Source organism: Podarcis muralis, chromosome 7 (assembly GCF_964188315.1).
Source record: "Podarcis muralis chromosome 7, rPodMur119.hap1.1, whole genome shotgun sequence".
Taxonomy (NCBI): Eukaryota; Metazoa; Chordata; class Lepidosauria; order Squamata; family Lacertidae; genus Podarcis; species Podarcis muralis.
The window spans coordinates 86,957,014-87,024,836 of NC_135661.1; the positions used below are offsets into that span (position 1 = coordinate 86,957,014).

The following is a 67,823-nucleotide window of genomic DNA, read 5'->3' on the forward strand; positions in this document are numbered from 1 at the left end:
TGGCACGTTGATTTTCTATGGATTTTATAGATTTTAGTCCCTTTGACAATTGGGAATAAATGGATATATTGTAGCGAAGAAGAAGGTGAAGAAGACATGCCCCCCCCTTCCGTAACACACTAAAATAAAATAACCTATTAAACAGTAAAACATTCAAAGCTTCCCTAAACAAAAGCAAGCCGCGCTTCCCTCCGGCCGCCAGGGGCCGCTGGCGCGTACCCTCGAGCCCCTCTAGGAGAGGCGGGCGGGGCTTCCGGTCTCTGTGGCCTCCCGGGCCGGAAGCGAGCGCGAGGAGGGCGGGAGGGAGAGAGACTTCCTTCGTCGGTCGCCCGGGAGCTGAGAGGAGCCTCCGAGGCCGGTGAGGGAGGGGAAAGAGGGGGAGGGGAGGGATCTCCCCCACTCACGACCCCCCCCCGAGGTCCGGAGTCTTCTCCCCCCCCCACTCCCCGAGAGTGAAGTTCTCCCCGTTGGAGTTCTCCCCGTGAGGGGGGGCAGAGAGGGGTGGGGGGGAAGGACAGAGAGGGGCCTGGGGGAGGCCTCCCCCCCGGACCCTCAAGAAGCGCAGTCCGGCCGAGGAGCCAGAAAGGGGGCGTCTTCCATGTGGGGGAGGGGAGGGAGAAGAAGAAGAATCCTGTCGCCCCCCTTCCCCGCGCTGTCTTGAAAGGGCCCTCGAGGAGACCCCAGTGGGGCGGGGGGGGGGGGCTCCCCTGTCAAACTGCCTCTTTCCCCGGCCCCTGACTCTCCTGCGCCCCCGTCTCCAGCCCCCTTCGACTCCCTGGGGCTGAGGTCCCTTCTCCCCGCCCAATGAGATATTTGTTTAGGGAACTTTTTGAATGTTTGACTTTGTATTGTGCTTTTTATTTTCTGTTGGGAGCTGCCCAGAGTGGCTGGGGAAACCCAGCCAGATGGGCAGGGTATAAATGAAATTATTATTATTATTATTATTATTATTATTATTATTATTATGTGGAAAACAGGAGTGCCTGCCTGGCGTGCTCTGGTCCATGGGGTCACGAAGAGTCAGACACGACTAAACAACAACAATTATTAATTATTATTATTATTATTATTGGAGGGTGCCCTGCCCCAGTTGATGGGCATCGCCATTCAAATAATATGGGTGAACCTCGCCGTGCCATCAGTTGTGCAGGGAGGGGCTGACCCATCCCTCCCCCAATATTTTCTTCACGTTGGCACCCCTGGCAGCAGGGCACTGGTGTGGGTCAAAGGCGGCTGTCCTGGGTGTGTGTTGCTGCTGCCTATTCTGGCTCCCTGAGTCCTGCCCTTGGAATGCCGCTGGGCGGCCTCAGCAGCTTAACTTGGGGTGTTGCCTTCCCTGCAGGTCTCCTCCGGCTGACCGGGCGTCACAGCCCTTGGCTTGGCACCATGGTGTCTGTCATGATGGGTAAGTCTGCCTGACCCCCCCCCCCTTTAACCCCGGTATGTCTTTGGAAGGGAGCCAGAGCAAAGCCAAACGCAAGAGGGGCTGGAGGGAAGGGGTAGCGGCAGAAGCAGGGCAGCCAAATCCAAGAGCCTCTCCCATTGTTCTGTACAAGGCGCCTGGCTGAAGCCCAGATGGGTGGCAGCAGCTGCAAATGTGGAAAATGCGAGTATGAGGTCAGCTGGGAAGAGGCGCTGGAGTGACGGCTTGGGGGGTGAAACAGAGACCAGGGAGATAAGCGCACAAGAATAGCCTGCTGTATCAGGACAGTGGCTCTTTGGTCCAGCGCCCTGTTTTCACAGCAGCCAACCAGATGCCCATTCTGGGAATCCTACAAGCAGGATCCGCGCACAAGAGCACTTTCTCTCCTCCTGTCGCTTTGCTCAGGTGCTGGTTGCTTCTGACATAATCTTCTCTGTCTTTCAGCAACGTCAGAGTGGATTCAGTTCTTCAAAGAAGCTGGGATCCCCCCGGGGCCTGCTGTCAACTACGCCGTCATGTTTGTGGATAATAGGTGAGGCTGTTGAGAGATGGAGCCTCTGTGGAACATCTCGCTCTTCTCTTTCCTGTGCTTCTGCTGCAGTCTGGGAGAGTGGGACTTCAGGAGCTCACGTGCAAGGGAATCTGTGATCCCTAGAAAGTGTCTCATTGATCCCACTGTAGGGGAGACCTGCCAGTCCTGCTTTCTATATAATGTGGGTTGGGAGGTGGGGATCTGTGTTCAGTGGCAGATGCTAAAGCCACCAGCTGCTTTTTTAAACCTCCCAGCAGATGTCCGAAAAAAGACTTACATGGCTGAAAGGATCCCTTGCGCATTGTTTGTGGGAGTGTGGAAGAGTTTAGGTCAGGAACATTGCATCGGCCTGACGTATTGGCTTGTTCGAATCTTAAAATACCAAATAGCATGCATTATGTGGCCCAAGAATATTTTTCAAATGTTTACCTCTCTGAGAAAAACAAAACAATATACCCTTTGTTTCTCGGAACAAAGGCCAAGTATTTTTTAATTCCACTTGTGGTACCACACCCTACAGAATACCACAGGGCAGTGACCCTCATATGGGCTTTTCCTCCTATTGCCCTCATGTTACGGAATGCCTTTCTGTCTCCCATATATGAAGCAGCAACATCAGTTCCTTCAGGCTTTCCCCCTCAGATTTCCCTTACGATTGGACCCTGCTTTCATTTGTTTAAATTCCCCGAATTTTATAAATCTATGTATGGGTGAGTGGCATTGGAGCAAATGGATATCTGAAATGTCATTATTTCTGAAGCCTTGTGAAAAAAGGCAGATGACCAGTTCCCCATTGCAGTGGGGAGTTTTTCTGTCCATTCCTTCCCGTGGTGGCTGGAAGAGTTTCCTTGTGCCAGGCTGTTGCACACCCTGTTCGCAGAGTGCTTGTAGATTGCACAGCTGGGGTATGGCACGTGACTCACCACCACAGACCTTGTCCCCTGCAGGATCCAGAAGAACATGCTGATGGACCTCAACAAGGAGATCATGAACGAGCTGGGCATCACCATCGTCGGAGATATCATTGCCATCCTCAAACATGCCAAAGTCGTGTACAGGCAGGTGGGTTCTCCCAGGAAGCGGCTAACAATTTCTCCCACATGCTTTGCATTAAATGGATGTGATATTGGCTTCTAGCTGGCTGGTAACCCTCTGGCATTCTGGGTGGGATCTTTGGATGTACAACAGTGGCCACTTGCACCCAAGTGAAGATGCCCGGATGGTGCCTGGTGTCTCCACCACCTGGAGGTGCATGCCTGGGGATCCTTGGACCTGGACTGTTTTCACACACTAGCACAGGGGTCGGCAAAGTTTTTGTGGCTTGGGCCGGTTCACGGTCCCGCAGACACTGCAGTGAGCCGGAGTGTGTGTGCACGCATGCATGCGCAAACGCTGTTTCCGGCGCGGAGGAGGCATGCGCAGCTTCCCATTGGCTGCAGGAGCTTCCTACAGCCAATGGGAAACCGGCCAGTGTTGGGGAAGGCGGTCCCCGTGCATGGGAGCAGACTGAGCGGGCGGCGGGGGTCCATGGGCCGGTTAAAAGACCCCCATAGGCCTCTTGTGGCCCATGGGCCTTAGGTTGCTGGCCCCTGCACTAGCAGCGCATCCTGTAGAGTTCTATCCATTATATTTTATTTGCACAATCTAAACGAATTTTGGAAACCAAAAAGTTGCATGGAAAAATATGACTTTTGAGCCACCTGGCCCCAAAATGGCAACTAGGCATTCTATTTTAGCAACTGTAGCCCCGGTTTAAGGAGCCATTGGCACCTGGCTTGTGTATGTGAGTTTTTAACGCTGGTCTACAAGGTTTTTTTTTGGTGGAGTGGAATCCAGCAGTAAAACTTCAACCTAGAAGGCTATGGTTGCAAGCCAGGGGGCTGCCATGAGCAACCAGTGATTGTGTGGGCTACACAATAGCCTTTGCCCAGTGCAGGGGAGAATTCTAGAATTGTAGAGTTGGAAAGGACCCCCGAGGGTCATCCAGTCCAACCCCTTGCAGTGCAGGGATCACAACTCTAGTATCCCTGACAGGTGGACATCGTCAAACAGCTCTTGCCATCAGGGGATGTGCAAGGATTTCAGTGCTCTTTGCTGATACCTCTTGGGAAGTGAAGCAAAGGACCTGAGCTGCCCGGTGGACCCTGCTTAAGGGTCTGGAAGCCCCATAACACCCTGCATGACTCCCAGGCCAGATCTGTAGGTGAAGACCTGCAGTGCTCCACTCCTCTCCTTGCACCAGCGTCCAGGACCAGAAGGGGTTCTTTTTTGGGGGGAGGGGGCATGCCTGAACCTGGCGCATTTGTCGAGAGACCGTGCCTTTGCTAGGGGAACCATCTCCACCTGCACCTCACTATTGCATTGTGGTGTTCCCTCTGTCCCTAGGAAATGTGCAAGGCTGCTACAGAATCGGTGGCTTCCAGCCAACCCACCCTGCAGTCTGAACTCCGTCGGAATGCCAACAGCGGTGAGTAACACAAATGGTTGGCTGCAGATGGAGGAGGTGGCCAGGCCTTTCCTCCACTCTCGGTCTCTCTCTGTCTCTCCCTCCTCCGTCTCCCTGCCAAGGCCCCTTCTCTTCTCACTGCATGAAGTTGGCTGCTCCTTTCTGACCACCCCAGGATGCTAATAACGTCCCTTCATATCAAGCAACATCAGCCCCACTGGTCCGTGCAGTGTGGTTCTCCTGGACCTTTCAGTTTGTTCCCTGGGTCTTTTGGGTGATGTTGCTCAGACAGGGCAGGTCCTTCCTTGGATGCCCCTTCCTCCATTCTGTGCGGCTGTCTATTTTGATCATGGCTGTAGCTGGAAGAAGCTCACTGGCTTCCCGGGATCAGACCTTTTGGAGCCAGTGTGGTGTAGTGGTTAAGAGTGGTAGTCTCGTAATCTGGTGAACCGGGTTTGATTCCCCGCTCCTCCACATGCAGCTGCTGGGTGACCTTGGGCCAGTCACACTTCTCTGAAGTCTCTCAGCCCCACTCACCTCACAGAGTGTTTGTTGTGGGGGAGGAAGGGAAAGGAGATTGTTAGCCGCTTTGAGACTCCTTCGGGTAGTGATAAAGCGGGATATAAAATCCAAACTCCTCCTCCTCTTCTTCTTCTTCTTCTTCTTCTTCTTTTTCTTCTGAGCTACGAAGCTTCCCCTCCCCTTACAGCCAAGCTGCTGTCCTTTCATCTCGAATAAAAACATTTTTGTTCTTTCGCGTATTTTCAAACAGTTCTTAGCTCTTGCCGCTGTTGCAAGTCCTGTTTTCAATTACGTGTTGCTGGTTGCTTTAAATATATGTGCATTATGGAAAGGCATGATAATTTTAAAATAAATAAAAATAACAAATTAAAATTAAAAAAATTAGATACCCCCTGCCTTCCCCACCCTCATGTGCCGCTCTGCTTCTGCTTCACTGCCTCCTGCTTGCAGTTGAACTGCTCCAGCTGACGTCCTGCCTGCCCTGCAGTGACATCCCATAATACGTCTGGCTGTGGGCATGGGTCTCACTTTGCAGGAAAAACTCAGGCAGTGGGAGAGGATTCCATGGCCACCTCCTCCGGGCTAAGCAGTTCCATGGAGGAGAAAGCCTTATCTGAGAGCTCCCCAAATCCTATTCCAGGGTGTATCTTTTAAACCACCCCTCTGGCATTCCTGCTATTACTGGCCTCTCATTTGCCCCGTCAACATGGGCACTGGGCAAAAAACCTTCTATATGGTGTTGGTGAGATGGAAACAACAGCCAGTTTTAAACCCATCCTAAGGACACGTCTATTTAAGCAGCCATTCCGTTTAGTTAAAGCTCTGGTTTTCCCAGTAGTGATGTAGAGAAGTGAGAGCTGGACCATAAAGAAGGCTGATAGCCGAAGAATTGATGCTTTTGAATTCTGGTGCTGGAGGAGACTCTTGAGAGTCCCAGGGACTGCAAGAAGATCCAACCTCTCCATTCTGAAGGAAATCAGCCCTGAGTGCTCACTGGAAGGACAGATCCTGAAGCTGAGGCTCCAAGACTTTGGCCACCTCATGAGAAGAGAAGACTCCCTGGAAAAGACCCTGATGTTGGGAAAGATGGAGGGCACAAGGAGAAGGGGACGACAGAGGACGAGATGGTTGGACAGTGTTCTCAAAGCTACAATCATGAGTTTGACCAAACTGTGGAAGGCAGTGGAAGACAGGAGTGCCTGGCGTGCTCTGGTTCATGGGGGTCACGAAGAGTCGGACACGGCTAAACAACTAAACAACAACAACCCGAGCTTATAAGATCCATCACACAGCTTCATTATTTCATTATTTATTGATATTTATCTGAATGTTTTGTTGCAGGCTTCTCTGCTTTTACTGATGTGTTTCTTTGTGTTTTTGGTTTTAAACGTATATCTCCCCCCCCAACTATCTTTCGGTGTTATACATAAAACCGCTGAAGGATTTTGGCACATAAAGTGGTGTGTAACTTTGATTCATGATGATGTTCCTGCAGCTGCCACCCGGATGATCGCAAACAGCTTGAGCCGAGACTCCCCACCTTCCACCCCGGTCCGAAGACCCGACACCAGCACCTCCAAAATCTCCATCACGGTCTCCAATAAAATGGCAGCAAAGAATGCCAAAGCAGGTAGGTTTTTTTGGAATCTGCGAAAATGAAGCCTTTGGGGAAAAAATCTGTTTCAAAACTCTTCCAGCCCTAGTTCTGCCAGGCATGGCTCTCTGCTCCCCACTAGTGGCCAGATTTTCCCCATGGGTATTGCTGTTGGCTCTGAATGCCCATCCTTGAGTTGCCCAGCCAGAGGCCTCTGGACTCAAGGCAGGCGTGAGCTGGCCTTTCTCCCATCCTCTTCCTGCTGCCACAGCTCTCTGCAGTCCAGAGGCCGAGAACTCCACGCTCCCAGTGAAGCGCCGCCGCGTCACGGCAGAGATGGAAGGGAAGTACATTGTCCACATGCCCAAGGGAACCACCCCCAGGACCAAGAAGATCCTGGAGCAGCAGCAGCAGGCAGCCAAAGGTACCTGGGCCACTTCCCCTGGGGAGCGGGGCTGAAGGCCGGCCAGCGTCCTTTAAAGCTGGGAAATGGGGGCAGGTCCGTGGCCACCTTAATTCATCCAGAGTAGTACTGTTAATTTTCCACTGCGGTGCAAAGGCCCAGCTGGCCTCCACTGCGAGACTGGTGTTGAGTGTCACTGGTCCCATGCTGCGGAACACGCTTCTGGCAGAGATGCGGCAGGCACCCTCGCTTTGAACTTTCTGGCCTCTCTTGTAGGCTTCTTTTTATAATGGCCAGCCAGCTTTTGCAGTTGCTTAACATTTCCTTGAATGGCCAGCCGTTCACTTTAAGGGATGGCTCTGTACGGCTTTCAAAGGATTCTTGTTGTTACTGTACCTTGTGGCCCTGACATTTTGCAAGAGGACAGTATATCGGTACTTAGCTGAATGGAATCAAACCCTGCACTTAAAGAGCAAATTCAGAACCAAGGAAAATTTATGTGCTGAGTTAAAGCACAGCCCAAATAAAAGAGGTAAACAAGCAGGTTCAGCCAAAATTCATTTTGCTCTCCCAGCTGCCAGCCTGCTGCTGCTACTGCTGCCCAGCCGGCCCTTGTTTTTCTTCTGGTGCTTATGCCTGGCTCTTCCTAATTTTGTTTTTAATTGTGACACTTTGCAAAGTCCAGCTTCCTTGTTCCACATGACTGACGTCCTCTGGCCAGAACTAACACCCCATCACAGACACAGGTGCAGCCGCTTGCGAAATTGCCGGTTGGCAAAGGTTTTGCAGTCTTGGCGTGGGTGGGGTGGGGAACGCAGGCCTCTGGGGTGCAAAATTGTTTCTTATGCACTATGGGCAGTGTTGCCTAACCTGCAGGGGCAAGGACTTCTGGTACGGTGTGGCTTCCAGAGACTGATGCCATCAGGCTGGGGAAAGGAGTATTTGGAAATAGTTTGGGTGCTGCAGAGTAGCATTAAAAATATATTATTTAATCTCGTTTGCTGCTTCAAAAGCTTTTTGGAGTGAAACACATAAGCACGCTATGAAATCAACATTTGGCCCCTGTTGCTCCTTTGAAAAGCCCTTCTCTCGTTTTAACTCTGCATGGCTTCTTTCCACTGCTACCTTGTTATTGACAGGCTTACAGAGAACCTCCGTGTTTGACCGGCTGGGCGCAGAGACCAGTGTGGACACAACCACAGGAAGCAAGGTGAGAGCAAAAGGCAGGGACCCGCTTGCTCGGGGGGCTCTTCTTTTGAACCTTCCCCCACTCCCCATGCCGGGGGTCCCACAAAGGGGGGCCGGTTGGCAAGGCAGAGATTAAACATGTATGGTTGGGGGAGTAGAGGTGGACTTCCACTTTCGGACCCAGCCAAGGCGTTCAGGGTGGCGCTAGAGCTCTTCTGACATGGGAGGTGGCACTTTGGTCCGGTGGGGCTGTTGCCACGACCCACTAAGGGAGATAGGTAAAGGTAAAGGGACCCCTGACCATTAGGTCCAGTCGTGACGAACTCTGGGCTCATCTCGCTTTACTGGCCGAGGGAGCCGGCGTACAGCTTCCGGGTCATGTGGCCAGCATGATTAAGCGGCTTCTGGCGAACCAGAGCAGCGCATGGAAATGCCGTTTACTTTCCCACCGGAGTGGTACCTATTTATCTACTTGCACTTTGACGTGCTTTCAAACTGCTAGGTTGGCAGGAGCAGGGACTGAGCAACGGGAGCTCACCCCGTCACGGGGATTTGAACCACCAACCTTCTGATCGGCAAGTCCTAGGCTCTGTGGTTTAACCTACAGCGGCACCCGCATACCACTAAGGGAGATAATCATAATGAAATTGGAAAAGCAACAATTGCACATCTATTCAAATTCCATCTGAAACTATATAGTTGAATTAATTCAAAACAAAATGGATGAGCTGGATGAGGATACCAGCTTTTCAAAGTCTGGTAGTCATTTAGCACATTTAGTAACTGCTTCAACTGTTGAGTAATTTCCTCCTGTGATGGACGGCCTTGACAAAGTGATGCCAGTTTCCCAGAGTCTGGTTTAAAGCCACTTAGCAGGAGTCTTGGATGCGGGTGGCGCTGTGAGTTAAACCACAGAGCCTAGGGCTTGCCGATCAGAAGGTCGGTGGTTCGAATCTCTGCGAGGGGGTGAGCTCCTGTTGCTCGGTCCCTGCTTCTGCCAACCTAGCAGTTCGAAAGCACGTCAAAGTGCAAGTAGATAAATAGGTACTACTCTGGCGGGAAGGTAAACGGCGTTTCCGTGCGCTGCTCTGGTTCGCCAGAAGCGGCTTAGTCATGCTGGCCACATGACCCGAAAGCTGTACGCCGGCTCCCTCGGCCAATAAAGCGAGATGAGCGCCGCAACCCCAGAGTCGGCCACGACTGGACCTAATGGTCAGGGGTCCCTTTACCTTTAGCAGGAGTCTTAAATCACCGCCTCTAGAGCTCCTCTGCCGCACCATGCCTCTTAGTGGGCCCCCCCCCCCCGGACAATTCCACCAGCCCCCAGTGGGTGCACTGCCCATCTTGGGAGCCATTTGCAGCCCAAAGGCCTTGAGGGTGGGGGCCCCAGCCGCTCTGCCGTGCTTGCCACCCCCAGCCTCATTGAGCCGCTCTGGTGTCTTTGCAGCCCACGGGAGTCTTCAGCCGCCTGGGGGACATGCAGGAGGCCGAGGAGGACAAAGCAGTGGAGAGCGACGATGACAGCTCCGTCTTGCAGTACGCTGGGGTGCTGAAGAAATTCTTCAAGCCCTCCAGGCCCAAGGAGAGCGCCAAGGCCGCTGGGGCGACGGTCAAAGCCAAAGCCACCAGCTCCGAGCCCCAGCCGAAGGCCACAGCCACCCCTGCCCTCCAGCGGCTCGGGAGCAAGAACCTGGCGGAAAAGAAGGAGAAGAAGGCCGAGCCGCCCCCGCTGCAAGGCGGCATGGCCAAGAGACTGGGCAAGCGCCCTCTGCCTGCTGAGGCCCAGGACAGCCAGGTCACCAGCTCCAGGAGCAAGCCGGAGTCCGAGTTCCGAGTCACCATCAAGAGAACTTTGGGCAGCGCGAAGGTAAGCAGCACCACGGAGGGCCCCAGCGCCCAGATGGACAACACGGGCACCGTCAGCGTCTTTAAGCGGTTGGGCAGGAAGGCGGTGTGAGCTGGGCCCCCCACCCACCCTGGCGCGCCCTTCGCCTGCATGCGTGCGGGAGACCCTCTTTGGACAGCTTGAAGTCGGCGCCCCCTCTTTCCCGTCTGCAACACAAACGGGCTCTTGCGCGGCCTCCGGGCGGAGGACGGCTTCTGTGAAGCTTGGCTCGGTTCTTCCAGCTGTTTCCACAGGTCTGTGGGGCAGGAGCGGAACTGGGGGGGTCTTGCGTGGCTGCATGGCCCACCTCAAGGCAGCGGCTTGCCAGTGCTGGAGGCGGCACCCACCCAACGGAGCATTGCTGGGGTCGGGGTGAGGGCTCCCAGCGGGCGCGAGAGGTCATGTTGCACTGAACCCTCCTTTCTCTGTCTCTGTTATTTCCCCTCTGCAGGTCCTTGCTCTCTCCTAGGAAGTAGGTGCCTTGAGGGCCCTGTAAAAGAGCTTGCAAGATTCAGTAGATCCCTTCCCCACCCTCTACCCCCAAGCTTTCTTTTCCGTCTTTCCCAAGCGTTTACCTGCCGCTTTTCTGCAGCCTAGGAACGGCAACTGAACAGCTGGCCAGAAATTTCCTCTTGCTGGACACTGGGATCGCGCAGCCAGCCAGCGGGGTCCCAGTGCTGAGTTTTGCCCCCTGCCAGGAGGAGGAGGAAAATTCTGGCCGGCTCCTCTTTGGGTTCCATCTCTCCTCTGAGCAGGAGAGGAATTTCTCCTGGCCTGGCTGTGGCATGTGAGACGAGGTTCTTGTGGGGGCAGGAGATGGTTTCATGTGTCAAAAGAGTCCCAAACTGGGCCGGCTCTCCTGCCCCAGCCTCCTGGGAAGGGAGAAGAGAGGGCCAGGTCTCCTTCCCAGAGTCAGAGTTTCAGGCCTCCGTTGAGCCAAACCCAGATGCACGATCTGGACCCTGGCTAAATCTGAAGTCAGACTCTGGTGAGAATTGCAGTGGGCTTGGTTTTTCCATGCTCTTCTTCTCCATCAACCCCGATGGGCACCCGCATTGCTGTTTTGAGAAGCTGGGGTGGTGTAGGATGGAAGGCCAGCACCCAGGGCAGCCATATGCTGCCTCACCTGCCCTGCAGCTTCCTTGTGAGCCTGGTTCCCCCTTTCAGAGGCACCTGCCCTACAGCAGCAGGAGGGGCACTAATGCCAGGCCTGTTTTGCGCAGAGAGATGGTGGTATGCAAGCCGCCTGCCATCTCTCTCTCCTCTGGGCTCCTGCTGCTCTTGGTCTCCGCTAGAGCCCCACGTCTGAGTTTCATAGGATGCTGCCCATGCCAGCTGGACTCCGCACAATATATATTTGGAAAATGAAAACAGGCCATTGCGATGTGGTACGTCCGAGAGTCTTGGGCAATGGCAGAAGAGATGGAAATGCTCGAGGGGCCCTCCTGGACAGAGGGTGACCTGCGAGGTAGCCCAGGCCACTCTTGCACTTGACCGAAAACTCTGTATCCCAGCATGCACTGCCAGTTGGAGTATCCCTTGTGTTGGCTTCTGATTGGCACGGAACCCAGAGACGCTTCCTGTGCTCTGAGGTGCCGTCTGTGTCCCCAGCTGCCCTAGAGAGAATTATGTGACCTGCACGATTTAGGGGATGTGGTCTCCCCCATGCACCTGTTATCAGTTAAGGCTGCAGCTGTGTGGGATTTCTAATGGTTTAAATGAATTTTTATTGATTAAATTAGGGAGGGGGGAGCTAGAAGAGCTGTGGTGTAATGGTTGATAGTTTTTTTTTTTTAAAAAAGACTTTTTTTGTAAACATGAGTTAATGTGCAATTTGGATGTATCCTTGCATTCGGCTGTCAGTTGCCCAAAAGTGCAGGGGGGAGGGCGGCAAGGTTCTCAGTGCTGCTGTCAGAGCCTGCCAGGCGTGTTCCTGCGCTCCCCACACCCCGCCGCCCAGGTAGGGGAATAAAGGAATGTTCTCTTGCAATAAAATGAGTCTCCTCTTAGCTTGCAGCATCTCTTTGGGAAGCCCCCTCACAAAGGGGACACGTAGAGACACATAAGAAGAGCCTGTTGGATCAGCCCACGGGGGCAAATCTCATCCAGCATCCAATGGTTTTCCTGCTGGAAGTCTTGCCACTGGGGTGTTTGTGTGTGTACACACACTGAGAGGCCTTGCAGGAGAGGCCTTTGGTCTGTAATTCCAGCTATCCACAGGGAAAGCGGAGGAGGGGCAAGCCCTAATCAGTGGAGAGATATTGCTTGTTCTGATATTATCTTTATTTTTTTATTCATTTCATATAAATTAAATATTGCCTGATTGTTAAAAGAAAAGAAAGAATTGTTAAAAGAAAGGAACCCTCAAAGCAGCTTACAAAAAGAATAAAACAATAAAATGGTCAGTAAAACTTCAGTAGGAGAGTAAGCAAGCACAAAGCATTGGGTTTGGGGGGGAATGACCCTGTCGGATACAACCTCCTTTCTTCTTTTGGGAGGACCTGCCTTTCTTGCAGGGAAGCGGGTGGCGCTGTGGGTTAAACCACAGAGCCTAGGATTGCCGATCAGAAGGTCGGCGGTTCGAATCCCTGCGACGGGGTGAGCTCCCGTTGCTCGGTCCCTGCTCCTGCCAACCTAGCAGTTCGAAAGCACGTCAGAGTAGATAAATAGGCACCGCTCTGGCGGGAAGGTAAACGGCGTTTCCGTGCGCTGCTCTGGCTCACCAGAAGCGGCTTAGTCATGCTGCCCACATGACCCGGAAGCTGTACGCCGGCTCCCTCGGCCAATATAGCAAGATGAGCGCCGCAACCCCAGAGTCGTCCACGACTGGGCCTAACTGTCAGGGGTCCCTTTACCTTTCTTGCAGAATCATTCCTCGCCTGCCTCCTCCTCAGGCCTCAAGTACAAAAACGCCATGTAGGAAAGAAGGGAAGGTAGTAACACCCCCCCCCCCCCGGGTGCCATTTAGAAGCAGCTGTGAGTCCATGGTTGTAGGGACACAGCAGCATTATGAAGAACAGGGGAAGCCTGTCCTGTTTCGCCCCCTGAGACGAGCAGGGAATGTGCAGCCTCCTGCCTGCCCCCCTCCCAACATCCAGAACATCTCCATCTCCCTGAAATGGGTGCTGTGGTGGAAGCGGTGAGGAGAGCAACCCACTGCTGGTTACGCTGCTGCCGTCTTAAGGCAGCCGCTTCACCCCGCCAGCTGTGCTAGAAGGACAGCCCCCTTGCTGAAGGGTCAGACAGGCTTGGTATGGTCACCTACACAATGGGAATATAAGAGCTTAGGAAGAGCCTGCTGGATCAGGCCAAAGGACTCCCATCTAGTCCAGCATCCTGTTCTCACAGTGGCCAACCAGATGCCTGCTATGGGAAGCTCACAGACGATCTGAGCACAAGAGCCCTCTCATCTCGTGTGGCTTCCAGCAACTAGGATTCAGAAGCAATTGAGGCCCTTCTCTAGGCGGCCTTGAGCTCCCTGGAAGCCAGCTGGGATAGGTACACAACACACCCCTTTCTCCATGTGCCCCCAAATACTTATAGTGCTTACTGGGCTAGCTAAGCAGAGCCGTAGACGCCTGCTTCTTGGGAGGAAAGCAATGATAAACCTAGACAGCATCTTAAAAAGCAGAGACATCACCTTGCCAACAAAGGTCCGTATAGTTAAAGCTCTGGTTTTCCCAGTAGTGATGTATGGAAGTGAGAGCTGGACCATAAAGAAGGCTGATTGCCGAAGAATTGATGCTTTTGAATTCTGGTGCTGGAGGAGACTCTTGAGAGTCCCATGGACTGCAAGAAGATCCAACCTCTCCATTCTGAAGGAAATCAGCCCTGAGTGCTCACTGGAAGGACAGATCCTGAAGCTGAGGCTCCAAGACTTCGGCCACCTCTTGAGAAGAGAAGACTCCCTGGAAAAGACCCTGATGTTGGGAAAGATGGAGGGCCCAAGGAGAAGGGGACGACAGAGGACGAGATGGTTGGACAGTGTTCTTGAAGCTACCAGCATGAGTTTGGCCAAACTGTGGGAGGCAGTGGAAGACAGGAGTGCCTGGCGTGCTCTGGTCCAGGGGTCACAAAGAGTCGGACATGACTAAACAATAACAACAAAACCAAAACCCCTGCGTAAAATGGGGTGAATTACCTGCCTGCCTTCTGAGCTTGGGGCAAGTGATTGCTCTAGATTTCCCTTGAGTGTGTGGTGGTGGGCACAGACTTCGGCCTGCCAAACCAGCTTGGCCCCCCGAGTTCTAAATTCCGTTAGGAAGTTACTGTATACTCCAGGCCCCCAAACCACCAGTCCTAATTCCTAGAGGTCCGTAGCTTGTGTGGCATAATGGTCAGTGTTGGGCGAGACCAGGGTTCGAATCCCCACTCATTGGCCATGAACCTCCATGGGTGGTCTTGGGGGCCAGTCACTCAGCCTAACCAACCTCATAGCGTTGTGAGGATAAAAGGAGCAGCTGAACGTGAGTAACCTGGAGCTCCTGGCAGGAAAAGGTGGTATATAAATGTAATAAATAGAATAAATAAGCAAGTATAGATTCGAATGGAAACGTGCACATCCCTCCCTCTAAATTACCTAGCCAATACATGTATATTTTGTGTGTCCCGCCCCCCCATCGTAATTCCTCCACTACGTGGCTTTTGAACTTTGTCGTCCTTATTTACATCTACAGGCGAGATTTCATTTACTATTTATTAAATTTGCGAGTTCCTTTACCCTGTCCCGGGCAGCCCAAAGCAACTTAAGACAATAAACTCCATGCAAATACATTAACAGCAAGTGGAATGGAATGAGAAAAGCATTGTCATCATCACTACTGCGAGAGCCGGTCATTTTATTCCTCCTGGCGGCTTAACGACCTTCCCGCCGAAGAGACCTGCTCCGCTCGGAAGCTACCCCCTGCCCTGCTTCCATCCTGCACTCTGCGCATGCTCCTGCTCGATCCTGCGGGGAGGTGGTGGCAGTGGCTCCTCCCCCTCCGCCTTCCTATTGGCCGCGCCCGCTGCGGACGTGGAGAAGCCGCCTCTCGCCCCGGCCCGGGCAGCCGCGCATGCGCTCCGAGCCCAGCCGGGCCTCCTGCTGCCGCGCAGGCGCCTTGACGGCTTCGCCGCGGCTCGGGAGCCGCCCGGGGCGCGCATGCGCACACGGCCGAAGGCGGCAACGGCGGCGCTGCGGCTCGTCCTCGGTCTCGCGGCCCTGCAGCCTCGCCTCGCCGGGCTCCGCCTCGCTCCGCGCTTGCGCGCACCGCCCCGGCCGCCTCCGCCCCTCCCCCTCCTTCCTGCATGCGTGGGCCCGGCGGGGGGCGGGGTTTCCGGGAGCGCGGGCGCCGTCGGGCCTGACGCGGCGGCGAGGATGAGGATGGCGGCCCTGAGGGGGCGCCGGTAGCGGCGGCGGCGGAGGAGCCAGGTAGGCCGCGCCCCCCCCCCCGCCCTCAGTGGTATCGCCCGGAGAGACGCAGGCGCGAGCGCGGGGCACTGTGGGAGGCGAGGGAGGGGGAGCGCGGGGCAGAACTATCGGGCGCGGGGGGGGGGACGTGGGAGCGAACCATGGGCGCGGGGGGAGCAGAGGCGGGCGCGGGCGGGGCGGGGCCTGCGCGCAAGGCCGAGCCGGGCGGGGGGGGCTGCCTGGGGGAGGAGGGGGAGGCCGGGCGCCCCTCCCCCAACACGCGGCCTCTCTGCCCTGGGAGGCAGGCTTGCTCGCGGAACCGCAGGGTGGGGCGGGACCCCCAGGGGTCATCTAGCCCAACCGCGCCCCTCGGCAGCCGTGCCGTACTACGTCACGACCGAAGCATCCCCGGCAGGCGGCCACTACGCCCAGAATCGCAGGATCGGAAGAGGAGAGCTGGGAGGGGGTTCCCAGGGGTCATCTAGTCGTACCCTATGCTAGGCGGCCATCACGACCGAAGCATCCCATGCAGATGGCCCCTGCGAGAAGGGTGGAGCTGGGAGGGGGTCCCCAGGGGTCTTCTAGCCCAACCCCCTGCAGTGCAGGAGTGACAGCTAAAGAATCCCCGCGTCCTTTTCCCCTCCGCCCACCACGCTCAATTGGGTGCCCCCTCCAGAGAGAGTCTGTCCCACTTTCTTGCTGCCTCCGGGCTGGGTCTCCAGATGCCAGCCGAGGAGGCCCCTTTGCTGCCACCCCTCACCACCCCCCCCCCCGGCTCACACAGCTGCTTATGGGATGGCATTGCAGCAGTTCTGGCGCTGCCCTGCTTCAGGTGAGCCACTGAAGACACAAATTGCACTGCAAGGGGGTTGGGCTGGATGACCCTTGGAGGTCCCCTCAACTCTAGGGCTCTGTGGAATTGCCTTCCTAAGGGTGCTGCTAGGAGCTGCTGCCACCTGAATGGCAACCTAGGGCCTGTTTGGTCTTCACTCCACGCACCAAACTGGTTTTTTTTTGGGGGGGGGGCAGTGCTGTGTAGGCTATCTTGACACCTTTGCTTGCTCCTTATGGGCAGTGCTACTGGCTTCCTACTATTCTTCCAAGTTGCTCATGCATATGTGGAGAAAGTATCCCGTTTCTTCCTTCGGATGCTCCCTCATGGCCAGCTGATGATAAAAAGGGAGCCATAGGCTAGGCAGATGCTCCTGGTCACACCCAGCTCCAGTCAGTATTGCATAGTGGTTAGAGCTGGGCTAGGACCTGTGCGTCCAGGGTTCAAGTCCCCATTTGGCCATAAAACTCACTGGGCTTGACCTTGGGCCAGTCTCTTAGCCTAACCTACCTCGCAGGGTGGTTGTGGGGATAGAACAGGGAGGGAGAGAGCCATGCAGGGCACTTGAGCTGTTTGGGAGATGCAGCCCAGCCAAGCAATTTGTGGAGGAGAAAGGAGATGAGGAATAGTGTGGGTCTGTATGTACATGTGTTTATGTACTGGTGCTCTCTTAAGCACACCTGTATGATGCCAGGAGATGCCAAGAGCTGGTCCTCCTTGCCAGGAGATGCATTTGGGTTGCCCTTGTGGGAAAGGGAAAGCTGCACCTCAGAGCTGCAATCTAGTACCAAGGTGCGAGGAGCTTGGGGTTTTGTTTTGAAGGGGCCTTGCTTTGGAAACCACCCCCTGTGTTTGGGGGAATCCACAGGGGCTGCTGTGGCTGGATGTCAGCTGACGTGCTAACCGCTGGGTCGCTGCTCTGCTCTGCGCCTTGTTTTGGGGCCTTCTCTTGACACATCACCCACATTCGCTGCCCTTTTCAGTCTGGCTTCTTTGGTCTGTTGGCCTTTGGATGTTGTTGATCTTGGGCCACAGCACACACGGTTATGACTCATGTTGCTTCCCTTCTGTTTCTTTGGTTGCATTTGAATGCACACGCAGAGGGAAAGTTGCCTTCCCCAGCATCCGGACACTAAGCTGCCCTTACCGGTGTGTTTGTAGGATAGTCCTGAGAAACTGGCACTCTTTGGCACTAGAGCAGCAGACCTTGGGGGTGGTTTTGGGGGGACCAAGGCATGCTAATCCTGCCAGTTCCAGGCTTTGGGTGCCTGCCAGCCTTCCCGGAGAGGTTTTGTCCCCTTAGCTGAAGACCACATTCCAGACTAGAGCACATGGTGCTAGGCTTTTGCCTGTAGCATAGGGGAGAGGGTTTGCCTGCCTCGTGGAGGTCGGGAGCAGATGAATCACTGTTGGGGCCTTGGCTCTTTCAGACCACATTTTCTGCACTTGGGCAGGCAGCAGGTTTCCAGCACCGTTACCAGGCCCCCCTCGTCCTCTGCTACCTGTTTCAGTCCACCTTTCAGTGACACCTGAGTGTCGGGCGTTTCAGGGCGTGTGTTCTGGCTCCTGTGCATAGAAGCCCCCTGATTTCTGCTCCTTGGGCTCAATCCCTTCACCTGGATCTCTCGGTTGTGCGGGGCTTGCACAAAGGAGCAGGGTGTTCTTATGAAGGCCCCAGCAGGCCACTAAAAATAACTCAGGAGTCGCTGCTCGACATTTAGGAAATGTGCCGGCTGGCGGGCAGGCTTGTTGCTCCCGGACGGTGCGCTCACTTCCTCCTGCACGGCCTGCCCTTGGAATGTCTGCGCTGGGATGTAGCAATGGCCGGACTTGAAATTCCACTCTTCGGGAAGAGAGATCTCGAAGAGGGGAGCATCCGCTTTAGATGCCTTCCTGGAAAAATGAACGGTGGGAGGACAGGGTCCCGGTGGAATGTGTGGTGGCTTTCCTTTCTGTAATAAATATATATATTGCGAAGAAGCTAGATAAGTTTGATGGGGAGTAAATAAATTGCGTATTACACAGCCACAGGATTTAGGAAAAGGAGGAAGATTCCACAAGAGTGGTTCAATCTGGGTGGGTCATTGATGTGTAGGCTTTGCAGAGAAACGGCATGTGTGGGGAGAGGGAGGGGCCAGCTGCTTCTGTCTCCCCCCAAAGCCCTCCTGGTAAATTGAGGAGAGAGCATTGCCCCTTGGTGGTGTCAAGGTTTGGGGTATTGGGCCATGACTCTCTTGTTCCTCCAGCTCTTGACCCCAGATCTCCTTTGGAGGCTCTTGAACCCATTTTGTAAATTTGGGTAAGAAGGAGCTGCAAAGTTCTCGTGGCCTGAAAGTAGTAAATCTGCTCTGCTTTAAGCCTTGAGCCAGTCAGTGCACCAAAATTACAAAAGCTTTGAAAGAATTAAAAGCATTCAAGTGCAAAGCTCAGATGCAAACTGTTGCCTTCACAGGTTTGCGGGCTCCTCCTAACTGTTCCCTGGGCCTGTTTGTCAAATGCTTTTCCCACCCGTTTGTTGTTAATCTTAAAGGTAAAAGGTAAAGGTACACAAGCAAGTTAACAGACAATATATAGAGCAAAGAAGGGTCACGGCAGGGAGGAAAGCACATGAGGGGGAAAAGAGTCCAGTCGTGACCGACTCTGGGGTTGCGCGCCCATCTCGCTTAAGAGGCCGGGGGCCAGCGCTGTCTGAAGACACTTCCGGGTCACGTGGCCAGCGTGACGAAGCTGCTCTGGCGAGCCAGCACCAGCGCAGTGCACGGAAAAGCCGTTTACCTTCCCGCTAGTAAGCGGTCCCTATTTATCTACTTGCACCCGGGGGTGCTTTCGAACTGCTAGGTTCGCAGGCGCTGGGACCGAACAACGGGAGCGCACCCCACCGCGGGGATTCGAACCGCCGACCATGCGATCGGCAAGTCCTAGGCACTGAGGTTTTACCCACAGCACCACCCGCGTCCCTGTTGTTAATCTTAGCAGCTCACAAGTTCATGTTGACTGTGAAAAGCGCAGTTTCCTTTCCTAAACATCTTCATGTCCCCACAGCAGGTTAAGCAGTGTTTAACTTCTAAGAATAGAGGGGTGTCTGTCTGAAGGCTGGGCACTCTGCTTGCGCCCAGAGAAGCTGCCCTGGCTTGGCTCTTAGCCTCCCCTCTGGATCTCAAATCATATTTTTTTGATGGCGACAGCAAGGAATTGGCCATTATAACAATGGACTGCATGAAATGCTATTCCTCCTCGGAGTAGACCCACTGTGGTTAATGAACATGGTTAATGCAGGTTCATTAATTTCAAAGGGCCTACTCGGGAGTAGGACAAGCATTGGCTAACACCCTGCATGTTATAGATCAGGTATGTCCAACAGGTCGATTGATTTACCTGCCGGTCGCGGGTGTGTCCCTGGTGTCGATTGCTGTAATAAGTAAAGTGAAAGTGATTGCCTGGGTGTTCCTTATCCATCCCCCAAAAGCTCAACAACTTTGGTCAATCAACTCCTTAAAAAAAGGTAGATCACAGCCAATTTTTCTATACGTACTGGGACAATAGATTGCAGTCTCTTGGGAGTTGGACGTACCTGATATAGATTGCCAAGACCCCTTATACAACCTTAATCCTAGCTGTTACAAAGGTTTTACAGCAGGGCTGGGGGGGTGGGATGAGGGAGGCATCTGTTGGCTTTCCAGATATGGACTCCATCTCCCATTGGCTTGAGCCACCATGGCCAATGGTCAGGAATGATGGGACTTGTAGTCAGTCAACACCTGTGTCCCTCTCAGGCACCTGTGTCCTCTCTTCCCTGAACTCCAATCAATACCTCTCCCTTCCCTCTCTATCGCACTCAGCGTGTTTTTCCTCTTCCTGGGGACCAGCCCCCCCTCTTCCTCCCCCCTCCTGTTCCACAGGGTCACATCCTGGAGAGCGTAAACAACTCTGGTGCTCGCAATATCTGAGTCACACATGCTCTGCAAGTCAACAAGTCTCTCTTCTCCCCCCCCCCCGCCACTGCCTGCCCTCCCGCCTCCCTCCCTGTGGGGTGAGCGTTGCTGCTCTTGTGTGTTCAACCAGGGAGAGGAATTGGGATTAGGTGCCCTTCCTCTCTCTGCAGCAGCAACAGCAGCTGTGGCTTGGTGGCCTGCGATGGGGAAGCAGCCCATGTGGTAGGGAACAGGTGTACAAAATGGAGGGCGGGGGGAGGAAAGAGACCAGACACCCTCTCTGAGGGGTGTGCTTATGTGTGTGTGCCTCTCCAGGGAATCATAGAATCTTAGAGTTGGAAGGGACACCCAGGGTCATCTAGTCCAACCCCCTGCAATGCAGAAATCTCTGCTGAAGCATCCCTGACAGAGGGCCATCCAACCTGTTTAAAAACCTCCAAGGAAGGAGAGTTCGCCACCTCTCGTGGGGGTCTGTTCCACTGCTGAACAGCCCTTAGTGTAAGAAAGTTTCCCCCCGAATGTTTAGTCAGAATCTCCTTTCTTGTAACTTGAAGCCATTGGTTCGAGTCCTACCCTCCAGAGCAGGAGAAAACAAGCTTGCTCCATCTTCCATGTGACAACCTTTAAGATATTTGAAGATGGCTCTCATATCTCCTCTCAGTCTTCTCTTTTCCAGGCTAGACATACCCAGCTCCTTCCACCGTTCCTCATAAGGCTTGGCTTCCTGACACTTGATCATCTTGGTTGCCCTCCTCTACACACCTTCCAGCTTGTCAACATCTTTCTTAAATTGAGTTACCCTTAATTGGACACAATATTACAAGTGTGGTCTAGCCAAGGCAGAAGAGAGTGGGACTATTACTTCCCTTGATTTGGACACTAGACTTCTGTTGATGCAGCCTAGAATAGCATCAGCATTTTTTGCTGCTGCATCTCAATGTTGACTCATGTTCAGCTTGGGGTCCACCAAGACGCCTAGATCCTTTTCAAGTAAGCCAGATGCCCCCCATCCTTTATTTGTGCATCTGGTTCTTCCTGCCTAAGTGCAGAACCTGACATTTTTCCTTATGGAGAATCATTTTGTTAGCTTGCGTCCAGTTCTCCAATCTGTTAAGGTCATTTTGAATTCTGATTCTGTCTTCTGCAGAATTAGCTGCCCCTCCCAATTTGGTGTCATCTGCAAATTTGATGAGCATCCCCTCAATTCCTCCATCCAAGTCATCTATAAAGATGTCAAACAACAACGGGCCAAGGATGGAACCCTGCGGCACCCCACTTGTCACTTTCCCCCAGGTTGACGAGAAACCATTAATGAGTACTCTTTGGGTTCAGTCATTCAACCAGCTACAAATCCAATTAACATTTACCTCATTCAACCCACATTTTACCAGCTTCCTCACAAAAATATCATAGGGGACTTTGTCAAAAGCCTTACTGAAATCAAGATAAACTATGTCCACAGCATTTCCCTAATCCACCATGTTTGCAATTCCATCAAAAAGGGAAATCAGAGTGGTCTGATGTGACTTATTTTTGAGAAACCCATGTTGGGTCTTAGTAATCACAGCATCCTTTTCTAAATGCTCACAGACCAACTGATGAACTATCTGTTCTAGGACCTCCCCTGGTATCGATGTCAAGGTCACCGGTCGGTCGTTACCTGGGTTCTCCTTTCCCCACTTTTTGAAGATGGGGACAGCATTTGCCCACCTCCAGTCTGTAGGGACCTCACCCGTTCTCCAAGAATTCTCAAAGATAATAGACAAAGGCTCTGAAATTACAGGTGAGGGGTGTGTGGTTTTTAACCCCCCCCCCCCCACTCCTTGATCATTTTCTTGCAACCTTCGCTTGGGCATGCAACCCTCTGGGAAGTAGGAGGAGTTAGAAGGTTGTTTTTGCTTTTTTATAAAACACCTCTGGCTGGGGGGATTCTAGAAGCAGCATTGGATCCTGGGGTAGGCCTGGCAGTCCCTGGACCACTGCACTGCCCCCCCCCCCATGGCTGCCTGATGACACCAGGAGCCTCATTTTGTCATGAGATCTTCCAGGCTGCAGAGTCCCTCCTGCTTCCAGTTCTCCAGGCTGGAGCCTTGCAGGACCCCAAGTTCTCTGCCTTGTCCCTTCTGCTGGAGGAGAGCCGGGCGAATCAGGCCAGCAAGGACTTGTTCCTGGAGAGCTGGACCCGAGTTCTCTTACTCAGGGAGAAGCAGAAGCAGGTGCGGCTCAGAACACCCATTTGGCTTTTACCCCTTCCATCCATTCCCGGGGGGGGGGGGTGTTTAAAAGTAGCAGTAACAAGCCCAGACCACTCTTTCCATTGTTTAAAACTTGCATTTCTTACTTTCACCAGCTGCCCTTTCTGCACAGAGGAGGGGTCTCTTTGCCACCCACTGCCCAGGTGGGTTTTGGGTTTACAGACCAGACTCTGCATCTTGCTGCCCGTCTCCCTTCTCAGCTAAAGGTCCCGGCCACTGGGCGCCGACGGCTGTGACTGTGACAGGTGCAGCCTCACCTTTGTTGCCTAAGCTGTAGCAAACTGCAGGCTGGACTACTGCAATGCTTTATACGTGGGGCTGCCTTTGAAGAAGGTTCAGGAAACTGCAGCTGGTGCAGAATTTGGCAGCCGGACAGTCTGCGCATACGACACCAACTCTGGCTTGACTGCACCGCCTGCCAGTTAGTTTCCAAGCTCAATTTGAAGTGGTGGTTGTGACCTATAAAGTCCCTCAAGGACCGACCCAGACCCTGCAATCATCACCTGAGGCATTTAGTTTCCTCATTTGCTGGCGTGGGATCTGTAAGTCCCACCTTTTCCCTGTCAAGCTGTGTTCTGGCTTAATTGATCTTGCTTTGATTGCAAGGAGCTGTGGGCCAGTTTCCGAGAAAAGTGTCTGGCCAGTGTGACAAACGCCATTGCCTTTTTCCTGTTAAAAGGTGTTTTGTGGGGCCAGGAGGTAGCCGTGCAAAATAAAGGGCTTTTATTCAGGTGCTTTTGAGTGGCGCTTCTCAGTCAAAGACACAGGAGGTCTGCATGTCGGCCTCTTAGACCAGCCCCCCCATCCCCATTTCATTTGCAGGCCTCTGCAATTTTCAAGAGTCCTCTGGGCTCCTTTCCACCTGCTCTCCCTTTTCCTCCTCCCTGGGCAATCCCTTTGCCCCACAGTTCCACACTGGGCACCAGCAAAGGTGGGTTTCTGGCTCCTGTTGTCGCCCTTCGGAGGCCACCTTTGTTCCCCACGCGTCTCCTCCAGCTGCTTGGGGAGCAAAGCCAGCTGGGGGGAGTGCGGCAAGAGGTCTGGCTCTCCCCGTTGAGCTCTGCAGGGCTCTGCCCTTTTGCCCAAATCTCTGTGCCTGCCTCCAGGAGTGGAGCCGCTGTGTCTGGATCTGGCTCCCTGCGGGGAGGGGGGGCATTTTCACTCTTACGTAAATGACTCCCAAGGCCTGTCGCAACCCCACCGCCATTGCTGTCAGCCTCGGCCTCTGGAGCAACACAGAAGGCCGCCAGAGCTTTGCACAAGCACTTTCCTGGCTGGGCAGGGGGACCTCTCACTCGGTGTCAACACGCAAAAGCCAGCCTGGCGTCCTTTCGCCCAGTGGGCGACCTCCATGCTCTCGCCTGGCCTCAGCTGAGCTGCGTTTGGGCCGTGGGGCTCAGAGTGGGCCTTTCTTCTGAGTCTCATGAGCCCAACCCTGGGAATGAGGCTGGCCCCCCTCCAGGAGGTCCGGCAAGGCCAGAGCTACAGGGTCCTCCTCGCTGGTGGTCTCTGGCGGTTCCAGGTGGCTCACTCCTTTGTCAGGTGCGCAGGAAGCTCCCTGCTGGGTCAGGCTAAAGTCCAGCGCTGTGTCCTTTGCACGGCTGTGGGGAGTGCCCCTGGCGGGACGGAGAGGGAGCTGACCTTGGGTGATCCCCAGCGGGTCTGGTGGGGGCCAAGGGGGTCCGTCCTGTTGCACAACCCTGGAACCGGGACCCTGGGGGTGCTGGATTCCTGCCTGCAATGAGCCGGGTGGTGAAGGGGAGGCACCAAGCTGGCCTTCTTCCCGGGATTCTCAGTGTGGGGATTTTTGTGGCACCGAGTGAGCCTTTAAACAGGTGTTTCCACCTGTCCGCCCCCCTGATTCTGAAACCGTAGAGGCCCAGGAGGACTGCGCTGGCTGGGGCAGTTCATCCCTCACCTGTTATCTGTGACCCGTCAAGGGGGAAGGGGATTCCTTGCCTTCTGCGTCGACAGTGGACCTGGGGGGCGCTGTTATACAGCAAACCGCTCTGCTCACTTGGGCTCCCACCTTCAGAATGTCACCCAAGCATCAATGAACTGGCCCTTGGGAAAGAGGAGGGTAATGAAAGCCCCCCCCCCCCAGTCCTAGCATCCCCCTGCACATTTGTTCAGTGCCCCGCTCCCAAATTGCATGGGGGGCAGCCCTTTCCCTGCTTCTCTGGCGGCATCTTTGGGCTAGTCTTTGAACCCCTCTCCCTCTTTAATCCCATCAGGTGGCTGGGATTAATCTTTCTCTAGCTGTTTGTTTTCCCGGCTGGCCAGGGCTGCTCTCCGGTCTGAGCATGTGCAGTCGTGGCAGCTCCCAAGGGCCTCTTATCTGCTGCTGGCGGTGCCTGTTATCAGGGGGGCAGATAAGGCCAAGGGGAAGTTGCCAGCAGGTGTAAGCATCATCGCAGGGACGGGGAGACCCCCATTGCCCTTAGCTTCTAATACCTCCCTAACAGGGGTGGGGTCACCCCAGCCTTCCCCTTCCTCTGTGTCCAATGTTGAGAGCTGCTGCATAGGCTTTCCTGGGCCCTGGAGGTGACAGCGTCTGGCTTTGCAGAGCAGCTCAGTTCCCTGTGCAAGACCCCCTCCGTTGGGGAGACCCGCCTTGCCCTGGTCTGGGCCAGTGGCCTATCCCTGGGGATCTGGGCCTTCCCGAGGCTAGTGAGGCCCTTTGCTTCCACAGGGAGGCAGGGTTGGCACCCGCTGTGACTCTTGAGGGATCCACCTTGTTTGGGGAAGAAGGTTTTTCAGTGTGGTGCTGGGGACACTTGCAGTGGGTGGGAGGGAGGCCCTATAACTCTTTGGGAGAGGGATTCTTCACCAACCCCAGAGGTTGATGAGCCTGGGACCCACACTGCCATTGTTCTCTTCTCTCCTGCAGGTCAACAGTCCACCCGCAGCTCAGTGGGCAGAATCTAGTCCCTGTGAGCTCAACACGGCCACGTCAACATGAATGAGGTGTCGGTCGTCAAGGAGGGCTGGTTGCACAAGAGAGGTGAGCAATGTACACCCCCCCCCCCCGAGATTTGACAGAAAGAGAGGGCTGGGAGGTTCTTCCTTTCCTGGAAGTGGGGGCCGTGCCCTGGAGGTTGCTGCACCAGGCTCTGGGTAGGACAGAGCCCTGTTATGTCTGGAGGCTTCAGCAGGGAGCCGTCTCATAAGGCACCTAAGTTGTTGGGTGTATGTTGCACCTCTGAATGAAGTCTGTGTTGGCTTCCTTTTGCTGTTTGCTTCTGGACAGAGCTTAGCCTCCCTCTGTGTCCCTGGGGGGCCTGTTGCTGCTGCCCCCTCCTTTATGTTATCTCCGCATTCTTAGGTCTAAGTGCAGGTGTCCCCCGGGCCGACTCATGGAGAGAATCAAGCCGCGAGGCTTGAGCTTCTGGGTTGGAGGAGCATTGGAGCCCAAGCTTCTGGGAAGCGTGCAAGGCTGCGCAGTGTGGGCCCCCTTGGAATCCTGTGCACACTTCTAGTGCAAAAGAGGGGAAGCAGAATGGTCCTGGGGCTGGAGCAGCTCGCTTTGGGGGCTTTTTAGGTTAGGGGAAAGGGCAAGTATTGAGGGATGTGAGAGAGGTGCACAGAATTGTGTGTGGAGAAAGTGGGCAGAGACGTTTTTCTCTCTATAATATAATATAATATAATATAACATAATATAATATAATATAATATAATATAATATAATATAATAAATATAATATAATATACCGTATTTTTCGCCCCATAGGACGCACCTAGTTTTTTTGGGGGGAAATAAAGGAAAAAGTTTTTTATTTCCCCTCAGGTGCGCTGCGCTAATCCCGAAGCTTGGGGCGTGCGGAGCTCAGCGCGCCCCAAGCTTCTGGGTGCAGGCAAGCTCTCCGCTAGCCCTGGGAGAGCTGGGTCTCCCACGGCTAGCGGATAGCTTCCTGAAGCCTGGAGAGCGAGAGGGGTTGGTGCGCACCGACCCCCCTCGCTCTCCAGGCTTCAGCGAAAGCCTGTATTCGCCCCATAGGACGCACACACATTTCCCCTTCATTTTTGGAGGGGGAAAGTGCGTCTTATAGGGCGAAAAATACGGTAATAATTTATTATTTATACCCCGCCCATCTGGCTGGCTTTCCCAAACCACTCTGGGCGGCTTCCAACCAAAAATAAAAAACTATACAGCATCAGACATTAAAAACTTCCTAAACAGGGCTGCCTTCAGTTGTCTTTTAAAAGTAAAATAGTTGTTTATTGCCTTGACATCTGGTGGGAGGGCGTTCCACAGGGCAGGCGCCACTACCGAGAAGGCCCTCTGCCTGGTTCCCTTTATCCTCACTTCTCACAGTGAGGGAACCGCCAGAAGGCCCTCGGCGCTGGACCTCAGTGTCCAGGCTGGATGATGGAGGTGGAGACGCTCCTTCAGGTATACAGGACCGAGGCCGTTTAGGGCTTTAAAGGTCAGCCCCAACACTTTGAATTGTGCTCGGAAACGTGCTGGGAGCCAATGAAGATCTTTCAGGACCGGTGTTATATGGTCTCGGCGGTCACTCCCAGTCACCACTGTAGCTGCTGCATTCTGGATTAATTGTTAGTTCTGGGGCCATCCAGTGAAGCGGAATGTTTTGCAGATTCAGGACAGACAAAAGGAAGTCATTTTCCATACAGCAAATAGTTAAACTGTGGAACTCCCTCCCACAGGAGGCAGCCATACCCACCAATGCTAATGGCTTTAAAAGAGGAGGAGACGGATTTGTGGAGGAGGACAAGGCTATAGCAGCATCTGCCTGCAGGGCGCTTGCTCCAGTGGATGGGAATCTAGAGTGGGGAGAGTCCTGCTCATGGCTCCCCATTGGGGCAGCTGGCTGGCCACTGGAAGAAAAGAACACTGGACTAGATGGGCCATTGGCCTCATCCAGCCCGCTTGTCTTACGTTCTTGGGGTGCAGGAGTGCTGACTCCTTTGCACCTTTTCTGGCTGCAATTCTCTGGCTCTTTGGAGGGCAGCATGGAGGTGGCCAGCATGGGCTTGGCGAGGAGGCATCCGTGGGGCACACAAGAGCAGAAGCTCCCTCCTTGTCCCTAGATGCCCCGCTCCCCGCAGTCTGTGCGCGAGTGAATGAACTGATTTATTTTGGTCACTGACCAGGATCCCGGTCTGTGCAGTTTTCCTCTGCTCTCCACACTTGGTCTTGTGCTTGGTGCCCTCGACTCCTTGGCTTTTGCTAGTCAACACTTGTGGAGGGCAGACTGTGAAATCTGGGGTGAGCAATGTGTGAGCAATGGGGATGTTTATTGCCAGAGCCACGACTTTCGGCACAAGCCTCTTGCTCCTGAAACGCCTCTTTGTCCCCCCACTGCAAGTCCCCTCCTTCTCCCTGCTCCCTCCATGGCAGTCTCAGCTGTCCCCTGAGCTGCTTTCCACCCCATAGGGCTGTGGCTCCAGCAAATTCCTCCTCCCCCTCCTCCTGCAGACAAATATAGATAGCAGCTGGTGGCAGCAGCAGCCAGGTCTGCCCAGAGGCTATTTTGGTCCCTGGAGCCAGAGGAGCGGGTGGAGGGGGCTGCCTGGCCCTGCTGAGGGAAGCCCCCCTGTGCTGCCACCCGGCCCTGCTGAGGAGTGAAGGTGCCCTCGCAGCCTTGGCTTCTACAGGGAGAGCCTGGCCCTGGGAGAGGGCCCAGAATGGCTCTTGCCAGAAGCCAAAAAGAGGTCTGGCTCTGGAGATGTGCTGGGAGGGAGGAGCAGCCCACCTCACCCCTGAGCACTGGAAATCCTCCCCGAACCCTCCAAAGCGGCCTGCAGGTGTTTTTCCAGGTGTGTCTTTAAGGAGTACAGAGTTGCCATATTTTTCGCTCCATAAGTTGCACCTAGTTTTTAGAGGGGGAAAGCAAGGGGGGGAAATATTCTGCGCAGAGCATGTAAGTGGCTCTCGCTTTTCTTGCTTTAAACCCTTCCATCCCTCCTCCCGCTTCGCTGAGAAGCCAGCAGAGCAAGAGCGATAGCTGCGCAGCGCCTCTTCTTCTGCTAGCTTCCCAGCAAAGCGGGATGAGATGGAAGGGAGCCCTTACAAGGGAGCACTGAGCAGAGCCTGGCAGTGGCTCTTGCTGGCTTTTCCAGGAGGTGTGGGAAGGGACAGAGGGCAGACCGTCAGTCCCTTCTCCCACCTCACGGGAAAGCCCCCACACTCCGCATGGCTCTTTAAAGGGAGTGCTGAGCAGAGCCTGTGCAGCTCTTGGGGGCTTTTCCCCGAGGAGGGAGAAGGGACTGACGGGCTGCCCTTCTCCCTCCACGGGGAAAAGCCCCCAAGAACCGCACACATGCTCCACGCAGCTCTTTAAGGGGAGCGGTGAGCAGAGCCTCCCGCCTGCATTCGCTCCATAAGACGCACACACAGTTTCCCTTACTTTTTATTGTATTTTTTTATTTTTTTTATAAATTTTTATTAATTTCCCAACATAAATAAAAAACAATACAATAAACAATACATAAACACACAAACATATAAACACGTATAATTTCACAACCTCTTTTTCATAAACCTTACTTCCCCGACTTCCCCATACCTCCCCCTTCTGCATCCCTATTTCAAAATTTCTTCAGCAACCCCTCGCTTCAATTGACTGATTACTCATTTTCTCCCCCCCCTTTCTTCTATTACTTAATCAATTTACAGCTGTAATTCTATATTTTCTTAACCTTGACATTTTAGCACTCATCAATTTTACAACAATTCTTAAGGTAAACTTTAAATTTCTTCCAATCTTCATCCACCGTCTCTTTTCCTTGGTCTCGGATTCTGCCGGTCATCTCCGCCAATCCCATATAGTCAATCACTTTCGTCTGCCATTCTTCCAGCGTGGGTAGTTCTAGTTTCCCTTACTTTTTAGGAGGGAAAAGGTGCGAAAAATACGGTAATCTATGGAACTCGTTCCTGCAGGAGCTGGTAATGGCCGCCAACCTGGATTGGACAGATCCATGGAGAAAGAGGAGGCTTGAGAACAGGATGCTGGGCTTCATGGGGCTCCTTTGGCCTCATCCAGCAGGCCGCTCATGTCCTTATGACAGGGGTGCAGAGCCCGGCTCCAGGTGCCCTAAGAAGGCGGATGAGGGCTGGCTTGGCCTGCTCAGCTTCCCTTGGCAGAGCAAGAGTCCCTTGCCAGCCTTGGAGGGGAATCTGCTGCCAGGGGCATCAGCGCTGTTGGGTTGCAGGGCCTTTTCAAAGGCAGCCTCCTGGCAGGCCCTCTGTATGTGGCTCTCGCCCCCTCAGGCCCCTCATGCCTCACCCTTCTGCTCCCCAGGGGAATACATCAAAACGTGGAGGCCCAGGTACTTTCTCCTGAAAAGCGATGGGTCTTTCATTGGGTACAAGGAGAAGCCGGAGACGTCAGACCACAGCCTGCCCCCTTTGAATGACTTCTCTGTGGCAGGTACGTCCTCCCCACCCTCCTACTACCCCTGCCCTCCATATTGGCAGGGACTGCGAGGCTCCCCTGGAGCTCCAGGCGGACTGCAGTTAGAACGCAGCAAAACGCCAACCCTTTCCCTTTCCTCCCATGATGCTGTGCTGGGGGCTGTACACATGTTTTTGAGAGAGGGGGGCAAGTAGGTGAGTGTGCCGTTCCTCTTCCTTGTCCTCGGAGAAGGCCCAGCAGCCCCCTCTTCCTCCTCTTCCAGAATGCCAGCTGATGAAAGTCGAACGGCCCCGTCCCAACACCTTCATCATCCGCTGCTTGCAGTGGACAACCGTCATCGAAAGGACGTTCCACGTCGACTCCCCCGATGAGCGGTGCGTCTGGCTTTGGAGCGGGGCGCCTGATCCCGCCCCACCCTGCTCTCTGGGCCCCTGGGGCAGCTCCACTCGGCCACCCCGGTTCCACCAGGGGTGGGGACCCTCGCTTGCACCCAGCCTCTGGCTGCTATAAGGGCTTCGTCCCCGATCCTCAGGCACTGGGACTCCCCCAGCCAGGGACTGGCGCCCGCTGGCCGGCCTTTGTGCCTGGGTGGCTGGAATGCCCTGACTTCCCTGTGCTGCCCGCAGGGAGGAGTGGATCCGGGCCATACAGATGGTCGCCAACAGCTTGAAGAACCAGGAGCCGGAAGAGGACAGGATGGACTACAAGTGCGGCTCTCCCAGCGACAGCACAGGCGCCGAGGAGATGGAGGTGGCCGTGACCAAGACCCGGGCCAAGGCGGTAAGGAGGGGGCGGGGAGGGGGCTTCCTTCCGCTCTGGCTCAGCGGAACAGGAGGACAAAGAGGCGGGTCCCCCGTCCCCCCCGGCTTCACCAGTCTTTGCCACGCTGAGTTTAACCACGGACATGGACTCAAAATGTTCAAGCTTTTCAAACGGTGAAGGTGTCGATAGTTCCCTCCAGGCGGCTGATAATGGCCAACAGCAGCCCTGTGTTTTTTCCTTTAAAAATAAATAATATTAAAAAATAAATAAATTCTAAACAATAAAGAACAAGAAGCATCCTCGTTCCAAAACAGGAGCTGTAAAACACAAAAACTGGAATTCACGTAGGAGCAGCACACACAATAACCGATTTGGTGCAAAGCCAATATAACATATGGAACTATGAAAGAATGGGACAAAATAATCAAACTACGTATATTATACAGTATACCAAATCATGATACATGTAAAAAAAAAAAAGAAACAAAACGGAAATACAGTGCGCTGTAGAGGATGCTTTGAGATGGACTGAAGTAATAAAAGGAATTAAGCTTTAATTCTGAATATTCCTATAACGATGGCACTACCTATTGTTAGAAGAGATGCTGTTGTTTTTCCACAGGTGAGCCTAGTTCACCAAAGAGGTGGGTGTGGAAAGTTATGTCAGCCATGCAATAAGAATTCTGTATTCATGAAATCTATGAAGTCAACCCAAGTTGTAATGAAACTCTCTCTCTTGATTTGTCCTCGTGCAAGTCTCAAAATGTTCAGACCTTCTAAACTGTGAAGGTCCTGTTTTCAACCCAGCCTTGTGTTTTTCCTTGTTAAAAGACCATGAATGACTTTGACTACCTGAAGCTCCTTGGGAAGGGCACTTTCGGGAAGGTCATCCTCGTGCGGGAAAAGGCCACAGGGCGCTACTACGCCATGAAGATCCTGCGCAAGGAAGTCATCATTGCCAAGGTACGGGGCCAAGCAGGGGAGGCAGGGGGCGGAGTGACTTTGACGTGGTGGGCGGAGACACGTCCCAGTTGCGGGGAGGCGGGATTTGCATCCGGGCAGATAGCAGGCCACGCGTCCATCACCAGAAGTCCACATGGCATGAAATGCCAGTTGGATTCCCACCGGGGCTGTGCAGAGCCCTAGTAGCCTGTGGGTGACTGAGCAAGGGGCAGAAGAAATGAGAGAGACAGCGAGAGAGGCAGGCAGAAATGAATAAATGGTCATGCTGGGAATCATTAGAGATATACCAATCCCCCCCAACACACTTCCAAAGAAGGAGGTCTCTGTGCAGCCCCACAAAGAGGAGCAGTGCTGGGTGGGGGTGTTGCTTTGGTTCCCGCTGGGAATAATAATAATAATAATAATAATAATAATAATAATAATAATAAATTCATTTATTTATGCCCCGCCCATTTGGCTGAGTTTCCCCAGCCACTCTGGGCGGCTCCCAACAGAATTAAAAGCACAATAAACCACCAAATGTTAAAAACTTCCCTAAACAGGGCTGCCTTCAGATGTCTTCTGAAGTCACATAGTTGTTTATTTCCTTGACATCTGGTGGGAGGGTGTTCCACAGGGCGGGTGCCACCACCAAGAAGGCCCTCTGCCTGGTCCCTGTAACCTCACTTCTCACAGGGAGGGAGCCGCAAGAAGGCCCTCAGAACTGGACCTCAGTGTCTGGGCTGGACAATGGGGGTGGAGACACTCCTTCAGGTATACTGGGCCAAGGCCGTTTAGGGCACGGGTCTGCAAACTTTAAGACAAAAAGAGCCACTTGGACCCGTTTCCAAAGAAAAAAAAACCTGGGAGCCGCAAAACCATTGCGACATTTAAAGCATGCGCGCCACTGCCCTCCGATCTGACAGCGGGGGGGAAGGTGACGTCGGGACGGTGCTTGACTAACGCACGCACTGCCCCCATGCGACGTCACAGCCAGTACAGCGCCCGCCACAGTGGGGTGTGTCGGGGCGCATAATGCGCCTCCTCCCCTCACTAGTATCCGCCCCAGAGCCGCGGCAAAGGTGTAAAAGAGCCACATGCGGCTCCGGAGCCGCGGGTTGCAGACCCCTGGTTTAGGGCTATCACTTGCTCATGTCATAATGGGGCCGTTTCGGGTGACGATGCTTTCTTCCCTGTCTTTTGAAGGACGAGGTGGCCCACACCGTCACAGAGAGCAGAGTCCTGCAGAACACGAGGCATCCGTTCCTCACGGTACGTACGCATTCGGGAACTTGTGGGACGGAATGGGCGCCAGGCGTCCTCCGATGCCCTGCGAGATTCTCTGTCTCTGCGAGTGGCTGCTTGTGGGGCCAGAGGGGAGAAAGAACAGAGACTTGGTTCCTTGTATGATAGACCAGCGAAGGGGCTGTGAACTGGAAATGTCAGGCCAGGAGCAAGACTTTGGGGTTGTAGCCGAGAGCTCAAGAGGCCGACCCAGTGCGTGGTGGCTGTGAAAACGACAAATTCCATGCTAGGAATCTTTAGGAAAGGGATTGAAAATAATAGTGCCAGTGTCACAATGACATTGCTATACAGATCTATGGAAGCAGTGAGGGCACCAGCCGAGACGGCTTGAAAAGAGTAGGAGACGAGCTTCCAGTTTGCTTGCAAAGGGAAAATGGCGATGCGGTGCGTGCCGTCCGCTTAAGAGACGACTGTTACCGGGATTTCTGTGCGATTGGGGGTGAGTGCCAGGGTTAGACACCCCCCCAAAAAAAACCCTTACGGATAGTGAGGTGTCGAGGGGACCAGCTGGGCTTGAAGAGGCTCGCTGCAATCACGGAGCCTCGCCGCTGCATCGGCAGTGAGTTTAAAAGCTCTCTGCCTTGCATGCATTTATCTTGCAGGATTTCAACAAGGTGGTTGTCACCTGCATACAGTTAAAACTGCACAACATAGGCTGTGATGGTCCCATATTCCCTTCCTATGTCTTGGGAGGCATGCAAGCAAGACCTGTCAGCAGCAGCTGCCTGGGAAGGCTCAGTGAGAGGGGCTGGGGGCTTGCTGCTGCTTCTCCTGAGCCTAAAGTTCAATAATAATAATAATAATAATAATAGGATGTTGCTGACTCTGTGAACTCCCTTTTCCAGGCGCTGAAGTACGCCTTCCAGACCAACGACCGCCTCTGCTTTGTCATGGAGTATGCCAACGGAGGGGAGGTCAGTGTCTGCTTGGGGTGGGGTGGGGGGAAGAGGGACACAGTCCCACTCTGACAGGAGCCACGTGGCTGAGCACAGTTGCACCCGTGGCCCTGGGGTCCCCAGAGAATTGCCGTTGTCGGCTGCCATCCTTCATTCTTCTTGCTGCTCACCTTCCAGATGTCCCTCTTCCCTCCCCGTCAACAAGCTGTGCTATCATTTTAGGTTATATTTTTTAACTGTTGCTATATCTGTATTGTCCCTGTTATACCTAATTGCAAATTCAAATGTATGCCTATCGTGTTTTATGACTTCCTTGATATTGTATGTGGGCTGGAACTGGTCTGTGGCCGAAATAATAAAATTCAATTCCCTCCCCGTCCAGCTGTTTTTCCACCTTTCGAGGGAGCGAGTCTTCACTGAGGACCGTGCCCGTTTCTACGGGGCCGAAATTGTTTCCGCCTTGGAGTACCTGCACTCCCGGGACGTCGTCTATCGTGACATCAAGGTAACCCTGCGCAGAACACCTGGTCTGGCCTCAGCAGAAGGCGCTCAGGTGGGAAGCAGATCCTGCCTTCTTCTGGGGAGAAGTGGGAGCTGTATAGGGCTCCCTTTTCCATAAGAGGTTTTGCCTTTGCCCGCAGCATTGAGCTGGGTAGGGAGGGAAGGTCCTGTAGGAGGAGGAGGAGGCACATGGTACTTTTAAAACTAAAATTCTCCTTGCAAAATTACGAGTGACTCCTTTTTTGTCCCACCCAAGGGGCGCGCAGTGAGCTTCATGGCCAGGCAGGAATTTGAACCCTGCTTTCCCCGATCCGAGTCCAGCATTCTTAACCACCAATGGAGTCTCAAATGCCCTTGAAGCAGAATGCAATGAAATAGTTAGAATACTAAGTAAAAACAGTTAAAAACAGATCAGTCTTTCCATATCTTATCTTTCGTTTGCTTGTTTCCCTGACCTCCTCACACCTCCCTTTTTTGTATTCCAGTTCAATTAGTTGATTCAGCAAATCCTTTCCCTCTTTGTTTTTATCCTAATCTTTTATCTTAATATATTATAGCTTTAGATTATCACCTGTTAACAATCCATTTTTACATATTCCTTTATGACATTGCTGCTAAAAACCACTTAACTTCATTCCGACATCATTCTAACATTCATTAATTTTGCAGTATTTCTGTAAATAGTCTTTAAATTTCTTCCAATCTTCTTCCACCGACTCTTCTCCCTGGTCTCGGATTCTGCCGGTCATTTCTGCCAGTTCCATATAGTCCATCACCTTCATCTGCCACTCTTCCAGGGTGGGTAGATCTTGTGTCTTCCAATACTTTACAATAAGTATTCTTGCTGCTGTTGTAGCATACATAAAGAAAGTTCTATCCTTCTTTGGCACCAATTGGCCGACCATGCCATTTTCTTTTTTCTTTTTTCCTTTTTCTTATTTTTGTAACATTTTGAAACTTTAATAAATATCTTTAAAAAAAAAAAAAAAAAGAAATAGTTAGAATACCAGAAGAATGAATTTGGGAAAGAGCACCAGCAGGCCTTAAAGCAAAACCCTTCCCCTGGTGTGGGGATTGTAGAACTGTAGAGTTGGAAGGGACCCTGAAGGTCCTCTAGTCCAGTGTTTCCCAACCTTGTGCCTCCAGCTGTTTTTGAACTACAACTCCCATCATCCCTGACTAGCAAGACCAGTGGCAAGGGATGATGGGAATTGTAGTCCAAAAACAGCTGGAGGCACAAGGTTGGGAAACAGTCTAGTCCAACCCGCTTCAATGCAGGAATCTCAACTAAAAGCATCCAAGGCAGATGGCCACCCAAACTCTGCTTAAAAACCTCCAGGGAAGGACTGAGGGCTTTCCACGGGGAAGGAGCCAGCAGGTGGGCTTTCTGAGCAAGGCAACCCCAGACTCAAGGCCACTGTAGCCCCTGGCCTCCACCAATGGGCAAGCGGGATCGTGCCCTCCTTGCAGACATCCTGGGCCATTCAAGTGCTGTACAGTGATGGAGCAGCCCTGGAGTCATACTGGGAGCCAGGGCAGCTCAAAGACTCTGTCCACACAGCCTGGAGTCACGCCAGGAGTCCAAATAGGATGTGACCAGGCCAGTTGTGAGCTTGGCCACATCTGCTTTAGAATGATAGAGTTGGGCCACCTAGTCCAACCCTGTGCAGTTCAGGAATCTTCTGGCGTACGATTGCAGCAGCTCCAGACCCAGGTGGAGACGTTGGTTCCCTGGTTTCTGGGTGAGCCTACAAGGGTAAGGAATGAAATGCATGATTTCTCCTGCTGGCTGCCCTCTGCCCTTGGGGTCCAGCGCGTCTGCTGCTGCTTCTGGCTGTTCCCAGCGTGTCACTCCCGCCGCCCACCCATCTGAGCAGGATCTTTTCCTCCCCGCCTCGCCCCTGACTTGCCTTTTTTCACCTCTTCCAGCTGGAGAATCTCATGCTGGACAAGGACGGGCACATAAAGATCACAGACTTTGGGCTGTGCAAGGAGGGCATCAGTGACGGCGCCACCATGAAGACTTTCTGCGGGACGCCGGAGTACTTGGCCCCTGAGGTATCGGGGGGGGGGGCTCTTGCCTGGGCTGAGAGGGCTGAGATGATGGGGGGGGGGGTGTCTGGCCTCTCTCCTGCTTGCAGTAGCTGTTGCTGCCCCCTTCGTGGCTGCCAGGGAAGGGCCACCTAGATGGAAGTCACAAACTATACCCACAAAGGAGGAATGGATTTGTAAACTAAATGAATATTTAATTGTGGCAAAATTAACTGCTATAATGGGACACAGATGGCACTGTGGGTTAAACCACAGAGCCTAGGGCATGCTGATCAGAAGGTCGGCGGTTTGAATCCCCGCGACGGGGTGAGCTCCCGTTGCTTGGTCCCTGCTCCTGCCAACACAGCAGTTCAAAAGCACGTCAAAGTGCAAGTAGATAAATAGGTACCGCTCCGGTGGGAAGGTAGACGGCATTTCCGTGCGCTGCTCTGGTCGCCAGAAGTGGCTTAGTCATTCTGGCCACATGACCCGGAAGCTGTACGCCAGCTCCCTCAGCCAGTAAAGCGAGTTGAGCGCTGCAACCCCAGAGTCAGCCACGACTGGACCTAATGGTCAGGGGTCCCTTTACTTTTTAACTGCTATAATAAGAAATCAGTCGAATCAAAAATTTAAAAAAGGAGTGGAAATGTTTTGATGAATGTATGGCAAAATATTGCTCAAAAAAAGATATGGTGACATGCCTAGATTAAAATGTGAAGTACTGGATGGAAGAAAAAGTAATAAGGAAAGATAATAAGAATATATATAGATGATTTGAGAAGATTGTAGAATGCAAAGATTAGTGTAAATTGTAAAATGTGGAGGAAATCGAGTGGGGGCGAAGTGGGAGGAGGGAGAAAAGAATAATATGATGGTTTGAGGAAATATAAATGTGGGGGGGGGGGGATGGGGAAGAAATGGTGTTGGCTTTCCTACATCTGTATTGTAATGTAATATGTGAAAACCAATTAAAAGGAAGGAAGGGCCACCTAGATGGACCCGGCCTGCTCCCCTCCACATCCTGGCTGAGCCGCCCCTGCTTTTCTCTCCTCCTCGCCCCCCCAGGTGCTGGAGGACAATGACTACGGGCGCGCCGTGGACTGGTGGGGGCTGGGCGTGGTCATGTACGAGATGATGTGTGGGCGCCTGCCCTTCTACAACCAAGACCACGAGCGCCTCTTTGAGCTCATCCTCATGGAGGAGATCCGCTTCCCTCGCACGCTCAGCCCCGAGGCCAAGGCCCTGCTGGCCGGGCTGCTAAAGAAGGACCCCAAGCAGAGGTGGGCTTTTCGTTGCCTGTGTGTGGAAGAGGCTGCCTGGCGGGGTTGGGGCAGCTGTCATGCTGCCATGGAGTCAACGTAGCAGAGCAGATTTTAGCACAGGGATAACTCAAGCAGAGTTGGTTAGTTTCGTAGTTGGGATTGCCAAAATGACCTCAGCACCTCCACCCCCATCGTTCAGCCTGGACACTGAGGTCCAGCTCCGAGGGTCTTCTGGCAGTTCCCTCAATGTGAGAAGCGAAGTTACGGGGCCTGGTTCGGTGGTGGCACCCGCCCTGTGCAACGCCCTCCTGTCAGATGTCAAGGAAATAAGCAACTGTTTGACTTTTAGAAGACATCTGAAGGCAGCATTGTACAGGGAAACTTTTTAAGGTTTAATGGTTTATTATGTTTTTATATAAATATTTTGGAAGTGGCTTGGGTGTAAATATTGTTATTGTTATCATCATGAAATTTTATTGTGGCCTCTTCGTAAGCTGCCCTGGAAGCCTTCCTCCGAGGAGGGATACGGAGAAGCACAATGAACCCCAAATTCCACTTCCCAGGGTTGTGGGGCAGTGTGCATCAAGGGAAATAAACTGTGGTTTTGGCTGCATTGTTCTTTTGTGACAAGTGAGGAGGGTCTGACTGGGGTGGTTTTTTGGGGGGGAGGCGCTATACTCCGGGAGAAAGGAGGCTTGGAAAGAGGTCAGGCCAACCTGCTTCTTAGCAGGTGCTTTGGACGACAAAGCCCACCAGTATCCTGCGGCTGTCTGCCCAGGGGGCTGATGGGAGTTGCCGCCCAAAACATCCAGTGGGCACTTGGCTGGCGCAGAATAATGCCAAGGCAGTGGGGCAGCGAGAGAAAATTGTCTCCCCACTGCCCCTCGTGCTGCCACCCAGGTACAGGGACTCCCGCTGGAAATCTCAGACTCCCCCCCAGTTACTGTGGTTACAGGACCCCTTTGTTGTGCCCACAGGTTGGGGGGCGGCCCCAACGACGCCCGGGAGGTGATGGAGCACCGCTTCTTTGCCGCCATCAACTGGCAGGACGTGGTTCAGAAAATGGTAAGGAGAGAGGGCGGCACATGGGGCCTCTGGCGTGAAGACACAGTGCTCATTCCCCTGACCCCCCCAGCCATTCAGGTTGTGTGGGGAGGGGAGCCTCTCCAGCTGCCCCTCAAGCTGCCTGGGGGAGTGGGGGGGGTCTGGGTGGTGCCAGGACCACAAAGTGAGCTTGGCCCCCTTTTTCTCCCCAGCTCATCCCGCCCTTCAAGCCGCAGGTGACTTCTGAGATCGACACCCGGTACTTTGACGACGAGTTCACAGCACAGTCCATCACCATCACCCCTCCTGACCGATGTGAGTGACAGAATCCTGGGAACCCCAGGGCTCATCTAGTCCAACCGGCAGCCATGGGCTGAGGGTTCGATTCCCCCTTTTGCAGCGCTGGGGGTGGGGGGGAGTTGTTGCTTTGAATCCGCTTGCGCCCCAGGCGATGAGCAGCTTCCCGCCTCCTTTGACCTGACTCTCCCCTCCTTCTCCCCCCACAGACGACACCTTGGACTCGCTAGAGGCCGACCAGCGGACCCACTTCCCCCAGTTCTCCTACTCGGCCAGCATCCGGGAATAGGGGGGCAGCGGCACTCCCCCTACAGTGCCCCCGCCAGAGCGACGGCGGGGCTTGCAGGACGCCAGGACACTCTGCAGGGGGAGGGTGCCCCCCCATCTCACTGGCCCTGCAGCGCCCCAAATCAGGGGGCTGGGCAAACAGCCTCCCCCACCAGGCAGCAGCAACAGCACGGGGGGGGGGGGGGCCTGCTTCCCCGCCAGGAATCCGCTTGGACCACAGGAGCCACCGCAGCCGCTCCCCCACCTGTTGTCAAGTTTTCAGAGCAGATGGACTTGGCGGAGGCTTTCCTCGACTTTCAAGGATCTGTACCCTGCCCTGACTGGGGGGCTGTTTTCGGATGTTTGCTTGGAAAGCTCTCTGGGCAGAAGAAAGTGTGTCTCCCCCCACCCTGCAAGGACGTTGGTGAAGCCAGGTGGGGGGTCACTGGAGGAAGAGAGACAGGAGAGCCTGGGGGACTCCCAGAGGGCAAACTGACACGGAGCGTGTGCTGCAGAGACACGTTTTCTTGGGGGGGGGAGCTGGACCCCCCCTTTGCCGGATGGCCAGGGACGCTGCGGGGGGAGGTGTGAATACTGGGCCCGTCAAGCCAGGCTTTGCGCAGTGGAGACAGACTGGGTCACCAACGGTTCCAACTAGTAGTGGGGGTTTTTTTTGGGGGGGGGAAAGATGGGGGGCACACCTTTCTGAGCTTTGGAAAGCAGCTGTGCAGAGTTCCTGGGTGCTCTTCCAGGTCTCCTCGGATGCGCGGAGCGGGTGCCGCTGCTGCTTGGGCGGCCTTTAGAGGAGGGCAAGGTGGGTTCACACCCCTGGTGCCACCGCCCTCCCCTTCCTGGTCATCCTCCTGTGGGGGAAGGAGTGCTGCATGGTGCCCTCCATCACTGGAACATGGCTGGGTGGGGGGCGGCCAGAGGAAGCCCAGGCTCCTCGGAGGGTCATGGAGTCTCCCGGGGTTTCCCTCCCTGGTTGGGGGAGCCTCCCTTGCTGCACCTAAACGCTGGCGGCGTGGCTTGTGCAGTTGCTGCTACCTCTTTGACCGCGGGCAAAGCGTTGACCTGCCTGGAGCCCTGGAGAGTGAAAGAGGGATCGGGCCCTGGGCGGTTCCTAGCTCCTCCAGCCTCCAGCAAGCCTCTCCCCCGTCTTTCTCATGGCTGGTCCAGGGGCAGCTTGGCCTTCCGCGCTTGTCCTGGCACAACTGTTAGTGCCCTCCTTCCCTCCCAACAGGCTTGTGGGCTAAAGCAGCCCAGGGGTGGCACTGCCGTTTGGGCATGAGAGCCTGCGCCCCTGGGTGTCTGCTTGTGCAGACGGATCTCTCATCCCCCTCCCCAAGAGGCATCGTTTGGGGTTACCTGGGCAAGATCTCGCCATCTCCTTTAAGTCTGCTGCCTTGTTCTTGGTGGGGCAGAGGTCCGGTGGCAGAGACATTTGCCTGCTGTGGCGGTGGCGGCAGCACCCGCCTGGAGAGCAGAAGCAACGCCCAGGCTCCTTTGCCAAGACCACCACCGCCTTGGCCAACGTGGGGATGCATGGAGTGACGGGGATGTTGCAGGAAGAACTCCTTTTTCTTCCGGGCAAGGGTGGCCCCTGGGCATAGGGGCTCTGGACTGGCCGGCGCCTGAGTCTGTGTTCATCTGGTTGTGCTTCTCCCTCGGCTGGGGCAAGACTTACCTGTGCGCACCCCCCCCCCAAAGTAGTGCAGAATATCCAGGGAGGGTAAGGTGGTCAGGGTGAAAGACTGGGTGTCCCCACCTCCCTCACTGATGCTAAGCCCACTGCACCCCTTTCTATAATGAGCTTTTTAGTTGGGATTCAAACCCCACCACCACCAAATGTGTTTTCGTTTTTGCAGGAGATGGGTGAGGCGGTTGCCCCTTAGGTGCTTTTGGTTCGCTTGGCTACCGTAAGGCGGGAATGTTGGGAACCCTTTGCTTACCCCTTTCTGGAAACGCAAGGAACAGAGCGGGGGCACCGCAGTGCCCGGGGGGGGGGGGGTCGAGAGAGCAGCCCTCGTTCTTCACCAGCTCCTTTGAACCAAAGGGCATTGTGGGGTCAGAACCTGCAGAGAAAGGGGCTCAAAAAGAGGGCAGTGTTTCCAGGAGCCGGGCTGGGGCAGGGGCGGCTTGTGAGGGGGGTGGCATTGGGGGGCAGGAGCTGAGACCTCCCTCCAGAATGGTCCCTTGCCCCCCCCCATGGCCTGACTTGACCTCCTTTGGTGCAGCATCTCTCAAAAGGGCTGGGTTTTTGGGGAGAATGAGACTGCTCCCATTGTGCTTTCGGGGCCACTGTAGACCAAGGCCAGTAGAGCAGGACTGGGGTTGGGGGGGCTTGGCTGAGGGAGCCCGCCCAGACCGCCATTGCAAAGCCCCCTTGTGACCTTGCAGCGACTTAGGCTCCATGCAGGTCAAGCTCTCCGGTGACCGCACTTAGGCTTCCCCCAGCTGCCCCGCGCCAGCTCAGCGCCCTCCTGCCCAGGTGGGCAGCTGCGGAGTCCCAGCCCGGGCAGGGGAGGTCTCCCGACCCAGGTGGGCTGAGCTGCTTTTGCTGTGCCAGGACGGGGGTCCGCAAGGAGCGTGCGGCCTGCCCGTTCATTGCCCACGGTGGTGGGGTGTGGGGCCGGCCCTCCCGCCTTCCTCCACCACAGCAGAGGTGCCTTCCTGGGGTCAAGCCCCAGTTCTCCAAGCCTTAACCTCCTCTCCCCTCCTGCCCCCTGCTTCAACGGGAAACATTCCTGGGGGGGCTTTTGGCCCAAGGTCCTGGCGATCTTGGCTGGGACCCCCGTCATTACCTCATGCCTGCCGTGGGGGCAATGCGCAGAGGGGAGAGGGCTGCCTTTCCATCGCTGGGGGGGGGGTCCCAGCCTGCTCTCCCCCTCCTCTTGCATACGGTTGAATGTAAACTCACCTGGCGCAAAAGGTGGGTGGCTCTGAGGGAGGGACACCCCCCACGGCACTTCTCATCCTTTCTCTCTGGCTCAGGCCAGCCATGCCCTCCCCCAAAATGTGACTTTTGCTGCCTTTAGTTTCTGTGGGCCTGGAGCAGAGGGGAGGGCAGAGCCTCAGCAGCCATCAGCCCCTCCGAAGAGCCTTGGGGGGTCTGGCCCCTTTTCACCGTGCCCCCCCCTTTCCATTCCATGCAGCGGGTGTGAATCTTCACCACCCAGCACTGGGAAGGGAACTGGGTCTCCCTACTGGGTTGACAGGCAGCAGGCTGCCTGAGCTCACAACTTGGGGTGGGGTGGGGACAGCTGTGGGTCCCTGCGGTGACTCTCCAGGGTACCCCTGCCTCGCTGCTGTGCCATCCCTGCCTTGGCAAGCCCAGCTTGCTGACGCCACGTGGACACAAGCTGGAAGAGGCTCAGCCGCTCTGAATCGTTGGGCGGCGGAGGGGGGATTGGCAATGGTGATGCCTCCCCACAAGCATGGAGGGTGGTTTGGTGGGGGGCCGCTGAGCCCTTCTGACCCCTTTGGCCTCCTCTGACCCCCCCCCCCACTCGGCCTTTCATTTCAATGCAGGCCTTTGACACTCGTCTGACTCCAAAGCGCCGGCAGCCTTAGAAACCTCCATTTAGGTGCTTAAAGGTTTTATATGACTTCAGAAGCTTTTTTTCCCCTCGAGGAAACCATATTTGGATCGCGACTATAACCTTACAGGACCTTTCCGATCCCGTGCGATGTATGTTCTACAGAATTCAGGGGGGGTGGTCCTGGATATAGAGGGAGGGGTGTTACACACACACACACACACACACACACACACACTTTGACGAAGGGGGTTAATAAAGGGGTTTTTTCCACTTAGTTTCCGTAGTTGTGATAGTTGAGGTTTATTAACTTAATACTGACCCTCTTCAGCGGCTTTAGTTGGGACTGCCTGCCTTCCGCTGCTGTGCTGTGTTTTTTCTCTGCGATTTCTCTCTCCAGCGCTGGAAGGCGACTGCGATGGCACTTCTCTTCGCCCGGAGGGGACGGGGGGGGGCAGGGTCTGGCTCCCCTCCCACCCCGAGCTCACCCACTCAGTTTGTAAAATAAGTTCCGCTTGAGAGGCAAGTCCTCCAGAGCATCTTTTGTGGGGAGGCGTGCCAGGCGAGAGGGGCCTTCCTTGGGCGTCTCCGTGGTGCCTCCCTCTTCTCCTTCCCTCTGCTGTCCTTGGATTTGTACGGTACGAGCAATAAAAGGTTTTGTTTTTCTTTCTAGGGTGTGTCCTGCTCTTCGTTTTGTGTCACACACGCTTCTTTTCCTTAGAAATGCAAGTGCCAAGCCACACTTTCCAAAAAACCCACCCCCATTAAAAACCCTTATTAATTTTTGCATATATAAAATGAGTTGCACCCCACAACAACTCCTGTTCCCACAGGAGAAGACAGGATTCAGCATTTTGCCAAATGATGCCTAGCCAAAAGGGTATTTCTGCTCTGCTTATACACCCAGCCCTCACTTCCCCATTGCTTGGTTCTCCAGATGCCAGATCATGGGTAGGCAAACTAAGGCCCGGGGGCCGGATCCGACCCAATCACCTCAATCTGGCCCCTGGACGGTCTGGGAATCAGCATGTTTTTACATGAGTGGAATGTGTGCTTTTATTTAAAATGCATCTCTGGGTTATTTGTGGGGCATAGGAATTCTTCCTTTCCCCCAAAAAAACTATAGTCTGGCCCACCACAAGGTCTGAGGGACAGTGGACCAGCCCCTGCAGAAAAAGTTTGCTGACCCCTGGTTTAGATGTTCCTGGACCAGTCTTCCATCTTGGTGCTTTGGGGGAAGTGTAAAGATGTCCTTTTGCTGCCTGCCATGCAGGTAGCCAAAGTTGGCTGTGGGGTGAGGCGTCTGAGGAGAGACGTTCCCTCTCTTGCAAATCCTGATCCTGCCTGCCTCATTAAGCTGAGCTCCTCATCGTTTTAGGCCAGAGCAGTGAGAGAACCCAGAATGGCCCCGTCTGCAGTGTTACACAAATTTTAGTTGAAAATTAATGGACTAAAACGGCATTCCTGTATATCTGAGGCTAAGCATTTTTTTACAAAAAAGTTGATTAATTTCAGTGTGCATGCTTATCGTACCAGTAATCGGCAGGTGCTGGGCAACACTTTTAAGAGAGCCATTCCTTCAACCTTTGCTCCAGCAGAAGGTGATGCCTCTTCTAAGATAATTGTGACGTAGACATTAAACAGCTTTAAAAAAGCATGCTTGCCGCCTTCAGAATCTTGTTTCCAAAATGCACAGTACATGCAGACTGAATTGGCCAGTCGGTTTAAAAGTCTGCTTGAATCTGCTGCCCAGTCCCAGAGCGGCTGGGGTACAAACAATGAAATGGGTATTATAAACATGCTGACTAGCAGGTAAGCTCTCTTCAGCCTAGTGGGACATCTCTCCTAGTAAACATATCTAAGGTTGCACCCCTTTTGTAAACAACATTATTACTTGATCCAGCTCCATGGTTCTAGGCTTCCATGAACAGCCTCTTCCATGGATGATAATGATAATAATAATAATTTTTATTCATACCCCGCCCTCCCCAGCCAAGACCAGGCTCAGGGCGGCTGACACCAGGTATAAAAATGATTGAAATACAACTTAAAAACAAGATTAAAATACAACATTAAAATGTGTCTGCTTATGGCAGCAAAGGCACCTCTGGCCCTGCTGACCTCCCGTGACTGGGGAGGGCCGGCCCCTTTCAGGATGGGAGCCCGTGCTGCCTAAGGCCTGCCCACTGGGTCTGTCTTTGCTAATTTTTGCTAATTAAGCACAGCTGGAGTTGCAGCTCACTTGGGCCTGACACTCCCTGGCAGAGCTGACCTTCCTTCCTAGCCCTTCCTCCTCCGGGGACCATGTGGGGGGTGCAGGCCAAGCCCACCACCTTTCAAGAGAGGAGATCCTGGCAGACTGCAAGTTTGTTGGTTTGCTCTTGTGGTGGGGGCTCCTGGGGGGGGGCAGAAGGGTTTGGGGGGGGTCAGGAGGGTTTGGGGGGGTCCTTGGTCTCCCTGCATTTTTCCCCTTTCCACCCTCTGCTGCCAAAGAGCTGTAGCTTTTGGAAAGGCCCCTGAGTGGATGTGGGGGTTGGTTTGGGTTTTTGGGGGGGAGCACTGTTCCGTTTGGACCGGTGTCTGCAGAACCTGCCTCCCACAGCAGGCTAGCCCCTTGGGGGGTACCTAACAGAGACCCTCGTTGGAAGCTGCGTTCCCTGAGCTGAGAGGCCCTGCCACCCATTCCCAGATGTGGCGGGAGAAAGGCCTGCACTCTGCACATGCCCAGAAACGCTCTCTATCAGAGCGGCATCCTCCTAGCATTGCAAAAGAGGCTTTCTCCACCATCCTGGCCTCTCTCTTTGCTCCCCTCGGGGGAGAAGATGCTTCAGTGACTTGCCAGCTTCAATTTGGGGGTCGAGAAGCTGAAGGTGGGGGCACATTTGCAAAAAAAAATTATATCCCAGCTCTGAAGTGGCTTTAACTTCCCACATTTGGCTCGTGGTCACACCTGTGACCTTCACTTTCTCCGAGATGCTCCTTGGTAAAAGCCCATGTGGGGGGCGTGGAGGGACCCCAGAAACCAAAGTGGGGGGGGGGGTTCTGCCCCTTTAACTCCTCCCTTAAATATGTTCCGTTTTAGGCAGATGAGAAAAGGGAGCCTTTGAAGAGCAAGAACAACAAGGGACTGAGCAGTGAAAAAGGATCAAGGAAGGTGGGTCTTCCAGGGGGTGCTGGGGTGCATTGTTAGAAGACAGGAATCATTTGCAGAGTGGGGGGCAGAGAGGTGCAGCCTTGAAGCCCCCCCCCCCAGTTGCTCCCCCGGAAGCAATGGTGTCATCATTCCTTAGCTTTGAGCACCCATTTCCGGCTCCCTTTAATAGTGAACTTGGGTGCTGAGTGCCAGCAGGATTGGAGCCCCAAAGGTTCAAGGTGTTCGTGTTCTGGTTGGGGGGGCACAGAGAAGTACAGCAGACCTTCGGACAAAACAGCCTATGGGGCAACAACACGCACCTTATGAGCAAAGAGCTGGAGGAGGATTGAGGATGCTCAGTACCTTGGGGTGTGGGGTGTCAGTGGGGAAAGAAAACTGAGGTGGGACAGGTTGGAGGGGAGGGGTAAGGATATCCCAGAGGGGAGAATATTTCTGACCGGCTGAAGCCCCGAATAGGAGCAGCCCTCTTAGACTACGCTGCAACGTTTTGTTGCAGATTCCACACTGACGTTCACTTGGAAGTCATTGCCATGGGAGGGAGGGAGGGAGGGAGGTAAAGGCGCTTTGCATATGCTCAAAAGGCGACATGGGTGGCGCTGTGGGTTAAACCACAGAGCCTAGGACTTGCCTATCAAAAGGTCGGCGGTTCGAATCCCCGCGACGGGGTGAGCTCCCGTTGCTCGGTCCCAGCTCCAGCCCACCTAGCAGTTTGAAAGCACGTCAAAGTGCAAGTAGATAAATAGGTACCACTCCAGTGGGAAGGTAAACAGCGTTTCTGTGCGCTGCTCTGGTTCACCAGAAGCGGCTTAGTCATGCTGGCCACATGACCCGGAAGCTGTACGCCGGCTCCCTCGGCCAATAAAGTGAGATGAGCGCCGCAACCCCAGAGTCAGTCACGACTGGACCTAATGGTCAGGGGTCCCTTTACCTTTATATGCTCAAAAACAAACAGCCTCTACTTTCAGCTGGGTGTTGGCACTGCAGAGGTAAGTTCTGAGACAAGCGAAGTCCCAAAGATGAGAGGTGAGCAACGCAGACTCCTTGTCTCTGCTTCCTTCCGCCTGCAACACCCTTGGAAGGCAGGAGATCAGGAGCTGAACATTTGCCACGTATATTGGGGCATCAAGTGACCACGTGAGCCAGCTAGAACACCTATTGTCTACTGCGTTTCTGTCCCAGCCTTTTCTCCAAAGGGTTCCGGGTGGTTTTCTCCTCATCTAACCTAGGGTTACCAGACGTTCCCGGGGACAGTCCCCGGATTTGCAAATCTTTCCCCAGACAAGTTCCATCCCCAGAATGTCCCCAGATTTGCAAAAAATCTGTCCCCAGGAAACATGGCAGCCTCAGCAGCCCGGAGCCAGCCTGGTAGCGCAGTTGGCTCTGGCTGGCTCCAGGCTGCTGACTGCCACTGCCAAAGGGGAACCGGGGACATCCGGCAGTACAGATCTCCTGCCCCCTTCCCCCCCTTTTTTTACTGATAGGGGAGGCTTAGGAGTTGTGGGTGGGCGGCCGTTGCCCAGGAGGGGTGCAAGGCGCGCGGTTTCTCTGCCGGGCAAGCTGCAAAGCCCTTCTTTCGCAACCTGTGAAACATAAATGCGCAGTTTTTAAAACTGCGCATTTATGTTTCACAGGGTGCGAAAGAAGGGCTTTGCACCTTTATGCAATGTGCATGTGTGCTTGGGCCCAGGGTCTTTTGCCTCACCATCCCCACTACTGACTCCCTGTTGCTACTCGGCTTCAAAAAGGAAAGTGTGCTCGGATTCATTGAAAAAAATCTGGTAACCATAATCTAACCCCCACAACAACCCTGTGAAGTAGGTCAGGCTGAGAGAGGCAGCAACTGGCACCCAAGGTGAGCGTCGTGGCTGAGCTGGAGATTTGAACCCTGGTCTCTCCCAGGTCCTGGTCCAGTGCTCTAACCACTACACCACGCTGGCACATTGGTGGTGGCCCCAGTTCTGCCTCTGCTTACAATTCCAGGCTGCAAGGCTCTGAGGAGGCGTTTTAAGATGCAGGAGCTGGTTCACGGAGCCCTGCTCTGCCTCTGTGGGGGACACAGGTCTAATCTAGTGCCCTTGCGGCCAAACTGTGGTGCTGTGGTTGAGACCTGGGAGAGACCAGGATTCGAATCCCCACTTGGCCTGGGTGACAGCCAGTGCCTCTCGGCCTAACCTGAAACATTACGCCGCCTTCAGCTCCTTGGAGGGAAAAAAGCGGGATAAAAATGCAATCAATCCATCAATCGGCCCCTCGCACCCCAAATCTCTCTTACAGCGGAAGGTCCCCGGGAATCATGAGAAGGACGTTGCTTCTGAGAAACCGGGCGCCGTCTGCCCCAGGACACCTGCAGAGCCGGCTTTGCAAAGAGGTGAGGGGGCTGCAGGCAAAAGAATTTGCAGGATGGCGTAAAAGTTGGGAGGCCTGATGGGGAGGGAACAAGAGTTGGCCTTGGGGCGCTTCCCCTATTGCCTCCTGCCTACCGCTTCCCCCTCCCCATAAGCTGTGAATTTTAAGTAGTCCTAATCCAAAGCCCCTCCTGCCAACCTAGCAGTTTGAAAGCACGTCAAAGTACAAGTAGATAAATAGGTACCACTCCAGTGGATCCCATAGTACGCTGTCTCTCTTTCTCTTTCTCTTATCTGTGGGTTAAACCACAGAGCCTAGAACTTGCCGATCAGAAGGTTGGCGGTTCGAATCCCCGCGACGGAGCTCCCGTTGCTCAGTCCCTGCTCCTGCCAACATAGTAGTTCGAAAGCACGTCAAAGTGCAAGTAGATAAATAGGTACTGCTCCGGTGGGAAGGTAAACAGCGTTTCCGTGCGCTGCTCTGGTTCTCCAGAAGCGGCTTAGTCATGCTGGCCACATGACCCGGAAGCTGTACGCCGGCCGTAAAGCGAGATGAGCGCCGCAACCCCAGAGTCGGCCACGACTGGACCTAATGGTCAGGGGTCCCTTTACTTTTACCAAAGCCCGTTAATTCTTACCAAAGTTTTTGGAAACGGTGAAGCCCCGAAGATAAGAGAAAACTTTAATCGCTTTAGCCAATGGCCATAGCAACAGCAAAACATTACAGTATACGCAAAAAAGGGGATTTGATATAAGAGCACAATTTAAAGTCCTGAATCAGCCGTCAGTTAGTGGCCCTTATTCTGATTTCCGCTGCCAAAGTGACTCACTTTTTCCGTACAAAGGGTGGCAAACATATACCATCAGCCCTAGAAGTCTTCAAAGCTAAACCCCTGGCACAGCTACTACAGTATATGGGGCTCAGATTTTTTGCTGGTAACCACCTTAGCACTTTGGAAGCTCTTCAATCAAAGTTTCTAAGGCAGATTTTTTTCCATACCGCCATGAGTCCCAAACGCATCATTGAGCCTGGAGGCAAGTCTCCCTTCAGTAGAAATACAGACTTGACACCCAGAAGGACACTGCCCAACCTCCCTGCTCCCCTTGTCCCACGACAGGGTCCTTCGGGCATGGGGGGCGGGCCTTGCACCCAGTCCCATCTCAACCCATTGCATCTGGCACAGCAACATGCAGAAGCAGCCGGGTGCTTTGCGGAAAGCTCGGGCGAGTGAGCCAAACCGCACCACAGCGGCTGTCTCTTTCCTCTCCCACCCCAGTTGCTCCTGCCTCTGAGGTCCTTGTGGAGGAGCTCTCGCAAGCCATGTTGCGCCTGGGCATGGGTCTGGAGAAGGAGTATGCCTATGACATCTTCAGCAGCCTGATGGTGAGTTGAGGGGGGTGGTGACTATTGGGATACTGCCAGGGAGACGGGGGCATCGGGCAGGTCCCTAGCTGGCTCCGAATGATCACGGTCTCCCGTGGAACAGCATCAGTCAATTAGCGACACGAGCCACAGATACGTTCCAAGACCCCTGCACACCCTTTCAGCAGAGTGTATAAATCTTCCACAACGGAAGAAGCAGACAGAGAGAGCATATTTACAGCTTTATTCAGCGTAGTTCAGGAACAAAGGAAAACATGACTGCTTGCCTTCATGTCCAGCGAAACAGCCACATAGCAAAAGCTACATGCAATGGAAGTTCCCACCGAGAGCTGGAAGTAAACAGGCATGTGATACACAAATGTCATGCCTGTACCCTTTTAAGGTGGAACGGAACTATATCCTAACAGTGACTTCCATCCTGAGGACCAGTGTTGGAATCCCCGCCCCCCAAGAGAGGCCTCTGTGGGCTGCCCTATCTCAGAGGATTTTGGCTGGGGCTGCTGCCCTCTCTCCCTGCCTTGGGGGCTTCCCAAAGGCCCCTTGCTTGGCCGGTAGGGGACTCAGAATTTTAGAGTTGGACGAGACCTCCAAGGGTCCTATAGTCTGACCCCCTGCAGTGCAGGGATGTCACCCAAAGCACCCATGACAGATGGCCATCCAGCCTCCGTTTACAAATGAAGGGAAGTCCACACCACCACTCAGCTGTCAAACAGGTCTTACCACCAGGAAGGTGGGATTAACAGATCCACATTAATTGTCAAGTTGGACGGGATCTCCAAGGGTCCTCTAGACTGACCCTCTGCAGTGCAGGAATCTTTTGCTCAAATCTACGACCCTCAGATTAATAATAAATAATAATAAATTTTTATTTATACCTTTCCCTTCCCGGTTCAGAAAACCAGGCTCAGGGCGGCTAACAACAAATTTAAAACACTTCATTGTAAAAGCAGCATAAAATACAGTATAAAAACATGAATAACAATAAAATTCAAAATTCAGAAATCAATTTGAGGGAAATCCATCCAATAAACATAAGATGATCACCAGGGCTAGCTGGCTGAATTGGTCCTACTTGGGCCAGCGAGGAGGCCAGGGGAGAATTAGCTGTGGGGTCTCAGAGCGGGTGATCTTCATAAAAGGGGAGGGGGAGGGAAGAGAAGGGAAATAAAAGATGAGGCTGAATTCAAATTAAAGGCCAGGCAGAATAGCTCTGTCTTACAGGCCCTGCAGAAGGAAGTTAAACCCTGCAGGGCCCTAGTCTCATGGGACAGAGCATTCCACCAGGTTGGAGCCATCACTGAAAAGGCCCTGTCCCTGGTGGGGGATAATCTGACTTCCTTAGGGCCTGGGACCTCTAAACTATGGTTATTCATGGACCTTAAGGTCCTCTGCGGGGCAGACCAGGAGAGGTGGTCCCGTAAATACAAGGTCCCTAAGAGCCTCCTGTTCTACTGAGTGACACCTGTCACAGGTCCTTTGCTTTGTCCTCTCCCAAAGGACGGGGGTTTATAAGAAGAAGGGAAGGGGAGATGCAGCAACTTCAGGGCTCCTTTCTCCCCCCTTTCCTCCCCACAGCAGAAGCAGCCACATTACGCCTTCCGGGGGCTTGACGTGCCCAGGTCTGTGACGGGAGAGATGCGCGGCCTCATCATCGATTGGCTGGTGCAAGTACATGTAGATACCAGCAGGACCCCCCTCCCAAAATGTCTCCCTCCCTGGAAGAGCGGGTGGGGAAGTTTGTTTGGGGTGGGGCAGCAGGAGGCCCTGAGTTTCCATCCCCTTGCAGCCGACTCAGGTGGGCAGGGAGGCATCCAGGGCCGGCTCTGCAATGAGACAAGGTGAGGCAGGCACCACGGGTGGCAGAATGGGAGGGGTGGCAGGTTTGGCTCCCTCCCCTTGCTGGAGAGGCAAACTTCTGCCCTGAAGGGGGTCGCCAGGGGGTCCTTGGAGGGCTTGGTGGAGCCTTTGTTGTAGGGCAGGATATCGGGGAATGGCGCCCCCAAAGTCATAGAATCACAGAGCTGTAGAGTTGGAAGGGACGAGAAGGACAAGCCACTCTGGGGCGCAGAAAGTTGTGTCTAATCCTGCTTCTGCCCCCCCCCTCCAGGAATACCTGGCCCTGACAGACGAGACTCTCTTCCTGGCCGTCTACCTCTTCAACGCCTACTTGAAAGCGGGCCGAGTGCGAATCTCCACCCTGCAGCTCCTGGCTGCCACCTGCCTCTTCCTGGCCTGCAAGGTAGAGGAGAGCAGTTGCCCTCAGGTGAGCAGGAGGCCACAGGTGGGAGGGGGAGGCTCTGGTGCCTGGTCCGGGGAGGGGGGCTGCTCTAGACCCCCACCTCTAGCAGAGGCAGTTGAGACTCTGTGCCAGTCAAGGGGGCATGCAAATCAACAAATCAACAAGGCAAAGCAATATTAACAACATAGGAACTAAAAAAAATAAGCTGGGGGGGCGATGGGAGAGGCGCCTGTCTGAGTCTCCTCCTGCTGCCCTGGGCCTCCCTGCCCACCCCCACAAGGTGGCCCCACCCCTGCTGCCCACCCCTGCTGGTGGCCCCTTCAACTAGCTCTGCCCAGCTGGCTTGGCTCCTAAGCAGAACTAAATCCAGGGCATTTGCATGTCAGGAGTGCTCTGATGGTGTTTCCTGCTTGGCAGGGGGTTGGACTCGATGGCCCTTGTGGTCTCTTCCAACTCTATGATTCTATGATTCTATGATTCTATGAATACCTGTGGCTGGGCTGCAGCCTTGCTTGGGGGCCTTCCTCTAGTGAGCTGATCCTGCGCAGCCCACCGTTCCTGCAAATGAGCACCTTGTGGGGGTGGGCAGGGAGGCCCAGGGCAGCAGGAGGAGACTCAGACAGGCGCCTCTCCCATCGCCCCCCCAGCTTATTTTTTTTAGTTCCTATGTTGTTAATATTGCTTTGCCTTGTTGATTTGTTAATCATATTGTCAACACACTGCTCCCATCTCCATGAGGGCTGCGAGATCCCAGGGGTTGGGGGGGGCACACTTTCCAGGGTCCATGTTCCTCTCTGGGACAATGAGGCACAGCAGAGACTGCGGTGTCTTTGTGAAATATGGTTTTGTTTGCACATATATGTGACCTGCAAGGGATACGGGTGGCGCTGTGGTCTAAACCACAGAGCCTAGCACTTGCCGATCAGAAGGTTGGCGGTTTGAATCCCCACGACGGGGTGAGCTCCTGTTGCTCGGTCCCTGCTCCTGCCAACCTAGCAGTTCAAAAGCACATCAAAGTGCAAGTAGATAAATAGGTACCGCTCCGGCGGGAAGGTAAACGGTGTTTCCGTGCACTGCTCTAGTTTGCCAGAAGTGGCTTAGTCATGCTGGCCACATGACCCGGAAGCTGTACGCCGGTTCCCTCGGCCAATAAAGTGGGATGAGCACCGCAACCCCAGAGTCGGTCACGACTGGACCTAATGGCCAGGGGTCCCTTTACCGTTTTATATGTTACCTGCACCTCGATGGGGGGATTCCAGAACATTTGCATCCTATGGGGGTTTTGCTAACCCCCCCTTAAGGAGCGTTGGACTCAAAAGGACAGCAAAAAGCTCTGCGTCTCTTGGTTCTAGGTTGTCACACCCCCCAGCTCTCTTGGAGTTCTGCCCCGCCCCTTCTCGCTGTTACTCCAAGGAGCTCCCACCAGCCTCCCACCAGTTGAAACCCTAAACCTCTGCCTTGATTCCTTGATGGACCACCACTGACCTTTGGCCCCTGCTGGTGGCCCCTTCAACTAGCTCTGCCCAGCTGGCTTGGCTCCTAAGCAGAACTAAATCCAGGGCATTTGCATGATTCCCAAAGTTTAGCCCAACCTTATCTCTAAATTTTACTACATCCAGGAATGATGGGGAGGATGTGGCACCCAGGAATTTAGGGGAATCTGGGCCCCCAAAACCATAACAATATAATATGACATGCTGTAATCAGGCGATGTTTAGCTTATTTTTATATCATTTTTCTCCTGCCAACCTAGCAGTTCAAAAGCACATAAAAGTGCAAGTAGATAAATAGGTACCACTCTGGCGGGAAGGTAAACGGCGTTTCCGTACGCTGCTCTGGTTCGCCAGAAGCGGCTTAGTCCTGCTGGCTACATGACCCAGAAGCTGTACACCGGCTCCCTCGGCCAATAAAGCGAGATGAGCGCCACAACCCCAGAGTTGGTCACAACTGGACCTAATGGTCAGGGGTCCCTTTACCTTTACCTATATCATTTTTAATAAGTCTCCCACCATATTTCAAAGCATTTATCATCATAAACATTTTCTTTTGACATACAAAGTTACTTTCTGATTTCCCACCCCTCCTTTCCTAATGTTTGTTTTTTTAGCTGTTTTATTGCACACATATTTTGACTATCCAAACCCCACTACCGTTAAATCTTTCACGAATCCGCTGCTTATATTTGGCTTATTCTTTTTTAGTTGGCCGTTTGTTAAATATTGTTTCTTTGGTTTTACTTGTTTCGCCGACGATCATGGGATCTATGCTGTACTTGTGGTGTCCTGTCACGTTGCTGTCACTTATTGTTTATGAGTCCCTTTGGGATTCACTTGAAAGTAGTCAGGGAAATGCAATCTCACAGGTAAAGAAGCATAGAGTTGGAAAGGACCCCCAGAGGTCATTCAGTCCAACCCCTTGCAATGCAGGAAGCGCAGCTGGAGCACCCATGGCAGGTGGCTACCCAACCTCTGCTTAAAAACAGCCTTGCGAGGGAGACTGACCACCCACCCACCCACCCCTTTCTGCCGCTATCTCCTTCTCCCCTCCCTCCCTCCAGCCGTCCCAGCTCTGCTTCATGATGGAGGACTCATTCAACCAGAAGGAGCTGCTGCGCATGGAGCGCAAGATCTTGGCCCGCCTGAAGTTCGAGCTGCACTATGCCAACCCTGTCCACCTGCTGCACCTGCTGGCAGAAGTGGGCCACTGTGCCAGGGAGGTGAGTGTCCGTCGGGGGTCTCCCAGGCCACAGCTGACCCCTCACTTTCCCTCTTAAAGAGATTCTGGGGCTCAGAATGTAGCGTTCCCAAAACAAGGAAGGATTGGACTCTGATTAATAGAATACACACGAGGCTTGAGCAGCAAGACTCTGGGAGGAGTGCGTATAATAATCATTCCTGTCCGCCCCTCGGCCCAGGTCGTTTTATTCACAAAAGAACTTTTTACACAGTGTTCGTAAGAACCAATCAGATTTCCTCTGAGCATTTCAAAAACCCCCACGTGGGGACAAAGTTAAAGTTAAAACTACAAAGAAACTATTTCCTACTTGAGCATGCATAGTAGTCCAGAGTAAATAAAAGAGGAAGGAAGGAGGAATGCTTTTAGGAAACCCTGGAGGTCATAAATAGGAATAAACAGGAGAGGCAGGATGGCAGTGTTTACCATCTTGTGAACTCTCTTCCTGGCCCTTAAGATCTACCTAAAAATTAACAAACTACATCAAAGCGACCTTCTATCTTTATGTACTGAGGATGCCTGATGAAGCAACTGGCCTGTGTTTCAGAATGCTTATACGTGCCTGTCAGGTGTAGAGAAATGGGCAGTAGAGGAAACATGGCAGAGGTGCAGAGGCTTGTGGGATTTGATCAGAAATTATTGTCAATGAATCAAACCCAGTCAACGCAATGCTTTCATCGCGGACACAATGGCTTAGATGCATATTTCGTAATTCCTCACAGTAATCCCATCTGATCACTACATCAGAAGTCAGAGCCTTTCCTCCCCGAGTGCAGCTTCTGCACATGCTCAGAGTCAAGAATGTTGCTGCTCCCCTTGCCTCCTGCTCCTGGCCTGACCTGAGGGCAGGGGCTGGTGAGGGCAGGACTCCTGGGTCCCCCTTCCCCCTACTTGCTCTTCCTCCTGCCCCTCCCCCCAGGTGCTCCTCTTGGCCATGTACTTCCTGGAGCTTTCGCTGGCCGACTGCGACTGCCTGCGCTTTGAGCCCGCACAGCTCTCTCTGGCTGCCCTGGGCTTGGCACAGAGGGTGCTGCCGGAAGAGGGCGCCAGGCTCTGGGATGTTCTCCAGGAAGGTGCCCCGAACCTTCACTCGTACAGGTAGGAGCAGACCCCTGGACCCCCCCGGGAGGGGGGAGGAGGCAGCACAGGAGGAGCCCACCTGCCGGCGTGTTTTCTGGGAGGCTGGCGATTCTCTGTGCCAGATTTCATGCCCACAGGACAAAGACTTTTCGGTTATGAATAGGTTTTGCAATTCTAGGATTCTGAAGAACTAGAGTAAAATTCAGAAGCTGCTTCTCAGGCCCCCAAGCTGCCATACTGGAGGCTTATGCCAAGTCACCAACGTATTTCAGTCTTGGAAAGGGGCCTGCTGTGCCCTGTTTAATTTTTTTGTCCTTGATTTAGCTGAAATTCCTGCGTTTCAGGGGGTTGGACCAAATGACCCAACTCTACAGTGCTAAGATTCTAAGAACCTATGAAGAGCCTGTCTGCCCCATCTAATCCCGTAGTCTAGACTCTCAGGGGTCAGCCAGCCAGCGGTCATTTGGGGAACCCCACAAGCACCCCAGGACCTGCTACTCAGGAGCATCACTGCTTCCTGTGGGAGGGGGTTCCGTAGGTGTTGCATGAAGGGAGACGTTCTTTTCTCTCTCAGGGTGGACCAGGAAGCCCCCTGGTCAAATCTTGCCTCACTGCGGAGTGGAAGAGTGTGCTCTTGTGGGAATGTTCAGGGATGCAGGAGAGGATATATTGTTTGATTATAGCCTTTCCAACTTGTGTTAACAAGTTCACAATTTAGCAGAGTAACATTCCCCCTTTTAAACTCACAGCGGATGCATTTGCTCAGACTCGCTAAAGCCTCTATAATAACTGTTCTGGTATTTCCCCCTTATTCCCGCATAAAAGATAAGACATGACACAGTCTTCTATAAAAGTATAAAAAGAGTTTACTCACATTCTGTTCACAATCGGATCCCAGAAGGCAGACTTATCTTAGAAAAGTAACATACACCTGGAAACTATCTCATAAGGAGACAGTCTCTTTGTCCTCTCTTGGCTAAGCCAAGAGAGCATCTTTGGCTAAGTAGATGTTGCTTCTTCGACGAAAGTAGTCAGAGAGAGAGAGATGGCTGCCCTGCCCTGTGCTTTTGTCATTACCTGCACAGGTGAGGCCACGCCCACCTGTAGTCACATGCAGAGGCAGTCTGTCCCAGCCCAGAAAGAAACAGGAAGTTTACCTGCTGGCTGGACAAACATTCCTCCCCATGTGTAAGCATGTTCACTCTAGCAATGTTATACTTGACTGCTCTTGTGTTTCACATCCCACAGCTCTGGCAAGCTACTGCCCCCTCTGCCTTTGCCCCTTATGGGGGTGATACTCCCTCTTGTGCCAGGGTTGCTGAAGGGACTTATGGGGTGATGGTGCTTGACCTTTACAGGGAGTTCTGCATCTGGCCTGTGATTCTTGGGTCCTTTTTGCTGCAGTGATGCTCTCTGGCTGGCTGGCTGGCTGGCTGTTCAGAGGTCATTGGTTCATATAATTGTAGAGTCGGAAGGGACCCTGTGGGTCATCTAGTCCAACCCCCTTCTGGATCAGGCCAAGGACATGTCTAGACCACCGTCCTGTTCTCACAGCAGCAGGAGAGTTGCCTGTGGGAAACTGGCAGGCAGGATTTGAACGCAAGAACAACACTCTTCCCTCCTTTATTGCTGCCTCCCTTTCTGCCTCTCTCTCATTGCAGTGAGTCTGAGCTGTCGGCAGTGCACCCTCCCATGGCCAAGGCTGCCCTGCGGGGGCCCAGCTCCGCCCTCCGCGCCACTTTCCTGAAATACTCGCGGCCTCAAAAGCTCTGCACCAGCACCAGCCCCGCCATCACGGCCTCCGAGTACCTGAGCTGCTTCCTGGGAAGCCCCACTCCATGAAGAGGGGTCTGCTGTGGGTTTGCCTTTAGGGCCCATCGCACCCCGTTGCAGGGCGAGAGGAGCTTTCCCAGGCCTGCTCCATGGAAGAAGCATGGGGTGGGGTGGACCAGAGCCTTCAGGTGGGGAGGGGAGGGGATGGGGCCAGGAGCCCAAGCAGAATCCTTGGGAGACAATTCAGGTGGTGGTGGTATTCTCTCTCTCTCTCTCTCTCTCTCTCTCTCTCTCTCTCTCTCTCTCTCTCTCTCTTCTCTCTTCATCTATTCACAGTGACCCCACCCTCCCTGGCACTTTCTGCCTCCCCCCAGTCTTAACAGATTGGTTTTAAAAAAGAGTAGATAACTGTAAGAAAACAGGACTCTGGAAGTGTTTAATAAAGTGTGTTTTGTTCTCTCTTGCTCCTCCTTTTATCTCTTCGTGGCAAGGTCTGTCGGTCCCCTTGGAAGTGGAGCCGGAATCTCAGGCCCCTCTTGGCAGGGGTGATGGGTGTGGGGAGAATCTGTCCCCACCCCTCTATTGTAGCCCAGTGGTGAAGCATTTAAGCTACGTCCCAGGAAGCCCCCAGTTCGAATCTTACCTCTATGATTTAAAATTGTTTTCATGGTAAAACGTTACAAAAACAGAACATTGCAAATTTAAACGAAGGCATTACATAGTTGGAAGGCTTGATGAGCCTTCTCTTCTGCCCCCCACCCCACCCCCACTCACTGCTTCCTCCACTGTCAATACAGAGACCGTAACACTGATGGTCCACTAAGGGTGACTGCAAGGGTGCCTGTCACAAGTGATGTTCTGCCATCTTTCTGGTCAAAATTCCTGCATTGCTCTTCAGACATCACTAGCAGGCGAACTGGATAAATATTCTTCCCACTCAGAAGGAGCCATTCCCTTGCAGAAGTGCCCTGGCATTACAGAATCATAGAGTGATAGAGCTGGGAGGAACCACGAGGGTCATCTAGTCCAACCCCCTGCAAGCAAGGAATATTTTGCCCAGCGTAAGACTTGAACCCATGGCCCTGAGATTAAGAGTCTCCCAATTGAGCTACCCCACCTGTTTGCCTCCAGTTCCCGGCAGCCTCTCCAGGAATTTTTCAAGGATTCTTCAGCCTCCTGCGTTACAGCAGGGGTTGGACTAGACGACCCCTGTATGTCCCATTACGAGACTGCAATTCTGGCTCTTGGCAGATGGCAGCTTCCAGCGCTTCTCCATCAGAAACCCTCCGCCAGGAAACGGCTCTCCCGGCACAACCCCACCCGCTCCCACCCCCGCGATACTCCCGAGGAGGCGGGGCTTGCCTGTGGCCCCTCCCTTCCTTTGCGTCCCCCCCCTCCCGCCCCCATTCCCTGCAAGCGGAAGGGCGCCTGCCTGCCTGCCTGCCTGCCGCCGCCGCCGCCTCCTCGCTGGGCGCCGAGACATCCGAGGTCAGCCCGGCCGGCGGTGCTGATGCGGAGGGAGTTTCCCACAATGCACCGCTAGCGCGCTGTCCCTGGTGCTGAAGCTCCGCTCCGGGGCGCCGTCGATGCACAGCGCGCTCTTCCAGCTGGTGCAGCGGAGTCAAGCGCCCGAGCATGGGCCTGTGAGGGGGGCCATGGACGAGCGCAGCCCCTACAAGAGGAGCTGCCCGCAGGCCGGCGGCGGAGGGGGCAGCAGCGGCGGAGGGGCGGCCGTCGGGGGCGGCCGGGCCCACCTGCGCGGGGCCGCCGCCGTTGAGCCCCAGCCGGACCTGGAGGCCAAGATCCGGCAGGCGGTGGAGTTCAAGGCCGAGGGCGGGCGCTGCTACAAGCAGAAGAAGTTCCGCGAGGCCATCGGGAAGTACCACCGGGCGCTGCTGCAGCTCAAGGGGCTGGAGGCCGAGGCCGAGGAGGGCAGCAGCCCGCTGCGGAGGGCCGGCTGGCAGCAGCGCCTCTCCGAGGAGCAGCGGGCGCTGGTCGAGGGCACCGAGATCGAGTGCTACAACAGCCTGACGGGTAAGGCTGGGGCGGATTCTCTTTTTTTGGGGGGGTGAGGGGAGCTGTGTGCCAGGCCCAGAGGAAGAAGGTGGGGGGCCCTCGCCTGGCAACGGGACCCCCCCCCAGTTTGTAAGGTTCTCCAAGCAGGCAGAAGAACCCCCGTGTCATGACGAAGCTGTCCCTCTTCAGACGTGTCTCTGGCTCCCTTTCATGCGCCTCCCGTTCCAGCCAGCAGGGGGAGCCCTTTCCAATCCTGCTTTCCTACTCCTAGGGGCCAAAAAATTTGAGGGGGCTGCCCCTTCTAAGTTGAGGGGCATTGCCATTCAAATAGTGTGTGATTATGCAGGGTGGGGCTTACCTGGGCCCCCACAATACAGTCATACCTCGGGTTACAGACGCTTCAGGTTGTGCGATTTTGAGTTGTGCACCGCGCCGAACCCGGAAGTACCGGAACAGGTTAAATCGTGCTTTGCGCATGCGCAGAAGCGCTGAATCGCAACCCACGCGTGCATATGTTGCGAATGCTGTGGGTTGCGAATGTGCTTCCAGCACGGATCATGTTCGCAACCCCAGCATCCACTGTATTTTATTCAAGTTGGCACCCCTAATTGGGGCCAAGACCCAGCCTCTGATCCCTTCCTAGTCAAAAGTGCCCCCTCTGGGAAACGGGGAAGGGCGTTCCTCGTTTAGGGGGGTCCCCTTTGCACCAGAGAATTTGCAGCTCTTCAGCGTTGGTGTCAGTGGAGATCTGAACCCTGAGCTCTCACAGGGAAAGGCCTGGTGTTGCAGGTATGGGGTTCCCAGGGGGCTGTTCATGTTGACAGGATGATACCAAGCAGCGAAGCCTCCCGCCCAGAGGGCCAAAGTCAGAGGCTCAACCCCTGGGAAGCTGTGCCGGGAGGAATTCAGTTGGGGGGGGCAGGGGGTGAGGCAGAACATGCTGCCTTATGGCTAGGGTGTCCACCTGCCCTCTGAGAAAATGTTTAGAAGACCCGAGAGCCGGGGATGGTGAGGTGGCCACTGATGTTGCTGGCCAGATGGCCACCCCTCCCTTAACAAAATATTCAAAATCTCACAAAGCCCAAGGGATGTTCTCCCCACCCAGCCACTGGTCCATCTCCCAAGGTCCTCCTCTTCCAAGCAGAGAGGAGGAACGTCGCAGCCAAGGCCAAGGGTTGAAGATTCCCTTGGGAATCCATCAGGCGTATGTGTTTAAGACTTTTGTATACTGGCGGTGGCCTCTCCTCTAGCAGTGAATCCCCTGACCTTTGACCCTCCTTGCCCCTCCCTCACTGTCTCCTTCCTCTTACTTTGGGTACTTCCTGCTGGAACAGAACCATGTGAATCTCATTCACCAACATTTACAATTTTGACGTAATTTTTTTGAATGCTAGCCCTCAGGACAGAAATCCATTTATTCCCCTTGAAATTCAGAAGTATTACATTTGATGTTTTATTGTATTTTTAATATTTTGTTGGAAGCCGCCCAGAGTGGCTAGGGAAACCCAGCCAGATGGGTGGGGTATAAATAATAAAAAATTATTATTATTATTATTATTATTATTATTATTATTTCCACCTTTCCTCCAAAGAGATCAAGTCAGTGTACAAGGCTCTGCCACTCCCCACTCCCCTTTTTAAGTCAAATAGTCATACAAATCCGGACAATACCATTTATTCTGTGAACCGCCCTGAAATCTTTCGATGAAGGGTGGTATATAAATTTAATTTGACAACAACAACAACATGAAGAAAGGGAAGGGGTGTAAGTGCTTCTCAATTATAATCTCAAATATTCACATCTCTTGGTATTTGCTACAATCCTATGAAGTTTTAATCTTATACAAATCCTTACTTATTTATATGTGTATCTCCCAAAGGATAAGAAGGGGTAAAAATACCGCCTATGGCAGCCAGCAGCCGACCCCTAAGTCAGGGAAACGCAGTACTTAATATATTGGATTGTATGGTTCAGTTCCCTCTTTCCTTCTCTTCCTGTTTTAGAGACTGGGTGTAACATACTCATTAGTCCTCTAATTAGCTAATTCCTAATTAGTTCTTCTTCTTAGTATCCAGCTTAGCTTCTATGTCTTAGCAAAGGGAATTTCTCGCATGTATCACAAGGCGCAGCCTTTGTGTTTGATACGCTTTAATATTTACATTGCCTCTTGTGCAATATAATTGAGCCATTTCCTCAATAGTTGCTAAGACCATTTCCCAACAGCTTCACCATATATGGGGGGGGACGGGGACGACGACGACAACATTTCTTCAAAAAATAAAATAAAATCAGGGAAGACCCACCCCCATTCTGCCCTTACAGCAACACCGCGAGATGAATTTTGCATAAATTCAGTGACTGGCCTGGAGACCTTAATGGCTGAGTGAAGAGATTTGAACCCAGGGCTCTCTGGCCATGAGTCAGCACTCTAGCCATTGCACCACAGCGATGCTTGCTTTTGTTGGTGTCACCCGACTGCTTATTTTGGTTTGGCGACTTTTATGAATCACACAAAATGTCAACCCCTGACTATTAGGTCCAGTCATGGCCGACTCTGGGGTTGCGGTGCTCATCTCACTCTATTGGCTGAGGGAGCCGGCGTACAGCTTCCGGGTCATGTGGCCAGCATGACTAAGCCGCTTCTGGCGAACCAGAGCAGCGCACGGAAACGCCGTTTACCTTCCTGCCAGAGCGGTACCAGTTTATCTACTTGCACTTTGATGTGCTTTCGAGCTGCTAGGTTGGCAGGAGCAGGGACAGAGCAACGGGAGCTCACCCCGTTGCGGGGATTCGAACCGCCGACCTTCTGATCGGCAAGCCCAAGAAGCTCAGTGGTTTAACCCACAACGCCATCCGCGTCCCATTTGCTTACTACTTGGTAAAATTGATCCTGCTCCTCCTGAGGGGGTGTGAAGAGCTATGAACGATCCTGGTTTGCTGCTACCACCACCACCAAAGCACACACACCCCCCCCCCGCGCAGCATCTGGAAATCCTGTCCTGCTCTTTTCCAGCTGTTGAGTTGTCACTGCCTGCTCCCCTCCCACCGTGTTTGTGTTTGAGCAGTGGAAGGCAAACTAAGGCCTGGGGGCTGAATCAGCGTGTTTTTACATGAGTAGAATGTGTCCTTTTATTTAAAATGCATCTCTGTGTTATTTGTGGGGCCTGCCTGGTGTTTTTACACCAGTAGAATGTGTGCTTTTATTTAAAATGCACCCCTGGGTTATTTGTGGGGCATAGGAATTCGCTCATTATTATTATTTTCAAAATATAGTCCAGCCCACCACATGGTCTGAGTGACGGTGGACCGGCCCCCTGCTTAAAAAGGTTGCTGACCCCTGCTTTTGAGGAAGAATATTGAGATTCTCAGGAGGGAGGCTGAATCTGGCCCCTCTTGCTGCGTTATGTGGGCATCCTGCCCTCCTGCAGGGTGGCAGAGGGGGCAAAGCACAGCAGCCCCGGCCAGAGTCAAGCAGAAGGGAGGGGGGCAACCTTAAATGAACCTGCCTGTGTTTTGCCTCGTGAAAAACAGCCAGGAAGAGAATGATTTGGATGGCAGATGAGGAAAGGAGGAGGGAGGAGGGGCACATCAAGCCCAACCAGACAGATCTGCCATGAACATTGTAAGCATCAAAGCTCTGCCATTGCAATGGCAACACTAAAACAGGACTTTTATTTTATTTTATTTTAAATGTTGCAGTACATATATGAAATCTTTACATAATGATACATATACATTATACAGTGGTACCTTGGGTTAAGAACTTAATTCGTTCCTGAGGTCTGTTCTTAACCTGAAGCAGCACTTTAGCTAATGGGGCCTCCTGCTGCCGTCACACTGCCGGAGCACGATTTCTGTTCTCATCCTGAAGCAAAGTTCTTACCCCGAGGTACTATTTCCGGGATAGCAGAGGCCGGGGCTCAAGAGGCCCGGGGGCCAGCGCTGTCCGGAGACACTTCCGGGTCACGTGGCCAGCGTGACAAAGCTGCATCTGGCGAGCCAGCGCAGCACACAGAAACACCGTTTACCTTCCCGCCAGTAAGCGGTCCCTATTTATCTACTTGCACCCAGGGGTGCTTTCGAACTGCTAGGTTGGCAGGCTCTGGGACCGAGCAACAGGAGCGCACCCCGCCACGGGGATTCGAACTGCCGACCTTTCGATTGGCAAGCCCTAGGCGCTGAGGCTTTTACCCACAGCGCCACCCGCGTCCCTCAGCAAGTATTATGAGAGAGCAAATGCTATTTTTTACCTTTTCTGCAAGGCTATTTGTGTGATTGTTATTTTAAAGGGGAGGAAATACCAGGAGAATACAGCCTGCCTTAAAGAATCCTGGATTCCTTAAACTAAAAGGCTAAAATTGGCCTATCTAAGCTTCTCTTTTAAGATGCAAATGGATGACACACTGCTGAACTCACAAACGTGAGGAAGGAAAGATATTCTATTATTTATACATACATACATACATACATACATACATACATACATACCCTGCCTATCTGGCTGGGTTTCCCCAGCCACTCTAGTCGGCTCCCAACAGAATTAAAAGCACAATAAACCACCAAATGTTAAAAACTTCCCTAAACAGGGCTGCCTTCAGATGTCTTCTGAAGTCACATAGTTGTTTATTTCCTTGACATCTGCTGGGAGGGCGTTCCACAGGGCGGGCGCCACCACTGAGAAGGCCCTCTGCCTGGTTCCCTGTACCCCACTTCTTGCAGTGAGGGACCCGCCAAAGGGCCCTCTCCTAGCATCTATTCCAAGGGTCAGGAACCTTTTTCAGCTGTGGGCCAGTCCACCTCCCCTCAGATCATGTGATGGGCCGGACTATATTTTTTTGGGGGAAATAAATGAATTCCTATGCCCCACAAATAACCCAGAGATGCATTTTAAATAAAAGAACACATTCTACTCATGTAAAAACACGCTGTTTCCTGGACCGTCCGCTGACCGGATTGAGAAGGCGATTGGGCTGCATCCGGTCCCCAGGCCTTAGCTTGCCTAGGTAAAGGGTAAAGGGACCCCTGACGATTAGGTCCGGTCGTGACCGACTCTGGGGTTGCGGCGCTCATCTCGCTTTATTGGCCGAGGGAGCCGGCGAACAGCTTCTGGGTCATGTGGCCAGCATGACTAAGCCACTTCTGGCCAACCAGAGCAGCACACGGAAACGCCGTTTACCTTCCCGCCAGAGTGGTATCTATTTATCTACTTGCACAGGTGTGCTTTCGAACTGCTAGGTTGGCAGGAGCAGGGACTGAGCAACGGGAGCTCACCCCGTCGGGGGATTCGAACCGCCGACCTTCTAGTTTGCCTACCCCTGATCTATTCACACCCCAACATCTCTCTCTTTCTCTCTCCAGCCTGCCTGTTGCAATCGGAGCTGGTGAACTATGAGAGGGTGCGAGACTATTGCCTCAAGGTTCTTGCCAAGGAGAAGAGGAACTTCAAAGCCATGTACCGGGCGGGCATCGCCTTCTACCACCTGGGCGACTACGACAATGCCCTGCTCTATTTGAAAGAGGCCAAGAGCCTGGAGCCCGCAGGTGGGTGCCTTGCTTGGCACGCGGCAGGAGGGAGAGGTGGGCAAGGGGGTGGGAAGAGGCAGTTGCCAAGGCTTGAAACGGAGCGCAGCTCAGAGGCAGAGCGCCTCTCCGGGGCGCAGGAGTCTGGGGCTCAACCCCCGGCAGCTCCTCCGCTTTAAGAACATAAGAAAAGGCTGCTGGATCAGGCCATTCGAGGCCAGCATCCTGCTCTCACAGTAGCCGATCAGATGCCCAAACGGGAAACCCCCAAGCAGGATTTGAACACAAGAGCAACTCTCCCCTCCTGTGGTATCCAGCATTGCTGTATGATAGGAATTTTGAGGTCTTATATACAGTGGTGCCTCGCAAGACGAAAAGAATCCGTTCTGCGAGTCTCTTCGTCTTGCGGTTTTCTCGTCTTGCGAAGCGGCTTAGCGGGCTTAGCGGATTAGCGCTATTAGCGGCTTAGCGGGCTTAGCGGATCAGCTGATAAGCGACTTAGCGACCAGCTGTTAAGCGGCTTAGCGGATCAGCTGTTAAGTGGCTTAGCGGCTTAGCGGCTTAGCGGATCAGCTGATAAGCGGCTTAGCGGCTTGGGAAAAGGGGGGGGGGAGGAAAAAAACCCTGCAGGAACTCGCAAGACATTTTCGTCTTGCGAAGCAAGCCCATAGGAAATTCGTTTTGCGAAGCACCTCCAAAACGGAAAACCCTTTCGTCTAGCGGGTTTTCCGTCTTGCGAGGCATTCGTCTTGCGGGGCACCACTGTGTATGGTAATGTTCATAACCACATGTACATAGATCAGCACAGGAAGACAGACCTGAAGCCATTTTGATTCCTAAACTGAGCAAATGTTTTCTCTGCAAGGTCAAAGTGGGAAACCTCCCCATTGTCTCTTTCCTCTCAAATCCTGTCTTAAGGGCACATTTAAGATATGAATAGGGTGTGAGCCTGTGACCTGGCCCAGGAACTAAGTATTTATCACTAAAAAAGAATGGCCAGGCTACCCAGGAAATCCAGTCAAGTAACCTGCCAGACAGGAGATAAACAACGGCAGGAGAAAAACAAAATTCAAATTTTCTGTTTTAAAACCGCCTTTTCTGTGATGTAGGTGTGATGTATCTGAGGGGTGGTCTTAGGTTACACCCCTTCTGTGATGTATGTATGATGTTTCTGGGGGTGGTCTTTTTTTTTTTTTTTTTTTGGTAGTTCCATCCATTTATTTCCATCCAATTCCAGCAAGAGTAGCATTAGCCAAGGATAACATTCAACACAAAACATGGATAAGACAAGCTACTAGCACAAGTAGCTGGTGGTGTAGAGAACAGTCACCTCTAAAGTCTCTGCCACTCTCTTGAGGAGGAGGAGGAGCCAGTCCCATCCAGTTCTAGGCCTTGTTCATCATTGACCTGGGCTGGCCTGTGATAAAAAGGTAAAGGTACCCCTGCCCATACGGGCCAGTCTTGACAGACTCTGGGGTTGTGCGCCCATCTCACTCAAGAGGCCGGGGGCCAGCGCTGTCCGGAGACACTTCCGGGTCACGTGGCCAGCGTGACAAAGCTGCATCTGGCGAGCCAGCGCAGCACACGGAAACGCCGTTTACCTTCCCGCCAGTAAGCGGTCCCTATTTATCTACTTGCACCCAGGGGTGCTTTCGAACTGCTAGGTTGGCAGGCGCTGGGACCGAGCAGCGGGAGCGCACCCCGCCGCGGGGATTCGAACCGCCGACCTTTCGATCGGCAAGCCCTAGGCGCTGAGGCTTTTACCCACAGTGCCACCCGCGTCCCGACTTAGCTGATAAAACACAACAAATCAGGTAGGAGATTGTCCCATGTCAACATATAGTAGTTTGGAATCCTTTCAAAGCCCATTTTCTTCAGGAGAGGGATGATATTCTTCCTCCAGATGAATTATATCAACGTAGCTTTATGATCCTGGCCTGGATACAAGAAATTCCCACTCACAACGGTTTGCACCATTGTAGATTTAGTTTTCTGGGGGCTGGAGGAGCTGCTGACCCACAGCTTCCACATTGAGCTTGCTGGGCTTAGTTGTGAAAGGGTACCACTGGGGTTGGACACTGGGGTTATCTGTATGGAAAGGCTTTCGGATACGGATGATCTCCAGGCCAGACTGGCCTGCCAGCTTCTGGATGACCTTTGCAATCTCATCCACTGTCTTGCTGGTTAAACACTCTACCTTCACGGTTCCATTCATGTATTCAGCAGTCAACGTAGGTCATAGAACTTTGAAGTGTCAGGCATAGCCCTATTGGCTTTAGCCCAAACGTAGCAGAGTTTTCCTGCACAGCGAGGAAGCTAGTTGCGGCAGTAATGACTAGTCAGCTAGACTCAGAATAACTATTTACAGGATTTATTAAAAAAGGAAAAATAAAACCAGCAGAGTTTCTGCATACAAATCAAAACAAAATAAATCCTCTCTTTCTCTCTCTCAAAACCATACACAGCACTTCTACTCCTAACAACACCTCACTTCAAACTGAGCTAGCAATCCCTTGATAACAGAGCAGAGTGCTGGTCGTTAACCAATCAGAGTGAGTAGTTTCTAGGTCAAGCAGACCTGGGCTTTCTGCCAAGAGTAAATTGACACCAGCCTGAGTTAATTGTGCGAAGCTAGAATCTGCAAGTTTCCCACGAGAACCAATTAACAGAAACTGAACACCCCCTCACAGATTCTGCTGAACAATTAACACCAAATACACCTATGTAGGAGATCATTTTTCCAGCAAACCTAAACCCTTGCACATTCGCTTGTTCTTTATCTTTGCCAATGGTTTAGTTAACACATCTGCTACATTTTCTTCACTTGGTACATAAGTACAGGTGATTACATTGTCTTGTACACAGCAACGCACATTTTGGTATTTTACAGAGATATGTTTGGAACGCGATTTGAAACCCTCTGTTTTACTTAAGGTTATACAAGCTTGATTA

General features: G+C 53.4%; 5 protein-coding genes across 7 annotated transcripts in view; 4 read left to right on the plus strand and 1 right to left on the minus strand.

The window, feature by feature from the left end:
- Nucleotides 1-248: 248 nt before the first annotated feature.
- C7H19orf47 (chromosome 7 C19orf47 homolog) lies at nucleotides 249-12,002 on the plus strand. 3 transcript variants are annotated; one of them, XM_028741997.2, is made up of 10 exons: nucleotides 249-358; nucleotides 1,343-1,405; nucleotides 1,868-1,955; nucleotides 2,903-3,017; nucleotides 4,341-4,422; nucleotides 6,419-6,553; nucleotides 6,789-6,941; nucleotides 8,060-8,130; nucleotides 9,556-9,975; nucleotides 10,445-12,002. In XM_028741997.2, exons 2-10 carry the CDS (start codon nucleotides 1,387-1,389, stop codon nucleotides 10,460-10,462), a joined length of 1,101 nt encoding a protein of 366 aa, XP_028597830.2. In that variant the 5' UTR covers nucleotides 249-358; nucleotides 1,343-1,386; the 3' UTR covers nucleotides 10,463-12,002. The 3 variants fall into 3 exon arrangements, with proteins under 3 accessions (XP_028597830.2, XP_028597829.2, XP_028597831.2); XM_028741996.2 differs by having other exon boundaries at nucleotides 9,556-12,002; XM_028741998.2 differs by lacking the exon at nucleotides 6,789-6,941 and having other exon boundaries at nucleotides 9,556-12,002.
- Nucleotides 12,003-15,146: 3,144 nt separating this feature from the next.
- On the plus strand, nucleotides 15,147-43,296 carry AKT2 (AKT serine/threonine kinase 2). The gene is made up of 14 exons (XM_028741995.2): nucleotides 15,147-15,403; nucleotides 25,292-25,405; nucleotides 29,667-29,795; nucleotides 30,043-30,154; nucleotides 30,407-30,560; nucleotides 31,374-31,505; nucleotides 32,691-32,756; nucleotides 33,635-33,703; nucleotides 34,068-34,190; nucleotides 36,116-36,244; nucleotides 37,283-37,497; nucleotides 38,457-38,544; nucleotides 38,736-38,838; nucleotides 39,030-43,296. Exons 2-14 carry the CDS (start codon nucleotides 25,360-25,362, stop codon nucleotides 39,107-39,109), a joined length of 1,446 nt encoding a protein of 481 aa, XP_028597828.1. The 5' UTR covers nucleotides 15,147-15,403; nucleotides 25,292-25,359; the 3' UTR covers nucleotides 39,110-43,296.
- A 1,354-nt stretch (nucleotides 43,297-44,650) lies between these two features.
- CCNP (cyclin P) lies at nucleotides 44,651-57,488 on the plus strand. Its single transcript, XM_077932519.1, has 9 exons — nucleotides 44,651-44,987; nucleotides 45,709-45,780; nucleotides 48,055-48,148; nucleotides 49,403-49,509; nucleotides 51,088-51,183; nucleotides 51,617-51,772; nucleotides 54,306-54,464; nucleotides 55,401-55,579; nucleotides 57,223-57,488. Exons 1-9 carry the CDS (start codon nucleotides 44,931-44,933, stop codon nucleotides 57,401-57,403), a joined length of 1,101 nt encoding a protein of 366 aa, XP_077788645.1. The 5' UTR covers nucleotides 44,651-44,930; the 3' UTR covers nucleotides 57,404-57,488.
- Nucleotides 57,489-58,786: 1,298 nt separating this feature from the next.
- Nucleotides 58,787-67,823, plus strand: part of TTC9B (tetratricopeptide repeat domain 9B) — a 16,411-nt gene continuing 7,374 nt past the window's right edge. The window contains exons 1-2 of the mRNA XM_028741994.2: nucleotides 58,787-59,368; nucleotides 64,710-64,892. Coding sequence (XP_028597827.1) covers nucleotides 58,921-59,368; nucleotides 64,710-64,892 — 631 coding nt within the window. The 5' untranslated portion in view covers nucleotides 58,787-58,920. The remainder of the gene's footprint in view (nucleotides 59,369-64,709; nucleotides 64,893-67,823) is intronic.
- Nucleotides 66,662-67,823, minus strand: part of LOC144328521 (large ribosomal subunit protein mL43-like) — a 5,827-nt gene continuing 4,665 nt past the window's right edge. Inside the window, exon 2 of the mRNA XM_077932352.1 lies at nucleotides 66,662-67,106. Coding sequence (XP_077788478.1) covers nucleotides 66,856-67,106 — 251 coding nt within the window. The 3' untranslated portion in view covers nucleotides 66,662-66,855. The remainder of the gene's footprint in view (nucleotides 67,107-67,823) is intronic.

What these genes read in the sequence shown, in the direction of transcription:
- C7H19orf47 (XM_028741996.2), top strand. An exon ending in CCGTCGGAATGCCAACAGCG is followed by an intron (nt 4,423 to 6,418) that starts GTGAGTAACACA and finishes ATGTTCCTGCAG; the next exon opens with CTGCCACCCGGATGATCGCA. An exon ending in AGCAAAGAATGCCAAAGCAG is followed by an intron (nt 6,554 to 6,788) that starts GTAGGTTTTTTT and finishes CTGCTGCCACAG; the next exon opens with CTCTCTGCAGTCCAGAGGCC.
- AKT2 (XM_028741995.2), top strand. Translation starts at nt 25,360, where the DNA reads ATGAATGAGGTGTCGGTCGTCAAGGAGGGCTGGTTGCACAAGAGAG. An exon ending in AGGAAGTCATCATTGCCAAG is followed by an intron (nt 31,506 to 32,690) that starts GTACGGGGCCAA and finishes TGTCTTTTGAAG; the next exon opens with GACGAGGTGGCCCACACCGT. An exon ending in AGGACGTGGTTCAGAAAATG is followed by an intron (nt 38,545 to 38,735) that starts GTAAGGAGAGAG and finishes TTTTCTCCCCAG; the next exon opens with CTCATCCCGCCCTTCAAGCC.
- CCNP (XM_077932519.1), top strand. Translation starts at nt 44,931, where the DNA reads ATGTGGGGGGTGCAGGCCAAGCCCACCACCTTTCAAGAGAGGAGATCC. An exon ending in ATTGGCTGGTGCAAGTACAT is followed by an intron (nt 51,184 to 51,616) that starts GTAGATACCAGC and finishes CCCCCCCTCCAG; the next exon opens with GAATACCTGGCCCTGACAGA. An exon ending in CCGAACCTTCACTCGTACAG is followed by an intron (nt 55,580 to 57,222) that starts GTAGGAGCAGAC and finishes CTCTCATTGCAG; the next exon opens with TGAGTCTGAGCTGTCGGCAG.